The following is a 72089-nucleotide window of genomic DNA, read 5'->3' as shown; positions in this document are numbered from 1 at the left end:
TGACTCAGCCAGAAGGATTCAAAGTTGTTGGAAAAGAAAATATGGTGTGCAAACTTGAAAAATCGTTGTACGGATTGAAACAATCTTCTAGACAATGGTACAAGCGATTTGACGAGTTTATGTTGCGGCAAGGGTACAAGAGAAGCAAATACGATCATTGTGTGTATTTGCACAAGCTTAAAGATGGTTCCTTTGTATATCTTCTCCTATATGTTGATGATATGTTGATAGCTTCCAAGAATTCGGAAGAAATTGATAAGTTGAAGATTCAACTGAAGAAGGAGTTCGAGATGAAGGATTTGGGTGAGGCAAAGAAAATTCTTGGCATGGAGATAATTAGAGATAGACGTTCAAAGAAACTCTGTTTATCTCAAAAGGAATATTTGAAGAGAGTACTTCAACGTTTTGGCATAGATGACAAGACTAAGCCAGTTAGTACTCCACTTGCTTCCCATTTTAAGCTAAGTACTACTATGTCGCCAATGGATGAAGCTGAACGAGAGTATATGTCAAAGGTACCATACGCAAATGTTGTTGGTAGCTTGATGTATGCAATGGTTTGCACAAGGCCTGACATTTCACAAGCTGTTGGAGTTATTAGCAGATATATGCACAATCCAGGGAAGGAGCATTGGCAAGCTGTGAAGTGGATTCTACGGTATATTCATAATACTGTAGATGTCGGGTTAGTTTTTGAGCAGGAAGACAATCAGTCTGTAGTTGGATATTGTGACTCAGATTTTGCGGGTGATCTGGACAAACGAAGATCAACTACTGGTTATGTGTTTACTTTTGCAAAGGCACCAGTTAGTTGGAAGTCTACTTTGCAGTCAACAGTTGCTTTGTCTACAACAGAGGCAGAGTACATGGCTATTACAGAGGCTGTGAAGGAGGCAATTTGGCTTCAAGGATTGCTAAAGGAGCTTGGTGTTGAACAAAAAGGTATCACAATTTTTTGTGATAGTCAAAGTGCTATTCAATTAGCGAAGAACCAAGTTTATCATGCAAGGACGAAGCACATTGATGTTCGGTATCATTTTGTACGAGAAATCATAGAAGAAGGTGGAGTCACAATGAAAAAATTCATACTACAGAGAATCCTGCTGATATGCTGACAAAAGTGGTGACTACGATCAAGTTTCAACATTGTTTGGATTTGATCAACATTGTTGAACACTGAAGATTGAAGATGAAGACACAACCAAAATTTGTTATTGAGAGAGAATTGAAGATGTGGAATTTTGCCAAGGTGGAGATTTGTTGAAGTTTGGCAAAATGCCAAAGTCCCACATCGGGTGGGAGAAGAGTTAGGGGGATTTTTCCCCCTATAAAAGAAGGCCTAATGTTTAGGATTTAGAAACACCTCTCATTTGCCTTCTTATCTTCTTAAGGCATTTGTATCTTCTCTCTTTAGTATCATTTCACTTGTATTTTTGGAGTAGAATAAAATATTGGTTGTGTCCGAGGAGTAGGCAAAATTAGCCGAACCTCGTAAATTCTGGTGTTCCTTTTATTGTTGCTTTATTGTCTTATTTATTATTTGGTGACTGTCATAATTTTTGATATAGAAGTTGTGACTTATTCACACTATATATATTTAGCTTCCGCAACACATGGTGCTGGCAGCAAGCCTTTAAATAACATCACTACCTAACCTTTTCACAGTAGAAGACTTTCTATTTCTAAACAGAATTGAGCCAATGCACAATATAGTCTATGTCCTACACTCACAAGTAAGAAATGCACACACCGCGATGCAGAAAGAAGACTAAATATAGTATACCAGAGTAAAGGCTTCAAACATACAGCACCCAACGACACAAGGCAAGTACATAAAGAGGTTGTAAATGCCGAAGGCAAAGAAAAAAACTAAGGAGATAAACGTTAAGCTCTAAGGAGCATACACCAACCCTTTGCCTATATTACAACGTAATTACACCACCAGAGATACTTTCCAATTCTCCAGTATCTCCCCTGCATATGTTCTTTTTATATGGGTGGTGCGGAAGTGTATGTCATGCAGTGCTACACAATGTTGTTATGGTACTAAAATCATAGAAGAAAAAAACCTTGAACAACCCCAAGATAAAACTCTTCATCGTAATTCAATTTTCGACTAAGCAACTATCATAGACATTTCCACCTAAGACTAGCACAAGGTCCAACTAATGTTTCCTCCCTTAAGAGGTTAACAATTTGGCCACATCCCAAACTCAGTGAAGAAAGTCCTTCATTGGATCATCGTGGTGAATCCTCTTCACCCTGTATGCTTCCATATCTTCAAGTATTACCTGTACATGCAAATGTCGTTAGAAAGGACAAAGAAGCGGAAAGCACCAGCAGAAAGATAAAAATGAAAATGTTGATGTACCTCGTCATTATATTTCCTCTTCCGTTCGTCTTTTCTTCTCGTCTCTTCTCTTCCTGCTCAACCAGCAAAATAAATTTGATTAGCACGTCAGGAAATCAGAAGCTCTAGAGCCAACTGAGAATCTAAATAGCTGTCAAAAGATGGATCCAGTCAGGTTATCATAAAAATTTAAAAAATTAAAAAAGTCAGGTAATCATATCTTCCCAACCTTGGCAGTCCTAAGAAACATCGCTCCCCGCCTCCTCCGACTCTCCTTTTTTAATTTATTTATTTATTTATTTTTTTGTTGGGGGGGGGGGGACCCTTTTGTTCCCGCAGAAAAAGAAAATTATTTGAAGCAGGTAATACAACCAACCAAATGAATTCATTAGCATGAAGTGCTAAAACAGAGGTACACTACAAATGGGTTCCCAAAAGTACCTTCTTTAGAGCTTCATTGAGCCTTTTTTGGTCTAGTACCAACTCATCTGGCAATTCAGTCCCCCAAGTAACAGGCTTCTTCTCCTCGATGGATGCATGTGTATCTGGATAGCCAAAAAAAAAAAGATCTGATCAAACACTGAAGAGGACAGATTCCTAAAGTGTGACCGTGATACGGTCTTTAATAAACAATCCCTTTCAGCAGTTTGTTGGACTATGCTTATTGAATAAGAGTCAGTCTTAAGCTGCTAATTCAAGCAAAAACCAAAGACTTTCTCACTACAGAATCCAGAGCAAAGGCCGACTTAGTATTGCCTAGAAATATAGATGTTGTGTTTGCGTAGTACCACTAAAACCCTAGTGGTTATGCTGACCACTTCAACAGATGTTGAATATGTTTCGCTATCGGCAAACTAATACGTTATTTTCTTCTAAAGTCAAAGAGGCCAGTACACCAACTCCAAGACATTCTAGTTCTATAGGGCATGCAAATAATGGAAATCAACTAATTGGCTTGAATAGATCTTATAACTGTAAAGGACAGGCTAAGTTTGCTCGAGTCTGAATATATTCCTTTCGGAGGGGATACACCATAACCAAATTTTCTGTATTTGCAGATATACCAAGAGAAATTTTCTGCGGTACATTAATTAGGAAACTGGTAGCTATAATCACTTATGTAGCTCCAAGCCTACAATCTAAAACCTTCTGCCATCGAAAGAAGCAGCACACGAATCAATCCAGAAAAAAATGAAGGAAGAAAGGAGAGAGCTTCTGGTTGGTTTTCTTGGAATAGAAGAAGCTAATTTTTTTTTAATCGGTTAGTGGAAGCTATTTCTGCCTTTCAGTACTCCTATAGTTTGAAGATTTTTCCCTGGTAAAAGAACTAGCACCTCATTCAGAAAATATTGACACTACTAACTAGGAAATTTTTAAAAACCTGAAACCTCCTCTTGGGAAGATTACTATAGAGAGTGTGAGAGACGAAATTAGACCATTCAATTATCCCTTCAACTACTGATTTTCTGGTGTTATGCTAGCAATTATACTAAACAATGCCAATTACCTTCTTTGAGCAGTTAAAACAATGCTAAATTACATTTTTTGATAAGCAATGCCAAATACTTTTTTTATAGGTAAAACAATGCCAATTACTGGCAAAACACTAATGCGAGAGTTGAAGTTATCTTTTGATAACATGCACGAGAAACAATCTACTTTCTTTTTACTCCTCACAAGGTAAATTTGAGAAATAGATACAATGTTAAGGAAAACTACAATAAATTATGACAGTAAAGTTGTTACGCAAGCAGAGTCTTATAATTTCATTACTACATCCACAGTTTCAACATACCTTCAGCTGCCTCCTTGCGAGCAATGTTGGCCTTCATAAGATCAGCAGAAGCTTCTGCTGCTTCAATTCCAGCAGCACCAGTACAATAGCTATTTCTGATTGTTTGTTTGCAGCACTTGTAACCCCATTGGTGATCTTTCCACCACGAACCCCAAACTGTGGTGTGGTTGTTGATGCAAACATCCTCTTCATATTTGCTTCTAGGAAGTGACATCTCCTGCATAGCAAGTTACTCACTGAGTTATGTGAAACAAACAAAGTAACAAACAAATAGGACAGAAAATATTTGACTGAACAATTCCCTTCCATTGATTAGAAAACAAACAATTCTTCCTCCTTTTATGCACAAAAGTGCACAGAACATGAAGAGCATGAATGGACTGATCAAACTAAGAACTCCATACCCGATCCTAAGTAGAAACGACAAAGCCGTCTGTCTCAGAAAATAAAAGGCACAAGGTTAAGGGTTTACAACTTAAAATAAGAACAATGAAAATGGTCAGGAATTGTACTGCCACTACTTGTTCTTTTACTTGGTACATCAATGCGTTAGGAAAGAGTGCCTTCAATAATCTAAAGACCATACCTTCGCATGGATTTTCTGCACATGTTGTTTTCCGAGTTACTTAATCATCCCTATTTTAAAAGGAAATGAGAATTTAACAGAGTCAATTTTACCATGGTGGTAAAAGTAAAAAAAAAAAATGCACTCTGCCCTTTAGCGTTTTTTCACTTTACAATGAGGTCCTAGGAGGTAGTGATGGTTATCAGTGAATGAGTGAACTGTCTTGTAGAGCAGCATGGAATAGAGGATTCATAGAGCCGACCCCGACTAGTTCGAAATTGAGGCGTTGTGATTTTTCTACACAACTGGAAAAAAGCTAGGAGAGTTTCATTCATGATACCCAATTAATATACAAAAACTGCTACTATGTGTCAATCCCAAGCTAGTTAGGTTAGTTATATGACTTATTGATACTAGCTGCATAAGCAAATATCTAGCCGTGCTCGAACAATTTTGGGGGTTTGGGGGGTGGATGCGCTTTGGCGGTCTAAATAAACAAAAAGGACAAAATGATAGTTAAAAGATAAAATAAAAAAATACCCCCCCCCCCCCCCAAAAAAAAAAAAAAACAAACAAACAAAACAAGAAAGCAAATTTTTGAATGATAATTCGTTACCTGGCCCTTCACAATCCTACCAGCACGATCATATTCAACCTCTTTCTCACTTTGATCCAGTAAGAGTTCTCTTGGAAGTGTGTCATCACTAGCTGCATTGCCATACTTCTCCCTGATATCACCCTTAGTCTGCGCCTTCAGTTTCTCCTTGTTAATCTTATAATTTTTGTAGAGCAACTCTGCCTGGGATGGAGCTGCTTGCATATGAACATCATGACCCTTCTCAAAAGCCTCCCTGGCATGTACATTAAGCTGCTTGAACTCCAACCAACGCTTGACCACTAATTCGGTTTTGGTTATCTCCCTAAACATAGAAACGATCAAAGTTGATAAACATGCATATAACATCAGATTGAGTAAAGACCTTTTCGGGACTAGTAGCACTTAGAGCATAGAATTTTTCATCTGGATCTGCATCAGGAAGAGGATCTTCACGCATGGATCGTGTTTTGGGATCATAGTGTGCGGAATTCACATCAAGATTGCAAAGATATTTAGCTCTATCCTCCCGAATACGAAGGTTCCTGGACAGGACAGATGGGTCAGTAGAGCGTAATATTCAACCACAACATTCAAAAAGTGCTCACAATCTAACTCCCACAATGACCCACAAAAAATATATTAAGAAAAACTCACCTAACAGTTTCTGTGCTACCACCACCAGTGGTTCGCACACGCTTCTCGACTTTTGCAAAATCCATCTGCTTACTTTCATCAACCTTTGCTTCATCTACATTCAGAGCATCCTCGTAATCATTATTGTCACTATCACCTCCTTCTCTATTTTCTTTATTATTTTTCTCTTCCAATTTTTTAAGTTGTTGCTCCTTGAGGTATTTCCTTCTTGCATCATCCCTTGCTTCATATTGTTCAATTACAAGGAAATGAGAAGCAGCATCATAACCATTCGAGCGATCCCTTTTACCATCATAATCCAGCTCAAACTGCTCTATCTTCTCATCAGGAGCAATATGTTTTCCTGTCCACTTTGCTCCCACTTCACGTGGCCTTTCCATGCATGACTTAACATCATGGGTCATTGCTCCACAACTGCACAAAAGATAAATGGACATTTATCTTCCCGGATTGTTTGGATAACCTAATGAAATGGACATTTTGCCCCACATCGTATGCTTTCCCAAACCTTGTCGAAAACCATATATGCTTTCCCAAAATAAATAACTCCTCTTTAACATACATCACGTGAAATTTACATGTTTTCCCACTAATCAATATTAATTTTATTTCCAATTTACAAAAGCAACTTATTTTCCTAAAATGCTCCACATTAATCACCACGCAATCACAATTTCAACTCAATTTTTTCTTTGGTTGCAGAGTTTAAAGCTTTCCACTATTCTAACCTAACTAGTACTATTTTGCCAAGGCAGGGCATTACCCATTGCCTTCTGCATGGCACAAATTTGAAACAATGAAGAATAAGTGCTATTGTTCTTGTTTCTTGAATCCAAACATATCATACAATTGTTTATGTTCCTTAAGGCCAAACTATTATTTCCCTTTGCAACTTCTAGAATTGGAATCAGGACAAAGAAACACCTAATTTTAGACGAACTCCCTATCTAAAAGATTACAAAATAATTAAATACTAAATTTAGCCATCCATCATGCAAGGAAGGCAGCAAGCATAAGGGGTTCAAAATTTAAACTTCCAAAGTAAAGTTTCTGTATAGTTAGATTTCTTTTAAACTACAATACAAGCGACAGGGGCAATTAAGTGTCAACAAATGACAACAGAAATTAAGCATATGGCATCACACTTACTTTTCACATGCACCCTTCCGATACTTGTCAGCCTGATATGTCTTCGCGCCTCTACTATACCATTCACTCCTGTTTTTCGAATCCACTTTCCGCTTCCGTTGATGTTTTAAACTCTGTGACCACCGAAAACAATTAAAAAGGTCAAAAACTTAAAAATCAACAAATTTTACATCGCAAAACTTAAACAAAGGAAGAGAAGACGTACGTACAGGTCTAACAGCATTGAAATACCAAGGAGCAGAAGACATATACTGAGGAATATGAGGATTGATCTCTTTTCCATCTTCGTCCACCTCAGCAGGAGCAAGGCCAGCCTTTCTCGCTTCTTCTAATTCCAACTGTTTCCTATGATCCTCCCTTGATCTAAATGCCACTGAAATTCCCATAAATTTATAGAGATTAATGAATAATGACGCATGAATCAAAAATTACGAGTTAATGATGATCATGTGATCAGAATAAACGCGTACCTGATGCAGTAGCCATAATTGTTTCAGTAAGTGGGAATCGCTAGCTGAAACACAGAGGAAAATCGATTATATAGACGAAGCTGTAGAAAGCCCTAGAAATTACTTTCCCGCAATCCGAATTTGAGTGGGCAACTGATATATATTGGGGACACAAAAGGCGGTTGGATACCGTTTGTTTTATTGGCGGTGTGGTCGGACCCGGTCTGTTTTGCGGGGCATGTAGTTGTATTTTGGGGATTTGCGGCCGTACACTATATTTGTGCCACCTTTTAACCCATACCTTATTTTTATAAATTATTGATTTGATAGCCAGCGGACAAAATAATATGACAACTACACCATTGACAAGATATAAAACCTACATCATGCATTAATCGTGTGATCTGCAACCTCATTCGTGAAAAAAGATTTCCTCCTCTCTTCTCAGCAGCTTTATCAAAAAATTACAAACTTATCCAGATTCATCTTCAGAATCACACTTGCATAAAGTTGTTTCATGTTGAAGCTAAAACCTCATGCTAATGTAGCATAAAATTGTTTCATGTTGAAGCTAAAACTTCATGCTAATATAACATGAAGTTGTTTCATATTAAAGCTAAAACTTCATGTTAATGCATGCTTAAATTATACATCCTGCAGCCTACACTTTTGTCATGAGTTGTCTGAAACTTTAGTCTGAACATATTGAAGTTATTTAGTTCATTTGCTAAAACTTCAGACTGAACATGCTTAAGTTTTTTAGTTCATTTGCTAAAATTTAAGACTAAACATGCTTAAGTTTTTTAGTTCATTTGCTAAAACTTCAGACGAAACATGCTTAAGTTTTTGTCTTGTAGTATGTAATTTTCTAAAGAGTTTTTGCTAATGCATGCTGAAGTTATTTAGTTCATTTGCTAAAACTTCAGACAAAACATGCTGAAGTTATTTAGTTCATTTGCTAAGAGTTCAAACTAAACATGCTTAAGTTTTTTAGTTCATTTGCTAAAACTTCAGACTAAACATGCTTAAGTTTTTGTCTTGCAGTATGTAATTTTCTATAGAGCTTTTGCTAATTCATGCTGAAGTTATTTAGTTAATTTGCTAAAACTTCATACCAAAACATGTTGAAGTTTTGTAACACAATCTACATTTTTGTCCTGAGTTTTATCCGAAACTTCTGACTAAACAAGCTGAAGTTTTTTAGTTCATTTGCTAAAATCTTTAGCCCAAACATGCTTAAGTTTTTGTCCTTAAATTTGTCAATAGTCTTTTATTAAAGAAGGACAAAATCATCTTTTTAAAACGTTTTTAACAAAAAAAAATGGGTACGGATAATGAAAAAATAAAACGAGTATAAGTTAAAAGGGGGCAACCAAATAGGGTGCCCCGTACAATTTTTACTTGTATTTTCCTACTATTAATAAGCGGAAAAGAGAGCTGTATCCGCTACAAAAAAAGAGCAGCATCCGGTTAGAAAATGAGTCAGAAGGGTTTAATTATAATTTAAGCAAAATACCTAACGTTATAGTTCGACGCGTGAGCCCGCTTTCTTCTAGGTTTGACACGTCTTTACCTAGCAAATTTTGGATGGCTCATGGACTTACTCTGTTAAATTATTCTCATCGATTTCTTCTGTTTTGTTTGTGCAAATCTTTGATGATTTCTCAAGTTTCTCCTCTTTTTGCTCCGTCTTTCGTTTTGCCTTTGCACATATGTAGACTCGTTGTTGGAAGTTTGTATAGGGAAAAATATGATATGACACGTGGTCATTTAAAGGAAGGACACATGGAACCCAAGACGGATATGGTCACCGAACGCAGCTATTTTGCTTGTCACCTGAAGAGAATGTTCATAAATGTGTATTAAATGCTTTGCGTCCGGTAGCATTTAATAAGGAATATTCTACAGTATTAAGAACGGCAGCCCGTTACATGGATTTTGGCATTTTTTTTCCACTGTTACACCTTCATCGATGGCCCTCATAATTGATATTAAATGAGAGCACGATCCTAGGACCTCCTTCCATAGACATAGCTATAAATAGAGAGCTCAGTTATCATTGTAGAGGACACGATTTTCTTGGCTAACTTATACTACATTCTATACAAAGCTTAATACAATTTTACTTTCTTGTTTTTGACCTCATCATTGTTGTGCCCGAAAACCTTGTTCCCGGATTCGCGAAATCTGCTATTTCATCTACATTTTAAGGCTACGTATTATAGATTTCTTCAGTTATTTTATTATTTTCAGGATCAAATTAATTCACTTGTCTAGAAGTCACGTATAAATTCAACTGTGCCATTTTATGGGAAACAGTTTGGCGCCCACCGTAGGACCTAGATAGCCTTGATCTTTTCCTTTTTTACTAACGTACTTTGATTGTTTTGTCTTAGAAAAAATCATGAAAAATGGCAGATAACACTGTTAATAACACATGCAATCCTGAAATTCAAAGGGATCAACCTCGTTTTGAGGATTCAATCAGTGACACCCACAACGACGGGAATGACGCCATGCTGGTGCATGACAGGAAATATCCTCTACATGTTCGGGAGACAACTCTCGATGATGCTAATGAAGAGCATGTCGTCGATGCGGTAAGGGTCTTATAAGAGCAATAGGCGATTATTCTAGTCCATCTCATGCGGCAGGATAAGGTTATGTCGGAGTTGAAGCAAGCGCTGTCGAGGGTTTCTAATAATGAAAATAGTCGAGATCCAATTCTTCTCGATGTCCCCGTTAACCAAACAACATAGAGAGTCAACATCAACACTCCCAGGGGTGAAGTTGGATCCGACGGAGCTGGGGGGAGCAGATCCAGTCTCAATAACGAGAACGATGATTTCAAGAATGATCTTTTATGGTTTATGAGGAAAGTAAACTCCCGCATGGACCAAATCCCGGGCGCGCCACCAGTATGGAAAGGTCCGGACTCGAAGAAGTATACCTAATTGTCGTACAAGTCGAGCGCTGCTCTAGAATTAATCCTGAAGCTGTTTAAAATGCCTGAAGTGCCAAAGTATGACAAAACTTCAGACCCGTAAGAGCATATTACAACCTATACAATGGCAGTAAAAGGAAATGATCTAGCTCCTCATGAAATTGAATCTGTTTGTTAAAGAAATTTGGAGTAACTCTCACAAGAGGAGCTTTGACATGGTATTCATTATTACCCGAGCACTCCATAGATTTTTTGAGATGCTCGCGAATTATTTCATCAAGGCCCATGCGGGGGCCAAAAAGGTACAAGCCTGGAAGATCGATATATTTAGGATCCCACAACGAGAATCTGAATTATTAAGGGACTTCGTTACCCGATTACAGAAGGAAAGAATATTGCTTCTGGTTGTCCTAGATGAATGGGAAGCTGAAGAATTCACCAAAGGATTGAATCCGATAAGCTCAGACACTTCTCGGAAATTGAAGGAAAGCTACTTGAGTTTCAAGCAACGACTTGAGTGGACGTCCACAACCGAGTACGAGTAAAAAATAAGGATCGAAGATGATCTGGTTGGTTTTCCACTATCGACCAAAGGATGGGAGAAGAACAGAGAAAATTCAAAGGATGATTATGATGTGGACAGACGAACTTTGAGGGTCGATTTTTGCCCTACGAACGGACTAAAGGTCGTGGCAGAGGTTTCCGGACATCGGACAAGTTTGCTGTTGATAGAAGGACCGACCGTGGCCGGAACAACAGATTATTGCAGGATAAAGAAACATCAGGGTTTTTGGATCCTTCTTACCCCAAGTTATCGGAGTATAACTTCAGTGTCAGTATAGTGAAATTGGTATCAGCCATGAGAAACATCAAATAGGCACGATTCCCGAGACCTATGAGATCTGATTCCAGCCAGAGGGATCCCAACCTATGGTGTGAATACCATGGGATAAATGGCCACCAGATAGGGGACTACCGACACCTCCAGGAAGAGGTGGCAACGCTGTTGAAAAATGGTCACCTCGGAGAATTCTTAAGTGACTGATCTAAGAACAACTATGGTCGTACCAGAGACAATGCGGAAACCTCTAAAGCAGGAGAGGAACCCATACGCCAAATGATCAATATGATCTTCGGAGGGAATAAGATTAATGGGGTCACCTTTTCGGTAGTAAAGGAGACGAAAGTATAAAAAAGTCATAGTAAAAGGCTCTGGGAAGACAATATCACTTTCATGGAGGAAGATACAGATAGATTACGACTACCACACAGTGATGCACTGGTAATTTCTTTAAATGTACTGGATTTTAAGATTAAATGTGTTATAGTGGATCTAGGAAGTTAAGCTAATATCATACAATGAAGAGTCTTGGAGCAAGCTAAACTCACTGGAAGCATTATTCCAGCAACAAAGCTCCTCGCTGGATTCAACCTCATGAGCGTAAAAACCCGGGGAGAAATTTTGCTGCTCACGAATGCTGAAGGGGTAATGAAAATAACTCTATTCAAAATTGTAGACGGAGACATGGGATACTATATCATCCTAGGAAGGCCATAGTTACACGTGATGAAAGCTGTGCCCTCAACGTATCACCAATTGTTGAAATTTTCGACACTCGAGGGGATCAAGCAGATAAGAGGTGATCAACCGGCAGCAAGGGAGATGAATGTGATTTCGGTCTCCAGTAGCAAAGGAAAGGAGTGGACGGTATATCAATTACAGGAATTGGCTCCTACCCCTGAACCAGAGGAAGTTAGCCCGGGGACAGAAGAATCGAAACAGTATCAAGTGCCAAGATATTTTCAAGTTCCAGAAGAGACGGATGCAATAAAGTCCACGGTAGAAGAACTAGAGCAAGTTCCGTTATTCAAAGAATTCCTAGAAAGGAAATTCCATTTGGGAATATGATTGTACCCAGAGCTCAAATCTTCTTTTATTAAATTTCTTAAAATTAACTCCGATTGTTTTGCATGGGCGCACGATGATATGACAGGTATCCCAACGGAGGTTGATGTACACAAATTAAGCTTAGATCCCAACATTCCTCCGATAAGACAAATAAGCGCCCTATTGCTGAAGCCAGGAATAAATTCGTCAATGAAGAGGTAACTCGCTTACTCAACATCGGTTCAATCAGAGAGGTATCCTTCTTCCCCTAATGCCTTAAAAATCAGATCCTTTCTTCTAATGTCTGTCCCTGTATTTATACAGGTCTGCCCCCCTTCTCTTAAGTGCTGCCTGGACCCCTTCTTTCTTTTAAAATCAGAAAATCATATCCAAAATCTGCTTTTAAAAACTTTAAATCCCATTAAGTGACTCTTTTCCCGATTTCCAGCATTCCATTACCTTTTGTTTCCCATTATCCCATTAAATTAAAAGCCACTAACATTCCACTTCCAGCACACTAGCACTAACACTGTTTTTTACTGTTTCATTCTCAGAAATGCCCCTGAAATCCTAATGTTATTACTGTCTTTAAACTAAAATTCAGAATCTGATACAAAACAGATTTTAAAATCTGTCCAGGCTTAATTATCCTTCTGATTTAAACAGCTAGAACCAATCCTAATCAACTTCCTAACCCAGTTGTATCTACCCAACCCCTGTAAACTTGAATTCAAACCCAACATCACAACAACATTATACTGAATTCAACATAACAAGTTAAACTGAACTTCAACATTGAACTAAGATCAAACAAACATAGGAGCATTGTCAATATACTGACAATGCCCTGAAACTTAATGTTCAGGAAACAACATATACACAACATTTATTTTGACAGACTTATTGATTTACAAACGAGTATTAATCAACTGACTATCAAATACGAAACAACTGATTACAACAAAATAATCCATCCAAAACAGGTTGTTTCAATCAACATTTTCAGAAACAGGATTTATAACACAACTAATCGATGAACTTAATCGAGTCGATTACACACATTGTAAATAATCATAACCAACAAAAACAATTCACATTTTGATCAAGTAGACGGGTAGGAGACAGAATCACAGAATTAAATAAACAAAAATATGAAAAATTACACAGGTTATTAAAACAAACAACTATACATACGTAGGAAACAAAAAGAAGTAGAAAAAATAACTTTGAATCCTTAATTCACACGGACACAGGGTCGACTTGGACTTGGACCTTTTTGAGGCTGAACAGACTTTATTCGAAGTATTCTCAACTGAGAATACCTCGATTAAAGTCTCTTATACCTCAATCCCTCATTTGGATTGGACAGATTCCACGAGTGAAAGTTTTTAGGGTTTCAGATTCTTGGATTTTAAATTCGAACACTTCTGGGCAGATTTGAATCAAACCAATGGTATTCTAGGCACGAGGGAGGTCAGGTGGGTAACTGGTGTGAGTTTGAGGTAGGTTGGGATAGGGTCAGGTTTCACTCGAATCTTCAAATGAAGATTCGAGCAGTTCCAGTAGGATTCGAGCCATGCAACTAACAGATCCGTGATGAGGATGGATAGGGGATGCTATGGTGTTAATTAGGGGCTGTTTGGTTTAGATCTGAGTTTGGCTCGAATCTTCAAATGAAGATTCGAGAACCTTCAGGAGGATTCGAGCCAAGTGGCTAACATAATTGGATAGAGGATGGTCAGGGGGTTCCGGGGTATTAAGGTGGTGACCGGCGGCGTTGTTGCCGCCGGGTTTCAGGCGATGGGATGCTAGGGCGGCTAGGGTTAGGGGTGTGCTTTCGGACAAGATGATGAATAGTGAAGAGGGGGGTGTTTAGTTAGGGGGCCGGGGTAGGGATTTGGACTTATATAGGGACGGGGTGGATTGATGCTGACCGTTAGATCAGGCAGAATGAGTGGCCAGGATCTATTCACTTAACCAAACGATGTCGTTTGGTTTAAGTTGGGGGGACGGGTTGAACCGGGTACTGGATCGGGTAAGGATCACGGGTTAGGTTTGTAGGATCTCAACCGTTGGTTGGATTTGATCCAACAGCCCTTGATGAAGGATGACCAAACGCCGTCGTTTGGTTTGTTTGAATTAGACTGGACATGGGAGTGTTGGGATTGGGCTGTGGAGGGTTAAAATTTTTTGTTTGGGCCTGGATTTCAGTCCAGGCCCGATTTTTTAATGTTCAGAATCCATTTCAATTTCCTAATTTAAATTTTCCAATTTAATTATTAAAATCCTAATTAAAATTATAAAAACAAGAATTAACTTTACAAGACATTTAATCAACCTTTAACAATTATTAACACATAGACAAAATATTAATCACATAGTGAAACATGCATATTTTTTGTGATTTTATTTTAATTAACTTAATTATTAAATACATAATTAAATCCTAGATATGCATGAAACATGTATTTTTATTTTAATTTTGTTTAATTATAACAAAGCAAACATTTACGGACAAAACACAAACAATTAATAAACGCAACACAATTTCTAAAATTGCACACTAAAAGAAATTAATTTTATTTTTGATTTATTTTGGAGTAGTTTTCGTGAGGCAAAAATCACGTGCTCACAGCTGTCCCTCTTTATGCGGAAACTCGAAGAGTTTTCGTGCAAAGATAAAGTGAGCAGATACGAGCGATTTTTGCCCGTTCAAATACTTCGTGGGAAGCATTTTTTGAAAGATTTGACCGAACCTCTGCTTCAAAGGTTTCCTACATATCCTTGGCTATAAAGGAATCAGGTCAATGTAGTTCGGGAAATTTGGGTAGCTGGGACTACCATGGGACTGTGAAGTTACTGCTGTTTTGTGCTGCTTTTACTGCTTGTTGAACTCCTTATTACACTTTGCTTCAAAGGTAATACAAAAAGCTAAACTAGACTATGGTACATGAATTATAAAATCTTATCTAGATCATGCCCTTGCGTTTCTTGTTGTCTTAATATCTTGGTGACTCTTGGGCATTTGGCTTATTCATTCCCTTTCATTGTGTCCCATATTTTCTTTCTCTGTTTGGGAGTCTTGTTGTTTCTTGCTGGGGACTTTGTTGGACTCCTCTGCTTTATTAACTCTAAGTGTGCTCCTTTCTCATACGAGCGGGCTTTTGATTTCAATACTTCAATTATATTCCCTTGTTCTCCAGGTGGGCGCCTGATTTCTGCTGCTTCAGTTGTATTCCCTTATTCTCCAGGTGGGCGCCTGACTTCTGCTTCCTTTTTCATCCTTCCTTTGTCCTTGTTCTCCAGGTGGACGCCTGATTTCCTCCTTTCTTTGTCCTCGTTCTCCAGGTGGACGCCTGACTTCTTCTTTAATTTTTTTATCCTCATTCTCCAGGTGGACGCCTGATTTCTTCTTTAATTCTTCATCCTCATTCTCCAGGTGGACGCCTGATCTCTTCTTTATCTTTCATCCTCATTCTCCAGGTGGACGCCTAATTTCTTCTTAAATTCTTCATCCTTATTCTCCAGGTAGACGCTTGACTTCTTCTTAAATTTTTCATCCTCATTCTCCAGGTGGACGCCTGATTTCTTCTTAAATTCTTCATCCTCATTCTCCAGGTGGACGCCTGATTTCTTCTTAAATTCTTCATCCTCATTCTCCAGGTGGACGCCTGATTTCTTCTTAAATTCTTCATCCTCATTCTCCAGGTGGACGCCTGACTTCTTCTTAAATTTTTCATCCTCATTCTCCAGGTGGATGCCTGACTTCTTCTTTAATTTTTTTATCCTCATTCTCCAGGTGGATGCCTGATTTCTTCTTAAATTCTTCATCCTCATTCTCCAGGTGGACGCCTGATTTCTTCTTAAATTCTTCATCCTCATTCTCCAGGTGGACGCCTGATTTCTTCTTAAATTCTTCATCCTCATTCTCCAGGTGGACGCCTGATTTCTTCTTAAATTCTTCATCCTCATTCTCCAGGTGGACGCCTGACTTCTTCTTAAATTTTTCATCCTCATTCTCCAGGTGGACGCCTGATTTCTTTTTTAATTCTTCATCCTCATTCTCCAGGTGGACGCCCGACTTCTTCTTCAATTCTTCATCCTCATTCTCCAGGTGGACGCCTGATTTCTTCTTAAATTCTTCATCCTTATTCTCCAGGTGGACGCCTGATTTCTTCTTAAATTCTTCATCCTCATTCTCCAGGTGGACGCCTGACTTCTTCTTAAATTTTTCATCCTCATTCTCCAGGTGGACGCCTGACTTCTTCTTTAATTTTTTTATCCTCATTCTCCAGGTGGACGCCTGATTTCTTCTTAAATTCTTCATCCTCATTCTCCAGGTGGACGCCTGACTTCTTCTTAATTTTTCATCCTCATTCTCCATGTGGACGCCTGATTTCTTCTTAAATTCTTCATCCTCATTCTCCAGGTGGACGCCTGACTTCTTCTTAAATTTTTCATCCTCATTCTCCAGGTGGACGCCTGATTTCTTTTTTAATTCTTTACCGAGTGTTTCCTGACACAAATGTTGTTTTTGCCCCTGTTTTAAATCAAAGAAAACTTCGTTAGTTTAAAGCATGGTGGTTAACTGGGGCATTCTTGCCGATGGTGGGGCTTCTCTTCGTCTTGTTTTATCGCCTTGGAATGGTTGAAAAGACTGTTTTGTCCTTGTAATTGATCCTTGACTATAGGATCACAACCTGTTGTTTTTACTTAAAACCCTTTTAATCATAATCATATGTCTCTCCTGACATTGTTGATCCACTTTTGATTCCACTTTTCTTCCACCCATATCTTATTTTTTTTCCTATTACCTCCTGCCCATCATGGCCGTATTTCTGTCCTATGCAACCCTGAATTTTGGTAGTATACCTTGACATTCCTTCTTATTTGTTTGGAACAAGACTCATCTCAAAAACTTTAGAAGTAAGATTATTAGTGACGAAAACATGACGATTTCGAAAATCTAGAATAAAAAGAAAAATCCAAATTTGGATGACTGTGGGAGAAAAAATAAAGGACTTATCTGATTGGAGTTACTGGCACCAATGATCAAGGTATGCATTTTGGATTAATCAACCCAGTCTTTTTTAACCAACCTCTTTTCAATTGTTTCATTTTATTTTATTTTTCAAATTTTCACAACCCAATTTGGGTCGCTGTATCTAAAAGAGTTTTCACCGGCAAACCTTCATCATTTGTTTATTTCTTCATTCCTTTTCGCCTTATGGTGCCTGCGAAGGTTTTCACCAATAAGACTCTCTCATTTACATTATCTCAACTTTCGTCGTCTCATGGTGCCCGTGTGAGTTTTCACCTATAAGACTCTCTCATTTTTACTTTCTTTTCCTGTTTGGACCAGAGTGTTATGAACCATCTTCATTTGCTCGACTCGGCATTTTTCTAAGATTGGTCGAAAGGTCTTTTTGGTATGGGGTTGGAATGGAAAGGTATCAAAAGTTTAACAGTTTTGATATGGGTTTAAAATTACAACTCTTGGAATCTTTTTCTTATTTACAATTCTTGCCCTAGTTTCTTGATTGGGGTCTCTTGATGTTTCTTTTTGTGCACATTATGCATATCGTGCACCCTATGACCGAGCTGTGAGGCGCCTACGTATCCTTCTTTGAGGAATCAGGTCAAACGTAGTTCACTAAATAATAGTGATTTTTTTTATATTTGATTTTCATCGATTCCAAGAGAGGGTAGGAAAGAAACAAATATGGCTCAAAGGGGAAGCAAAGGGTATAGTGTTTGGATAGCAGAATAAATTTTCTTTGTCATTCCAATCTTCGAAATAATGCTAAATACAAACATTCAAAAAGTTATGCATAATATCTCTTTACCGCGTCAGAATTGATAGTCATGTCTATGCATTTGCCTTCAATATCTGTTAAGCATAGTGCACCATTCGATAATACTCTGGTCACAATGAATGGTTCTTGCCAATTCGGGGAAAATTTGCCTTTTGCCTCAACCTGATGTGGAAGAATACGTTTCAGCACATGTTGACCCACTTTAAACTTCCGTGGACGCACCTTTTTGTTGTATGCTCTTGCTATTCTTCTTTGATACAATTGACCATGACATACTGCGGCCAATCGTTTTTTATCAATCAAGTTTAACTGTTCCAGATGGGTTTTGACCCATTCATTATCATCAATCTTTGCTTCGGCGATGATCCGAAGGAAGGAATCTCAACTTCTGCAGGAATTACTGCTTCAGTTCCATATACCAACAAATAAGGAGTTGCTCCTACTGAAGTGCGAACAGTAGTGCGATATCCCAATAACGCAAATGGTAGTTTTTCATGCCATTGTCTTGAACCTTCTACCATTTTCTGAAGTATCTTCTTTATGTTTTTGTTGGCTGCCTCGACTGCTCCATTCGCCTTGGGCCGATATGGGGTAGAGTTGCGATGTGTAATCTTAAACTGTTGACATACTTCCCTTATTAAGTTACTGTTAAGATTAGCACCGTTATCTGTGATGATCACCTTCGGGATTCCGAATCGACATATGATATTTGAGTGGACAAAATCGACCACAGCTTTCTTGGTCACTGATTTAAATGTTTTGGCCTCAACCCATTTGGTAAAATAATCAATGGCTACCAGAATGAACCTGTGCCCATTGGATGCTGCCGGCTCAATTGGTCCAATCACATCCATGCCCCAGGCGACGAAGGGCCATGGTGCTGATATTGTGTGCAACTCGGATGGTGGAGAATGAATCAAATCTCCGTGTATCTGGCATTGATGACACTTGCGCACAAAACTGATACAATCTCGCTCCATGGTAAGCCAATAATAACTAGCTCGGAGGATTTTCTTTGCCAACACATATCCGCTCATGTGGGGTCCGCAAACTCCCGAATGTACTTCCGACATGACAGCTGTAGCTTGTCTGGCATCTATGCATCTTAATAATTCAAGGTCTGGTGTTCTTTTATACAAAACTCCTCCTCTTAAGAAGAATCCATTTGCCAATCGCCTAATGGTTCTCTTTTGATCCCCTGTGGCTTGTGCTGGATATAGCCCCATCCTGATATACTCCTTGATGTCGTGGAACCACGGTTCACCGTCAAATTCCTCTTCAACCATATTGCAATAAGCGTGCTGATCGTGGACTTGAATATGTATTGGATCTACATAAGCTTTGTCTGGATGGTGCAACATTGATGCCAGGGTAGCCAATGCATCGGCAACCTCATTATGGATCCTTGGAATATGTCGGAACTCCACTGATTGAAACCGCTGACAAAGATCATGTAGACATTGTCGGTATGGTATGAGCTTCAAGTCTCGGGTTTCCCATTCTCCTTGAATTTGATGTACCAGAAGATCCGAATCTCCCATGACTAAGATTTCCTGGATACCCATGTCTGCGGCTAGCCTTAACCCCAAAATACAAGCTTCATATTCAGCCATATTATTGGTGCAATAAAATCGTAGTTGAGCCGTAACAGGATAGTGATGCCCTGTTTCAGAAATGATTACAGCTCCTATCCCGACTCCTTTCATGTTAGCGGCCCCATCAAAGAAAAGTTTCCAGCCAGGTTTTTCAATTTGCTCCATCTCATCGATATGCATTATTTCTTCATCGGGAAAATAGGTTTTCAATGGCTCGTACTCCTCGTCGACCGGGTTTTCAGCTAAATGATCGGCCAGTGCTTGGGCTTTCATTGCAGTCCGAGTCACATAGATGATGTCAAATTCTGTGAGCAATATCTGCCACTTTGCAAGTCTTCCCGTTGGCATAGGCTTTTGAAAAATATATTTCAACGGGTCCAGACGTGAAATGAGGTAAGTAGTGTAGGACGACAAATAGTGTTTCAATTTTTGAGCTACCCAAGTCAGGGCGCAACATGTCTTCTCTAGATGAGTATACTTAACCTCATAAGCTGTGAATTTCTTGCTAAGGTAGTAGATGACCTGTTCTTTTTTGCCGATGAGGTCATGTTGCCCCAATACACAAACAAACGAATTTTCCAAGACCGTCAGGTGGACGCCTGACTTCTTCTTTAATTTTTTTATCCTCATTCTCCAGGTGGACGCCTGATTTCTTCTTTAATTCTTCATCCTCATTCTCCAGGTGGACGCCTGATCTCTTCTTTATCTTTCATCCTCATTCTCCAGGTGGACGCCTGATTTCTTCTTAAATTCTTCATCCTTATTCTCCAGGTGGACGCTTGACTTCTTCTTAAATTTTTCATCCTCATTCTCCAGGTGGACGCCTGATTTCTTCTTAAATTCTTCATCCTCATTCTCCAGGTGGACGCCTGATTTCTTCTTAAATTCTTCATCCTCATTCTCCAGGTGGACGCCTGACTTATTCTTAAATTTTTCATCCTCATTCTCCAGGTGGACGCCTGACTTCTTCTTTAATTTTTTTATCCTCATTCTCCAGGTGGACGCCTGATTTCTTCTTAAATTCTTCATCCTCATTCTCTAGGTGGACGCCTGACTTCTTCTTAAATTTTTCATCCTCATTCTCCAGGTGGACGCCTGATTTCTTCTTAAATTCTTCATCCTCATTCTCCAGGTGGACGCCTGACTTCTTCTTAAATTTTTCATCCTCATTCTCCAGGTGGACGCCTGATTTCTTTTTTAATTCTTCATCCTCATTCTCCAGGTGGACGCCTGACTTCTTCTTCAATTCTTCATCCTCATTCTCCAGGTGGACGCCTGATTTCTTCTTAAATTCTTCATCCTTATTCTCCAGGTGGACGCCTGATTTCTTCTTAAATTCTTCATCCTCATTCTCCAGGTGGACGCCTGACTTCTTCTTAAATTTTTCATCCTCATTCTCCAGGTGGACGCCTGATTTCTTTTTTAATTCTTTATCCTCATTCTCCAGGTGGACGCCTGATTTCTTCTTAAATTCTTCATCCTCATTCTCCAGGTGGACGCCTGACTTCTTCTTAATTTTTCATCCTCATTCTCCATGTGGACGCCTGATATCTTCTTAAATTCTTCATCCTCATTCTCCAGGTGGACGCTTGACTTCTTCTTAAATATTTCATCCTCATTCTCCAGGTGGACGCCTGATATCTTTTTTAATTCTTTACCGAGTGTTTCCTGACACAAATGTTGTTTTTGCCCCTGTTTTAAATCAAAGAAAATTTCGTTAGTTTAAAGCAGGGTGGTTAACTGGGGCATTCTTGCCGATGGTGGGGCTTCTCTTCGTCTTGTTTTATCGCCTTGGAATGGTTGAAAAGACTGTTTTGTCCTTGTAATTGATCCTTGACTATAGGATCACAACCTGTTGTTTTTACTTCAAACCCTTTTAATCATAATCATATGTCTCTCCTGACATTGCTGATCCACTTTTGATTCCACTTTTCTTCCACCCATATCTTATTTTTTTTCCTATTACCTCCTGCCCATCATGGCCGTATTTCTGTCCTATGCAACCCTGAATTTTGGTAGTATACCTTGACATTCCTTCTTATTTGTTTGGAACAAGACTCATCTCAAAAACTTTAGAAGTAAGATTATTAGTGACGAAAACATGACGATTTCGAAAATCTAGAATAAAAAGAAAAATCCAAATTTGGATGACTGTGGGAGAAAAAATAAAGGACTTATCTGATTGGAGTTACTGGCACCAATGATCAAGGTATGCATTTTGGATTAATCAACCCAGTCTTTTTTAACCAACCTCTTTTCAATTGTTTCATTTTGTTTTTTTTTCAAATTTTCAAAACCCAATTTGGGTCGCTGTATCTAAAAGAGTTTTTACCGGCAAACCTTCATCATTTGTTTATTTCTTCATTCCTTTTCGCCTTATGGTGCCTGCGAAGGTTTTCACCAATAAGACTCTCTCATTTACATTATCTCAACTTTCGTCGTCTCATGGTGCCCGTGTGAGTTTTCACCTATAAGACTCTCTCATTTTTACTTTCTTTTCCTGTTTGGACCAGAGTGTTATGAACCATCTTCATTTGCTCGACTCGGCATTTTTCTAAGATTGGTCGAAAGGTCTTTTTGGTATGGGGTTGGAATGGAAAGGTATCAAAAGTTTAACAGTTTTGATATGGGTTTAAAATTAAAACTCTTGGAATCTTTTTCTTATTTACAATTCTTGCCCCAGTTTCCTGATTGGGGTCTCTTGATGTTTCTTTTTGTGCACATTATGCATATCGTGCACCCTATGACCGAGCCGTGAGGCGCCTACGTATCCTTCTTTGAGGAATCAGGTCAAACGTAGTTCACTAAATAATAGTGATTTTTTTTTATATTTGATTTTCATCGATTCCAAGAGAGGGTAGGAAAGAAACAAATATGGCTCAAAGGGGAAGCAAAGGGTATAGTGTTTGGATAGCAGAATAAATTGCATTTGTCATTCCAATCTTCGAAATAATGCTAAATACAAACATTCAAAAAGTTATGCATAATATCTCTTTACCGCGTCAGAATTGATAGTCATGTCTATGCATTTGCTTTTAATATCTGTTAAGAATAGTGCACCATTCGATAATACTCTGGTCACAATGAATGGTCCTTGCCAATTCGGGGAAAATTTGCCTTTTGCCTCAACCTGATGTGGAAGAATACGTTTCAGCACATGTTGACCCACTTCAAACTTCCGTGGACGCACCTTTTTGTTGTATGCTCTTGCTATTCTTCTTTGATACAATTGACCATGACATACTGCGGCCAATCGTTTTTCATCAATCAAGTTTAACTGTTCCAGACGGGTTTTGACCCATTCATCATCATCAATCTTTGCTTCGGCGATGATCCGAAGGGAAGGAATCTCAACTTCTGCAGGAATTACTGCTTCAGTGCCATATACCAACAAATAAGGAGTTGCTCCTACTGAAGTGCGAACAGTAGTGCGGTATCCCAATAATGCAAATGGTAATTTTTCATGCCATTGTCTTGAACCTTCTACCATTTTCCGAAGTATCTTCTTTATGTTTTTGTTGGCTGCCTCGACTGCTCCATTCGCCTTGGGCCGATATGGGGTAGAGTTGCGATGTGTAATCTTAAACTGTTGACATACTTCCTTCATTAAGTTACTGTTAAGATTAGCACCGTTATCTGTGATGATCACCTTTGGGATTCCGAATCGACATATGATATTTGAGTGAACAAAATCGACCACAGCTTTCTTGGTCACTGATTTGAATGTTTTGGCCTCAACCCATTTGGTAAAATAATCAATGGCTACCAGAATGAACCTGTGCCCATTGGATGCTGCCGGCTCAATTGGTCCAATCACATCCATGCCCCAGGCGACGAAGGGCCATGGTGCCGACATTGTGTGCAACTCGGATGGTGGAGAATGAATCAAATCTCCGTGTATCTGGCATTGATGACACTTGCGCACAAAACTGATACAATCTCGCTCCATGGTAAGCCAATAATAACCAGCTCGGAGGATTTTCTTTGCCAACACATATCCGCTCATGTGGGGTCCGCAAACTCCCGAATGTACTTCCGACATGACAGCTGTAGCTTGTCTGGCATCTATGCATCTTAATAATTCAAGGTCTGGTGTTCTTTTATACAAAACTCCTCCTCTTAAGAATCATTTGCCAATCGCCTAATGGTTCTCTTTTGATCCCCTGTGGCTTGTGCTGGATATATCCCCATCCTGATATATTCCTTGATGTCGTGGAACCACGGTTCACCGTCAAATTCCTCTTCAACCATATTGCAATAAGCGTGCTGATCGTGGACTTGAATATGTATTGGATCTACATAAGCTTTGTCTGGATGGTGCAACATTGATGCCAGGGTAGCCAATGCATCGGCAACCTCATTATGGATCCTTGGAATATGTCGGAACTCCACTGATTGAAACCGCTGACAAAGATCATGTAGACATTGTCGGTATGGTATGAGCTTCAAGTCTCGGGTTTCCCATTCTCCTTGAATTTGATGTACCAGAAGATCCGAATCTCCCATGACTAAGATTTCCTGGATACCCATGTCTGCGGCTAGCCTTAACCCCAAAATACAAGCTTCATATTCAGCCATATTATTGGTGCAATAAAATCGTAGTTGAGCCGTAACAGGATAGTGATGCCCTGTTTCAGAAATGATTACAGCTCCTATCCCGACTCCTTTCATGTTAGCGGCCCCATCAAAGAAAAGTTTCCAGCCAGGTTTTTCAATTTGCTTCATCTCATCGATATGCATTATTTCTTCATCAGGAAAATAGGTTTTCAATGGCTCGTACTCCTCGTCGACCGGGTTTTCAGCTAAATGATCGGCCAGTGCTTGGGCTTTCATTGCAGTCCGAGTCACATAGATGATGTCAAATTCTGTGAGCAATATCTGCCACTTTGCAAGTCTTCCCGTTGGCATAGGCTTTTGAAAAATATATTTCAACGGGTCCAGACGCGAAATGAGGTAAGTAGTGTAGGACGACAAATAGTGTTTCAATTTTTGAGCTACCCAAGTCAGGGCGCAACATGTCTTCTCTAGATGAGTATACTTAACCTCATAAGCTGTGAATTTCTTGCTAAGGTAGTAGATGGCCTGTTCTTTTCTGCCGGTGAGGTCATGTTGCCCCAATACACAACCAAACGAATTTTCCAAGACCGTCAAGTAAAGAATCAGAGGTCTTCCTAGCTCCGGTGGGACCAGCACGGGTGGGTTTGACAAGTATCCTTTTATCTTATCAAACGTTTCTTGACACTCATCGGTCCATTTGACCGCAACATCCTTTTTCAACAATTTGAAAATAGGCTCACAGGTTGTCGTGAGCTGAGCAATAAACCTGCTGATGTAATTCAACCTCCCTAACAAACTCATTACTTCAGTTTTGTTCCTTGGAGGTGGCAAATCTTGGATGGCTTTGATTTTTGACGTGTCTAGCTCGATGCCTCGTCGACTGACTATGAATCCCAGCAACTTTCCAGATGGAACTCCAAATGCGCATTTGGCAGGGTTAAGCTTGAGGTTGTACCTGCGAAGTCTTAAGAAGAATTTCCTCAAATCCCCAACGTGGTCAGCCTGATGCTTTGATTTTATGATCACATCGTCCACGTATACCTCAATCTCCTTGTGTATCATATCATGAAACACTGTGGTCATCGCTCTCATGTAGGTTGCTCCAGCGTTCTTTAAACCGAATGGCATTACCCGGTAGCAATAAGTTCCCCATGGTGTGATGAATGCTGTCTTTTCTGCATCTTCCTCATCCATCAGAATTTGATGATACCCGGCATAACAATCCACGAAAGATCCTATCTCATGCTTGGCACAATTATCGATCAAAATATGGATATTGGGTAATGGGAAATTATCCTTCGAACTTGCTTTGTTGAGATTGCGAAAGTCGACGCATACTCTAATTTTGCCGTCTTTCTTTGGTACGGGAACGATATTAGCTAACCAAACAGGATATCGAGTGACTCGAATGACCTTTGCTTCCAACTGTTTGGTGATTTCTTCCTTAATTCTCACACTCATATCAGGTTTGAATTTTCTCAGCCTCTGCTTGACAGGAGGCACCATTGGATCGGTGGGCAATTTGTGAACCACTAAATCAGTGCTCAAGCCCGGCATGTCGTCATATGACCATGCAAAAACATCTTTGAATTCTATGAGTGCTTTAATTAACTCTTCTCGGATCCTTGGTTCGAGATGGACACTTATTTTAGTTTCCCGGATATTATTCGTGTCCCCTATGTTGATGTCTTCGGTATCACTCAGGTTAGGTTTGGTTTTTTCCTCAAAGTGAATTAACTCTTTACTAATCTCTTCAAAAGCCTCATCTTCATCATATTCTGATTCATAATCACAATATATTTCTTGAATTATTATTTCGGAACCAGATTGATTTTTAAGACTGGGCTGAGGATTCCTCATGCATGCCATATCACTAGAGCCAGCGTAAAAAGAACTGTACAGAAAAAGAAGAAAAGGAAAAGAAAACTATCAGGAATGATAATGAAAAAGGAAACTGTATTTTATTGGATGATGAAAGATAACAAGGTTTGCACACTTCAAACAAACTGTAAGATAAGCATTGGGATTACAACCCTGAGGTAACCCAAACAAACTGAAGGAAAATCAAAAATAAACTACCAAGACTCCTTTCGAATGGGGAGAGGAGTGGCTTTCCAATTATTAAGCTTTGTTTCTGGCCCAACGAATTGAACTTCTGCGTTGCTACAACCTTCCCCGCTTTCCACCATATTCACATCGTCAAACAATTTCTCGAATCTTTCAATTAATTCCTCCTCAGGATTGACCAGGGATTTAGGAATTGTTGTTATCGGGCGATTTTTAGCACCGGTCTTGACAAAAGACTTTGATAGATGTGGGACTGGTTTTGGAAGAACCCATGCCTTTTGTTTCAGCTTTCTGGCCTTTCTCACATCGGTGACAGTGGGTATGAATCCCAAACCAAATGTTCCCCAGTTCTCGGGGAGAGATACTGGTTGTATAATTCCTTGCAAAGATGAGCCCAAACCCTTGCCGGGTATAAAACCATTTTTTAACATTTCATAGGCTACCATGACTGATGCAGAGGTTATCTTTGGATTCAGAATGTACTTCCCCTCTGGAATTTTCTCTACCGACACTGTATCGGACACTTGGTATACCCATGGTCCCTGGTCATTTTCTATTCCCCTCGACCGGTACAATGGCACTGCTGTGAGCATTTAAACTTTCTTCCCCATGTGCAACTATTTCTTGATGATCCCATTCAAACTTGACTGCCTAGTGTAGTGTTGACGGGACTGCTTTAGCAACATGGATCCATGGTCGACCCAACAACAGATTATAAGAAACAATTATGTCCAGTACTTGAAACTCCATCATGAATTCAACTGGCCCTATCATCAGTTCCAACACTATGTCGCCAAATGAATCTCTGCTTCCACCGTCAAACCCCCGTACGCAAATGCTATTTTTCTGGATCCTCTCTTCTTTGATTTTCAATTTGCTTAAAGTGGAGAGAGGGCAGATGTTTGCACTTGACCCGTTGTCAACCAATACCCGGGTTACTACGGAGTTTTCACATTTCACGGTGAGGTAAAGAGCTCTGTTGTGCTCAGTCCCTTCCATAGGCAATTCATCATCAGAAAATGTAATTCTGTTCGCCTCAAAGATTCTGTTGGCTATTCTTCCCAAATGATTTATAGAGATTTTATCGGGAACGTGAGCCTCATTCAGGATTTTCATCAAAGCCAGACGGTGTTCCTCTGAATGGATCAGTAATGATAATAATGAGATTTGAGCGGGCGTCCTTTTCAGTTGATCCACAACAAAATAGTCATGGAGCTTCATTTTTCTCAAAAACTCTTCTGCTTCTTCTTCCGTCACATCTCTCTTTATTGGTGTTGGATTTTTAGTTTTTCTTAACTCTTCGGGAGTAAAACATCTTCCCGAACGAGTCAAGCCTTGCACCTCACAGACTTCTTCCTTAACCTTTTTTCCCCTGTACATTACAGTCACCCGTTCATAGTTCCATGGAATAGCTTTGTTGTTGATCACTGGTAGCTGGGTTACAGGTTTGATAATAACCCGATCTATATGGGCTCCTTCCACGACTATAATGGGTTTGCTGGCAACCCCTGGTACTATCACTTTCAACCTTTCCTGCTTTGTGTCAACTTTGCTCGGAGACCCCTTTTCGACTACCACAGATGGTTCATCACCATTTATGTTCTGCTTAGGTACCGGCTTCTCCTCTGTTAACTGCTTATCTGGCTTGGCTTCATGAGACCTGATCATCATGACAGTTTGTGACGGCTTCTTTGTCTCCCCATCAGCTTGTACGATTTCTATCATATTGGCCTCCTGATGGGCTGGCATTGGATTTCTGTTGATATTGGGAGCTTCGGGGGTTTGAACCTCGATTTTATTAGTATCAATCAACTCTTGTATTGCATTTTTTAAATGCCAGCATTTTTTCGTATTATGGCCTGGTGTACCGGAGCAATACTCACAGCTAATGGTGTAGTCCAGATTCTTTGGGGGAGGATTGGGTAGCTTGGATTGTATTGGTCTTAGCATGTCTAGCTGTCTCAGCCTGTGGAACAGACTAGTGTAAGACTCTCCCAATGGAGTGTAGGTTTTCTTTTTCTGTTCCCTTTCTCCCCTGAATGCTGGCCTAGGCCTGAAACCTGGTCCGGGATAGGCTATTGGGTAAGTACCTGGTATGGCAGGAGCGCGCCAATTAGTGTGAACAGGTGGCTGATTGTATGCTTATGCGTGGTTAATGGAAAAATAAGACTCCGAAGGGTGATAGTAGTGTTGGGATGAATTGTGGTGGTAAGTTGACTGGCGAGGTCGTTGTTGATTATAGTAAGGCGGTGAACCTCTGGGTCCCAACCAAATTCCTGAATCAACTACCGCTGCTTCCTCTCTCTTCTTTCTTCCGATTCCTCCTACCCCGCCTTGAATGGCTTGAGTAGTTGCCTTAATTGCTGAATAGCTCATAATTTTATTTGTCTTGAGGCCTTCTTCCACCATACCTCCCATCTTTACTACTTCGTTGAATGATTTACCTATCGCTGAAACCAAATGGGCATAGTAAGTTGGTTCCAAGGCTTGAAGGAAGTAGTCTACCATTTCACTCTCTTTCATAGGAGGATCCACTCTTGCTGCCTGTTCTCTCCACCGGAAGCCATACTCTCTGAAACTTTCATTGTGTTTCTTCTCGAATTTTGTCAAAGATAGTCGATCTGGGATGATTTCTAGATTGTATTGGAAATGGTATGCAAATGCCTGTGCTAGGTCATCCCAGGTGTACCATCTCCCATGGTCCTGGCGTGTATACCACTCCAAAGCTGATCCACTTAGACTTTGACTGAAGTAAGCCATCAATAATTCGTCTTTTCCCCCGACTCCTCGCATCTTGCTACAGAAACCCCTTAAGTGGGCTACTGGGTCGCCGTGCCCATTATATAGGTCAAATTTGGGCAACTTGAAGCCAACTGGCAATTGCACATTTGGGAATAAGCATAAATCTTTGTAGGCCACACTGACCTGTCCTCCTAACCCTCGCATGTCTCGGAACGATTGTTCTAGGCTTTTGACCTTTCTGAACATCTCTTCTTGTTCAGCATTTTTGACGGGTTTGTCACTTTCGGTTGGGAGGTCAAAACGAGGAATAGTTGAATGGATTTTGGAGGCCTTGAAGGTGGGCTCCGGGGGGTAGTATTGATTGTCCTGGGCCTGGAATATGGGCTCACTAGGAGATTTGTGGAATGTAGCCGGGGGAGGTGCTACGAAAACAGGAGTCACAGGTGGAGGAAAGTATGGAACTGGTTTCGGAGGTGGAGACTGCGGTGTCTGAGAGGTGGTGCCTCGGTAGTGTTGGTAGATGGGGAAATTTGGGGATAATTCAGTGGTAAGATTATCCTGAGTTTGGGCCATTGATGGAGCAGGGTTAGTTGGGTAAGATGGGGGTGACTGCCCTGTAGACCAGGCCTGGTACATTTCAGCCATTTGCTGCTTGAGTTTAAACATCTCTTCTTTCATTTTTCCCGACATCCATCTCCTCTAGCTCAATACATGTGTCAACATCTGGGATAGACATACTTTCGGGTATTGGTCCTTTTGATCTCGTGTGATAATGATAATATGCCAGTATACTCTTTAGAGAAACTAACTGCTTGAATTCTGGAAATGAACAAACTTGTTAGTTTTGAGAGTTTAACACATATATAATTACACGTTGAGATGCAATGCTCCTAGACAAATAATCCCTTTCTATTATGCATTTGCTCGGTTGCTTGTATCATCCCAGTTTTCTTGAAATTTTTATTTTTATTGTTATTTTATTTTTTATATATCCTCTTTTTTTTTATTGTGGTGGTCGAATCTTATAGAGATTGCCTACGTATCATGCCCCCGCATGAATCAGACCTTGCGTAGTTCGGACGTAAGGCAAACACTTTTATTTATTATACAAAGATGGAACAGACATTACATTTGAAAACCTTTATAAGAAATGGTTTGAAACACACACACTCAAATCAAAATAAAAGATACAACTCTTAACATCTCACAACATGCCCCACTTTCCACTTTTGTTGTCAATCATTGGATTATCTGCTCAATGTGGGGCTTGACCTGGATGACCTCCCAGCGTACGATACATCCTTTCCAACTCCATTGCTAGATGACGGGCAAAAATGGGTGCATGCTCTGTAAATCTTTCATAATCCATTCCTTGGCAGTTTACATAACTTTGAGAGGTGTAGACCGCCAGGTCGTGGATTTGTGCCCTGAAATCTTGGAGACGTTGGTCTTGGTTCTGCAATTGCTGCTGGCGAGTGGTGGCTATATCTCTGACATGGTCTTCACGATCTAGAGCTGACTCTAATAGAGCTCGGAGTCTGGCCTGCTCTAATCTTGCCTGCACTCTTTCTCTGTCGATGTCCTCTTGTTGATGTTCTCTGTTGTATCTTCTTGCCTCTTCCAGTTGTGCACGAAGTTGGTCTTCTGATCGTATCCAATGGTCTTTTTCCTTCTTGAATTGTGCCCTGTCTTCTTCGGATTGCCTTACTTGGCGTTCCTTATTAGATCTGGCTTCTTCGTTTAATTGTTGGATTCTTTCTTTTGCTTTGCTCAACGCCCTTTCGTTTTTAGCAAGAATGGAATCATAATCTTGCATTCTTTCAAAAAGATTGGCGATGGTTTTTTGATCCTTCCAACTCCTCATTGGTGTTTCAGAAGCCTTTTTCATTTTTTGAAATCGAGCATGAAGATTTTCCTTCTCACAAGCTAGACTCTTCTTCTCGCCTTCGGCTTCTTGTGCTTGCAAATCCTTCTCCAGACTGAGGCTCCTCAGATTTTCCTTTAGGGCATGGATAGTTGCTTTGTACCCTTTTTTCTTTTCTCCCCAAATCAACCGCTCTTGGATTTTATCATTAAAGTTTTGAACATGGGGTCTTTTTGTTGGCCTACTTAGCTCGGTTTCTGGTACATCATCCATGCGAGACCGTTTCTCAAACCACCTTGCATACCCAGGATTTATTTCACCCCTTGTAGTGTCTGGGACTTGAGTATCACTTTTCAAGTATCGACATCCATTCCACATCTGCTGAATTAGAGCCTCGGGAATAGTGGCTTCAGGGTGTAATTCGATTACTTGCATACTCAAATCTTCATCATCAGGAACTACTTGGTATCTCCCTAGTTGTCTTAGGACTCTTAGCGGCGCATATGGTTGGATGCTTCTCAATCCCAATAGTAGCAAATAACTACTTGAGGTTGACATGTGTATCACTTCCTTCATCGGGAGCCATCCCAAAGTCCACTCAATTTGATTCGCCGTTAAAGCCCTTAGATGAGATACCCAGGCTTCTATCCCTTCTGGGGACTTATAATCTTTCATTCTCTCCTCATAACTCTCGATGAAATTATCATTGCTTGGCCCATAATGTATGATCTTGGGCTGTTGTTGGAGATGTTCAATCACCCACATTTGCAACAAAATTTTGCATCATTCGAAGACTTTTGCTCCTGATTTACATAAAGTCAACGCCCGATAAATGTTTGAGAGAATGATTGGGACAAGGGTGTGATTTTCCTTGGTGGTGAGGACCTGTACAACTTTTGCCGTGCGAATATCAATTGTTCGCTCTTTGTTTGGGAAGACCATGATTCCTAGAAAAGCCACTATGAAGGCGAAGTGACGGTGAATCTGCCAGGTGTCTTTGTTTTGCTTGTTAGTAAGGCCTTTCTCATGAATTTCAAATCCATCTGGCTTTCCGAACCTTGAATACAAGAAGTTGAAAGAACAACATCCATTGATGACATTGCTTTTCCTGATTTGACTGCTGATGTTCAGAAGACCGAAGAATCGATGTACCGAGGGAGCCTTTGTGAATATCAGGTTTTGATTTCTTAGACTTCCGTCAAAACCAGCATATCCAGCTATCTCCTCTAATGTAGGAGTAAGCTCGAAATCAGAGAAACGAAAGACATTGTGAACAGGGTCCCAAAAAGTTACTAACGCCGCAATCAGATCATCACGGGGTTTAACTTTCATAATATCCGTGAGATTTCCCAAATGCTTGACGACCCATTTTTGACCATCTTCGCCTAATTCATACCACCACATTTGAAGCTGAAATAGAAACTCGTCTGTATTCGTGGATGGGGGGTTTTGTGTGGTGCTCATTTTGTATCTGAAATTTAATTTTAATAAAGTCAAGACTCATTTTGAAAATATACACTAAAAAAATCATTTTCAATTTTTTATTTATTAAACACCTTTATTTCAAGATTTAAAACTAATTTTCTTTTGGGAATTTCTTAAAACAACCCATTTTATTCCTCGGTTCTCACAATGATTTCAATTAAGCTGGTCAACAAGCATATTCGAGGCAAATGAATGCACAGGTAGCAAGTAGGATGCATCGGGATGGTCTTTTTATTTCGGGTTCACCTGTCCTAGACAGACCCAACCCCTGTGTTGAGTCTCCAAGGTCAGATGTACATGATGCAAATAGACGTTCCTACTAGGGATCCAGTACATGGCTGAGTTATTCTAGGTAAAAACCTGAGGCATATTGTTCTAAACCTGGCTTACCCAAACGAACAGTTTGAGCCAAAGTGGGGGCAACGTACCGGGAGCACGAAAGTCTACCCGGCCTAGTTACTTGTCCCAACTTCGTCTTATTTGGTATGACTTTAACAGAAAGGTGGGCCACGCGCACATGTGCACCATAAATTTAGAAGACTCAGAAAGAAGGGGGTTTCGTAGCAGTTGTATATATTCACAATTCAAATAATATTAAAGCGGTAAAAAGCAACATTTAGCATATTAAGCATATAAACAGTTGAAAATCATATAGTAAATAAAGCCAATTATCACAGTTATTTTAAGCTCGAATTCTTTAAACCCTGAACCAGTGGTTCTGGGTTACAGGTTACACCACTTTTCTCCCCAGCAGAGTCGCTAGAGCTGTCACACCTCCTATTTCCGCCCCCGCTAGGGTGCGTAGGGAGTTTTCTCCAATTAAAGGACAGTCGAAACGTGATTTGTTTATTTGTTTCAGAGTCGCCACCTGGGAATTTTAAGGCGTCCCAAGTCACCAGTTTTAATCCCTGAATCGAGGAGAATATGACTCTGTTTGTTATTCTGCGAACCAGAAATCCTGAGTAAGGAATTCTGTTAATCCGGAAGAAGGTGTTAGGCATTTCCGAATTCCGTGGTTCTAGCACGGTCGCTCAACTGTTTTTATTCTTGGCTTAATTATCTTGATTTTACTAAATACCCTTTTTCTTGCTACTTGATTTTATTACCGCTTCTGTTTATTGTTTACAATTATATAAACGAATTACAAGTACGTATATTCGTATTATATACCTTTTATAACTGCAGAGAATCGTGCCACGCATACATGTACACAAAAGGTTGATAATATTTTTTTTATTATAAAAAAAATCATACGTTCGAAGTTAGAAATAAAATTAAGAACACCGTCGCCCTTGTATGATTAAACAGTGAACTACACATCTCGGGTTATATGAAATTATTTTAACATCCTTGGAGAAATCCCTTTTATTAAATATTAGCTCGAAGTTGCGCGAACGCATAATCCGAATTTATTTTTTAAAAATATAATCAGGTTACGCGAACGCATCCCTAATCGCGCAAAATATTCGTAATGGTATTATGGATTTTCCACAAATTGTTTATTATATTCATACATTTTTATGTGAAAATCATGAGAAATTCCCATTTTTGAGATGCCCTTAAATTCTTTGAAAAGAATTCACAATTTATTAAATGTTGATCGCTGATTATATTTTTCGCGTATTAATTACATTCCTCCAAGCTATTCAAATTTAAAGATAAGAATAAACATATGATTAACACTATTTTTTAGTAAATACAACATATGTATACTAAAAATGTGAATAGCGTATGAAACTAAAAAAAATCAATTCTTGAAAGGAAATGATATTTTCGAAGAATTCTCATTATTCTTTTTGCAACGAATGCTATTTTTGCACTCTTAAAATTGTTACACGTTATAAATCTAATCTACTTCTACATCGCTTGTTCTTAATCCGATATGCATGACTATTTTAGTTAATTCTACTTATGATTGAGTTTGGGATATACATAATCGAAACGATTTCTATTCTCAACCTATGCGAACTATTGGAAAACGCTAACTTTCGCATTGTAAAATTCCTAGGCCCTTTGTTATTAAGAAAGAGAACAAATCTACCTGTTGACTTAATAAAATGATATTGCATACAACACTATTCGCCATATTTTTGACATTATGAACATACCGGATTTTACTAATGCGACTTTCCACTATTGATTGTAAACATAACCATTGTTATGCCATAATATAACAAAATGCAACCAACATCACCTAGCTTTAAACAACAACTAACTAACTAACAAAATAGACTAATAATGTATTTTTCCTTGATATTTTCCATATTATTTTATACCTAACTAACAATACCATAAAGTTTAAATAATGGCCATCTTTCTGCCATGTTCCCTATTTTGACAATTCAACTACACTAATGAGATTTCGAAATAGATAACATTATTACAAAACTTTTATACGAATTTCAAAATAAGACAATTAACTTATAGCTATTGTGTCGAACTCACTACTAGTTAATCAACATGAAACAAAGCTGAAATTTAAACTAACGAACTCAAATGTATTGAAGACAGAATTACAATTCGAGCTTCATTTATTTGTCATGTTGAAAGCTTTGCAAGACATGAGTTTACAGATATGTACATGGAATTGAAGGTAGAAGAAGTAGATTTCAGCAGTAGAAGCAGTAACAAAGCAATAGAATATACCAGTAACTCAGCAGGTTTGATCAAGACCCGTGAAACCAGACGAGCAGTAACGGAATTTTAAGAAAAATTTCAGATTTGAACCAAACAATACCAATAAACAGACCCGGGCAGATTCCAGAAAACAATGTTTCTGATTTTTCTTTTCTTCTTCTACGTCTGTTTCAGATTGTATGTGTGTGTGTGTGTGTTCTCTTTTTTGTTTCTTTTTCTGTTTTCTTCCTCTTTTTTTCAGATTTTCTATTTCTGATTTTTCTCAATGTATCTCTCTCTATTTTCAGATTTTTCTCTGTCTCTCTCTTCTAAAAAAAATCTGATCTATCTCAAAATCTCTCTTTCTAAAATCTGATCTCTCTTTTAAAATTCCCTTCTTCCCCTAATGCCTTAAAAATCAGATCCTTTCTTCTAATGTCTGTCCCTGTATTTATACAGGTCTGCCCCCCTTCTCTTAAGTGCTGCCCGGACCCCTTCTTTCTTTTAAAATCAGAAAATCATATCCAAAATCTGCTTTTAAAAACTTTAAATCCCATTAAGTGACTCTTTTCCTGATTTCCAGCATTCCATTACCTTTTGTTTCCCATTATCCCATTAAATTAAAAGCCACTAACATTCCACTTCCAACACATTAGCACTAACATTGTTTTTTACTGTTTCATTCCCAGAAATGCCCCTGAAATCCTAATGTTATTACTGTCTTTAAACTAAAATTCAGAATCTGATACAAAACAGATTTTAAAATTTGTTACAAAACAGATTTTAAAATCTGTCCAGGCTTAATTATCCTTCTGATTTAAACAGCTAGAACCAATCCTAATCAACTTCCTAACCCAGTTGTATCTACCCAACCCCTGTAAACTTGAATTCAAACCCAATATCACAACAACATTATACTGAATTCAACATAACAAGTTAAACTGAACTTCAACATTGAACTAAGATCAAACAAACATAGGAGCATTGTCAATATACTGACAATGCCCTGAAACTTAATGTTCAGGAAACAACATATACACAACATTTATTTTGACAGACTTATTGATTTACAAACGAGTATTAATCAACTGACTATCAAATACGAAACAACTGATTACAACAAAATAATCCATCCAAAACAGGTTGTTTCAATCAACATTTTCAGAAACAGGATTTATAACACAACTAATCGACGAACTTAATCGAGTCGATTACACACATTGTAAATAATCATAACCAACAGAAACAATTCACATTTTGATCAAGTAGACGGGTAGGAGACAGAATCACAGAATTAAATAAACAAAAATATGAAAAATTACACAGGTTATTAAAACAAACAACTATACATACGTAGGAAACAAAAAGAAGTAGAAAAAATACCTCTGAATCCTTAATTCACACGGACACAGGGTCGACTTGGACTTGGACCTTTTTGAGGCTGAACAGACTTTATTCGAAGTATTCTCAACTGAGAATACCTCGATTAAAGTCTCTTAGACCTCAATCTCTCATTTGGATTGGACAGATTCCACGAGTGAAAGTTTTTAGGGTTTCAGATTCTTGGATTTTAAATTCGAACACTTCTGGGCAGATTCGAATCAAACCAATGGTATTCTAGGCACGAGGGAGGTCAGGTGGGTAACTGGTGTGAGTTTGAGGTAGGTTGGTATAGGGTCAGGTTTCATTCGAATCTTCAAATGAAGATTCGAGCAGTTCCAGTATGATTCGAGCCATGCAACTAACATATCCGTGATGAGGATGGATAGAGGATGCTATGGTGTTAATTAGGGGCTGTTTGGTTTAGATCTGAGTTTGGCTCGAATCTTCAAATGAAGATTCGAGAACCTTCAGGAGGATTCGAGCCAAGTGGCTAACATATTTGGATAGAGGATGGTCAGGGGGTTCCGGGGTGTTAAGGTGGTGACCGGCGGCATTGTTGCCGCCGGGTTTCAGGCGATGGGATGCTAGGGCGGCTAGGGTTAGGGGTGTGCTTTCGGAGAAGATGATGAATAGTGAAGAGGGGGGTGTTTAGTTAGGGGGTCGGGGTAGGGATTTGGACTTATATAGGGACGGGGTGGATTGATGCTGACCGTTAGATCAGGTAGAATGAGTGGCCAGGATCTATTCACTTAACCAAACGATGTCGTTTGGTTTAAGTTGGGGGGACGGGTTGAACCGGGTACTGGATCGGGTAAGGATCACGGGTTAGGTTTGTAGGATCTCAACCGTTGGTTGGATTTGATCCAACGGCCCTTGATGAAGGATGACCAAACGCCGTCATTTGGTTTGTTTGAATTGGACCGGACATGGGAGTGTTGGGATTGGGCTGTGGAGGGTTAAAAAATTTTGTTTGGGCCTGGATTTCAGTCCAGGCCCGATTTTTTAATGTTCAGAATCCATTTCAATTTCCTAATTTAAATTTTCCAATTTAATTATTAAAATCCTAATTAAAATTATAAAAACAAGAATTAACTTTACAAGACATTTAATCAACCTTTAACAATTATTAACACATAGACAAAATATTAATCACATAGTGAAACATGCATATTTTTTGTGATTTTATTTTAATTAACTCAATTATTAAATGCATAATTAAATCCTAGATATGCATGAAACATGTATTTTTATTTTAATTTTGTTTAATTATAACAAAGCAAACATTTACGGACAAAACACAAACAATTAATAAACGCAACACAATTTCTAAAATTGCACACTAAAAGAAATTAATTTTATTTTTGATTTATTTTGGAGTAGTTTTCGTGAGGCAAAAATCACGTGCTCACAGCCACTTATCAACTGCTCCTGAATAAGATGTTCAAAAAGAAAATAGGAAAGACTATATAAGTATATATAGATGATATTCTCGTTATGTCTTTAAATGCAGGTGACTACCTTAAGCATTTGCAAGAAATGTTCGACATTCTGAGGAAGCATAACATGAAACTTAACCCCAATGAGTGCACATTTGGGTCAGTTCTGGTAAGTTTTTGGGATTCCTGGTCTCACAAAGGGGACTTGAGTTAAACCCCGACAAGATCAAGGCCATAGAGGATATCCAGATCAATTTTCAAATCTAAAATAAGTCCAGAGGCTCACAAGGAGATTAACAACTTTAGCAGGTTCATTTCCCCATCATCGAAAAAATTTCATCGCTTCTTCGCATTGCTCAAAAGGAAAAATAATTTCAAATGGATACCGAAGTGTCAGCAAGCCTTGAAGGACTTGAAGAAGTACTTGTCTAGTCCTTCATTGCTCTCGAAACCAAAAGAAGGAGAAACATTGATAGTCTACCTCGCAGTTTCACAAGTTATGGTAAGTGCAATTTTAGTATGAGAAGATGAAGGTGAACTCCCATTTATTACATTAGCAAAAACTCAACGGGAGCAGAAACTCGCTACCCACATTTGGAAAAACTGGCCTTAGCTCTCGCAGTTGTCGTTCGAAAGCCAAGGCTCTACGTTCAGTGTCACTCGATAGTTGTGGTTACTACTTTCCCTTTGTGGAACATCCTTCATAAACTAGAGCTCTCGGGTGGGTTGGCCAAATAGGCCGTCAAAATGACCAAATTCGATATAGAATATAAACTGATGACTGCAATTAAGTCGCAAGTCTTGGCTGACTTCTGGCCAATTTCAGTCCGGGACTTTTGCCTCCGGCAACCAAGAAGGCATTAATGGTGTCGGAATTGACATCGGGGTTTTGGACCTTAGTTACAGATGGAGCTTCTAACATAAAAGAGTCCTGTCTCGGAATAGTCTTAATCACGCCATCAGGGAAAACTTTAAAGCAAGTTATCAGAACGGTCCCTTTAACTAATAATGAAACAGAGTATGAAGCTTTGATTGCAGGGCTCGAATTGGCATGGGGACTTGATTTCGAGGTCATTGAAATCAAATGCAACTCACAGCTGGTGGCAAATCAGGTCTACGGGATCTTTGACAACAAAGAGGAACGTATGCAACAATATATGGTACAGTTCCAGGCTATGTTGGCACGATTCTGGGAGTGGTCAATTACTCATATCCCGAGGGAGGATAACACGGAAGCAGATGCATTGGAAAACTTGGGCTCATCGACAGGGATCAAGGGATCGTTATTAGGAACGGTAGTACAATTGATGAACTCAGTCTTGGATACTGATGGTTACTATGAGATAAATTTGGCTAGTTTGGTCTGGGACGGGAGAAATGAAATAATCTACTATCTCGAGCATGGGAAGTTTCCTAAAGACCCCAAAGCATCACGGGTGTTACGTGTCAAAGCTGCACGTTACTGCTTCAAGAAGGGCCAATTGTATAGAAAATCCTTCCAAAGCTCGTTGGCCCAGTGCTTAGGAGCGTCAGAGTCTACGTATGTCATGAGAGAAGTCTATGAAGGGATATGTCGCAATTACTCAGGTGTAGATTCTTTGGTGCTGAAATTAGTTCAGGCAGGATATTACTGGCCCCGCATGAAACAAGACACCAAAAACTTCGTACAAAAATGTGATAAGTGCCAATGCTACGCACCACTAGTATATCAATCGGAAGAACCCTTACATTCGATTCTGTCCCTGTGACCATTCATAATATGGGGAATGGACATCGTCGGACCGCTCCCACCAGCTCCTGGAAAGGTAAGGTTTCTTTTAATTTTGACTAACTATTTTTCTAAATGGGTCGAAGCAGGTCCTTATCAGAAGATCGAAGAATGCGAAGTGGTCAACTTCTTGTGGGAAAATATAATTTGCAAATTCAGAATACCAAAAGAGATAGCATGCGACAATGGGCCATAGTTTATTGGCGCAAAAATTACAAAGTTTCTTGAAGATTTGAAGATAAAGAGGATCACCTCTTCATCTTATCATCCGAGCGCAAATGGTCAAGAGGAGTCAACAAACAAAGTGATTATTCAAAACCTCAAGAAAAGGTTGGAAGCGGTAAAAGGCAATTGGCCTGAAGAGTTACCCAGAGTTCTATGGACCTACCGAACAACAGCCAAATCGAGCACTGGAGAGACTCTTTTTTCCCTTGTGTACAGTGCAGAAGCTCTAATCCCGGTGGAAGTAGGAGAACCCACCTTGTGATATTTCCAGGCAGATGAAGAATCGAACAATGAAGCAATGTTAATAAGCTTGGAGTTGCTCGAGGAATACAGGGACTTGGCGCGTGTAAGAATGGCAGCTCAAAAGTAGCGAATGAAGCGATATTATAATCGAAGAGCCAATTTTCGTTATTTCAAAATGGGACATTTGGTTTTGAGGAAAGTAATCCAAAATACCCGGGATCTTAATGTGGGGAAGCTGGGGCCAACGTGGGAAGGTCCCTACCATATTTTAGTTGTTACTAGGAAAGGCTCATACGAGTTGGAAAACCAAATTGGAGACAAGTTTCCCAACAATTGGAACGTGGCATACCTCAAAAGATAATATTGCTGATGAACATTATCCGAGCGATAAGTGTGTGCTACACTCTTTTTCCCTTCGTTCAGTTTTTGTCCTAATTGGGTTTTTCTGGCAAGATTTTTAATGAGGCAATGATAGAAAACATACTACGAAGACAGTAGCAATAAGACCTTCGATAGCAAAACAAAGTTTCCATGTTGAGGTGGATGTGCGGGCATACAAGGATGGATAAGATTAGGAATGAAGATATTCGAGAGAAGGTGGGCGTGGCCCCCATGGAGGACAAGATGCGGGAAGTAAGACTCAGATGGTTCGGGCACATTCAGAGGAGGAGCACTGATGCACCGGTGAGGAGGTGTGAGCGACTGGCTGTAGTGGGCACGCGGAGAGGTAGAGGGCGACCTAAGAAGTATTGGGGAGAGGTGATCAGACAGGACATGGCGCGACTTAGGATTACTGAGGACATGGCCCTTGACAGGGAATTATGGAGGTCGAGCATTAAGGTTGTAGGTTAGGGGAAAGTTGTGAATATTTCTACAGCACAATAGAGTGAGACTAGCCAGTTAGGAGTTAGACTAAGAATGTCATTGGTCGTCTATTGATGCAGGGCTTTACCTGCTAGTTTTACTATACCAGCCATCTATTTCGTATTTCGTATTCTGTATTTCATATCTCTTATATTGCTGTTATTTTATTATGCATTTTTATGGTACTAATATATCGGCTCCTGTTGCTTTTTTGAGCCGAGGGTCTCCTGGAAACAGCCTCTCTACCCTTCGGGGTAGGGGTAAGGTCTGCGTACATATTACCCTCCCCAGACCCCACTTGTGGGATTATACTGGGTTGTTGTTGTTGTTGTTGTTGAAATCCTTTTGTTTTTATCTTGTTTCTTGTCTGAACGATGAACTAGCTTTGTCATTTCAAAGTTAAATAAGTACTTCAAATGCTAGTGCCATAATGAACAGGAGACGTCCTCTTCAAGAGCACTGTAAACATAAGAGGGCCATCTATTATGAAACCTTCACGTTAAAGGGTTGGTTTCGGAAGAATTTATGTCCGAAATCAAAATACCTTCGAGGAAAGAATGCACCCAAAGACGTATACAAAAAGATACAAAAGTAAACTTGCACAAAACACTTATAGAAACCCTCATGTAAAAGGATAATGCTCGGAATCAAAGTACTTCAAAGAAAATGCATTCGAAACTACGCATAGCAAAGCACGAAATGAAAATGTGCCCAAAATTCTGAAGCAAATGCAAAGATTAAATACTTGCATGGATATTCAAATGAAAATAATACTCAAACAATACTTGAGAAATTTTTTTATCTTTATTTACAAAAACGTGACAAAAATGGCAAAGTTAAAAGAATGGGAAAAAGAAAATAAAAGCTAAACTACAGCATTTTAGGAACTAGGAGGAAGAGAAATGTTTGTGCCCTCGGAAGAAGTAGGTGGATCCACCGATGGCTCGATATTTTCCCCAGTTTGGTCTTTAGCATCATCATCCTTCGATTCCTCTTCAGTTCTCGAATACTCAGAACCGGAAACAGAAGAACCAGAAGCATCAGACTGTGCCGGGAGTCCATTATTTAGCAACCAACTCAAGCTCTCAGGCCCTAGAAATTTCGGCATCAAAGTCAAGAATGTCTGTTTTGGCCTCTTCCAAGGTTTTTCTCCTCATGTTGTATGATAAGTAGGAATTTTAACCTATTATTTGCTCTCTTTTACTTGTGTTTTAGTGTCACACCCCAACCTTGGGAGGTGTGGCTAGCACCCGATGCCCGAAGGCCCGAGCGAACCAACCATGAGATATGATCTGAAATATAATAACCTGCAGGCAGAAGAGCACAACACCACACACACACACACACACACACACACACACACACACACATATATATATATATATATATATATATATATATATATATATATATATATATATATATATATATATACCAACAATGCTGCAACAACAGTATAACAACTATCCAGAAGGCCGATAGGGCGATAAAAAAAATATATATATACAATGACCGCTAGTCTGCAAGCCTCTAAGAGTGTAAGACAATCTCAACAGGGCGGGACAAAGCCCCCGACATGCCCAAAACCACATATATACATCTGTAATAGTATCTATGGACTCAAAGTCAGCAACTTCGAAGAAGTGGAGTGCGAAACCTAACGCTGATCCTGGGGGTCCTACTGAGGAGGCACGCCGCTCTGTCTAGCCAAACCTGTGGGCATGAACACAGCGCATAAAAATGCGTCAGTACGAAATATGTACTGAATATGTAGGGCGACAAGTGTAACATGAAAAATGTAATTAACAAGAGAAGAGATATAAAGACAATTTGAATTCTGAAACTAGCCTCGGTAGGAAACTAAAATTCAACCTGGATATAAATGTATGCTCGTGAAATCGTCGTTCACTATCGCTACTTATAATATATCACATTATATAATAATAAATCCCTATGTGGGGCTATAATATCCATAACATACCCGGCCATAATAAAGGTTCGGTAGAATCGTACCCGGCCACATGAAGCTCGGTAATCCAAACTGATCAGTGGTTACACAATATGTGTCATACCCGGCCGTCTATAGTGCGGCTCGGTAATGAAAGTAAATACATACATATACTAAATCATGAATTATATAGGTGCAATGCGAAACCAACCTTAAAAGACGTATTCTAAGAAGAGTCGAAGTGGCCTATCATCATTATTCCTCGACTATCATGGTTGTTGCTAAAATATTTAATTTTCAACTACGAGCCAACAAGTACTAAGAACATGAGAGTTATGTATTATGAATACCTTTGAAGTAAGTGTTCCTTATTCATGATTTATATGAATGTCGAAATGAGAACGAGTAAAAAGGCTCTAGTTCTTTTTAAACAAGGAACAAGGAAAACCGAGAATTCATAGATATTTTTCTGAAGTAAGCACTCTATGAGAAAGGATCAGGTCTAAGCATCTTTATAAGTTGAAGGTGAAATAACTCGAATCCGACGAAACAATTCGATAAACATTTATTCGAATTCTAGTCATGCCGAAAAGTATAGCGAAAGCCCTACATACCTTGTCGATGGAGTTATATACTATTTCTTAGACCTCGAAAGCCTTAGAAATGATTTCCTACATAATACGAACCATTCAAAATCAAATTCAAGCTCATAGCTTATATAATTCTTCATTTAGACATTTACGCGAACAACTTGTGGCCATGAATTTGTAGACTCTTTTGTAGATTAATTTCCCCCCAACACACCACCAAATTTTACTTTACTACATCTCCTCATCAACAGAATTCCATCCATGTCTTCACAGATCCAAACAACACAATAAAATCATATAGAACAGCCCCAACAATCAAGCCATATTAAGAGAGGTTTCTTAAAAAAATCAAGAATATTTCTATAGAGGTTTCCACTATTTCTTAAGAATTCTTATGGTAGAAGTTTACAAAGATCAAAGAGGAAGTTAAATCATACCTTATGTGACCAGAATTACTCAAAATTCGAAATTACTTCAAGGCGGAGTCTTGCTATGAAAAGTGAAACACCGAAGAATTCACGATTCCGAAGCTACCATGGTGTTCTCCATCTTGAGGATGACTAAATTGTTGTTATGCTTGGCTAGATGGATGGGAGAAGTTTGAGAGGAAATCCCTAGGTTTTTGGTTCTGTTTTGGAGAGGATAAAACGCAGGGGTTCTGTTTTAAAAATTGACTTAAATAAAGAAATTTTGACTAAACCCGACTAGGCACACTGTTCCCGTAACAGTGTGCACCCCTGTACGAAAATGTTAATATATCTCTACTCCGAAGTCGTATTAACAAATGGTTTATTGCGTTGGAAACTAGACTCATAGACCTTCGATTTGGTAGGTAGAACACACCATAAATCCCAGTATATTGAGATAAAAGCTCATCAACATTTTATCCAAATTCCAGTGAAATTTAAACCCGTAACTTGCGCGCGATCTTTGTCGAATTTTTAATCACAACTCAAATGACTTCCAATCTTAACGTATAACTATCGCATCATTTAAATATCTCATAGAAATTATCTTCCTATCGAATTAGCCCATTTACCGCATGATAACGCCGAATACACAAGGTGTAACATTCTCCCCTCCTTAAGAACATTCGTCCTCGAATGTTAACGGTTAACCTAACTTCTGAATTTTTATTTTTTTTTTAAAATTTCGCCAGAGTTTCCCCTATAAATAGGAATATCCAAAACCTGTCATCAGCCCAAACATACATATCTAAGGCAACACAGGGCTACACATCATAATAATAACATCAACTTGGCCTCACACGACCATTTACTTATACAATAATGATAATAAGAAGGTTAGCCATAACATAATTACCTCAACTGTCACTGGTTGATATATGTGCAACACCTGCCATATTTGTCTCAAGCATATCACCTGAAGACTCAAATAAATGAGGGTATCTGGACTTCATGTCCTCCTCGGCCTCCCATGTCATTTCCTCTACATTATTGCTCCTCCAAAGTACTTTTACTGAGGCTACCTCTTTAGTCCGTAGCTTACGGATTTGACGGTCAAGAATGGCAACAGGTATTTCTTCATATGACAAGTTCTCGGAAACTTCAATATCCTCAATAGGGCTGATGCAAGAAGGATCACCTAAGAATTTCCAAAGCATGGAAATGTGAAATACCGGATGGATTGCTTCTAATTCTGGTGGCCGGTCAAGTTTGTAGGCTACTCGCCCAATTCTCTGAACAATCTGATATGGCCCAACATATCTAGGGCTAAGTTTTCCTTTCTTACCAAATCTCATTACACCCTTCATAGGCGACACTTTCAAGAATACCCAGTCTCCCACATCAAATTTCAAGTCTCGACGTCGGTTATCTGAATATGATTTCTATCGACTTTGAGTTGTACGCAACCTTTCCTGGATCAACTTTACCTTTTCTATAGCTTGTTGTACCAATTTAGGTCCTAGCAACTTTGTCTCGCCAACATCAAACCAGCCAATAGGAGATCTGCATTTCCTCCCATATAGTGCCTCATAAGGTGCCATCTGAATATCGACGTGATAACTGTTATTGTAGGCAAACTCAATAAGCGGTAAATGATCTTCCCAACTTCCCTTGAAGTCTAAGACACAAGCTTGCAACATATCTTCGAGTGTCTGAATAGTGCGTTCGGCTTGTCCGTCGGTCTGCGGATGAAATGTTATACTAAGGTTAACAAGGGTACCCAAACCTTCTTGAAAAGACCTCCAAAAATTAGCTGTAAATTGGACACCTCTGTCAGATATAATAGAAAACGGAACTCCATGTAGCCGAACTATTTCCTTGATATACAGGCTCGCATTGTCTTCAGCTGAATATGTGGTCCTAACTGGGAGAAAGTGAGCTGATTTCGCCAGCCTATCCACAATGACCCAAATAGAATTGAACTTACGGCAAGAATTGGGCAATCCTGTAATGAAATCCATATTAATCGATTCCCATTTCCAAGCTGGAATCTCAATATTTTGAAGTAGCCCTCCAGGTTTCTAGTGTTCAGCTTTAACCTGCTGGCAGTTGGGACACTGAGCCACAAATGTGACTATATCTTTCTTCATGTCGTTCCACCAGTATAGCTGGCGAAGATCATGATACATTTTGGTTGAACCAGGATGAACTGAGTATCGAGACTGGTACATCTCTGTCATAATTTGCTTACGAAGCTCCCCAACATTAGGTACACACCATCGGCCTTTATATTTTAGAATTCTATCATCAGATTGCTCGAACAACTGCTTCTTCTGAAAAGGGATGCTCTCTTTAATTTTGACTAACTCTGGATCCTCAAATTGATGCATTTCTACCTCAGCTACCAGTGATGACCCCGCAATATTTTGAACTACTACACCCTGGTCACCTGTATCATGTAGTCGCACACTCAGGTTAGCCAATCGATATATCTCCTTAGTCATTTCTAATTTCCCAACTTCTACATGCTTCAAGCTGCCCATGGATTTGTGACTCAATGCATCAGCTAGCACATTTGCTTTGCCCGAATGGTACAAAATATCCACATCATAGTCTTTCAGCAATTCAAGCCATCTCCTTTATCTCAAGTTCAAGTCTTTCTGCTTAAATATATATTGTAAACTTTTGTGATTTGTATAGATATCCACATGAACACCATAAAGATAATCACGCCATATTTTCAAGGCAAATATAACGGCTGCTAACTCAATATCATGAGTCGGATAATTGTGTTCGTGCTTCCGCAACTGCCTCGAAGCATATGCAATAACTTTTCCATGCTATATTAGAACACATCCCAATCCAACCCTGGATGCATCACAATATACCACATAACCTTCAGATCCTTCAGGAAGTGCTAGAACAGGTGCTGATGTTAAGCGTTTCTTCAACTCATGAAAGCTCCTTTCACATGCATCAGACCATTAGAACTTAACGGCTTTGTGTGTCAATTTTTTCATGGGAGCAGAAATAGAAGAGAAGTTCTCAACAAATCTCCGATAATAACCAGTTAAGCCCAAGAAACTACGAACTTCCGTAGGAGTTGTGGGTCTAGGCATGTTTTGTACTGCTTCAATTTTCTGACCATCTACCTTAATACCTTCATCGGAAACGATATGTCCAAGGAAAGCCACTGAATTCAACCAAAATTCACATTTGGAGAATTTAGCATATAATTTCTGATTTTTCAAAGTCTGCAACACCACACGTAAATGATCCTCATGTTCTGCTTCTGATCGAGAATATACCAGAATATCATCAACGAAAACAATTACAAATATATCTAGAAATGGCTTGAAAACCCGATTCATTAAATCCATAAAAGCTGCTGGCGCATTAGTAAGACCGAAAGACATCACAAGAAATTCATAATGGCCATATCTAGTCCGGAAAGCCATTTTCGGAATATCTATCTCCTTAACTCGCAATTGGTGATAGCCGGATCGAAGGTCAATCTTTGAGAAATATTTGGCACCTTGCAACTGATCAAACAAATCATCAATTCTAGGTAAAGGGTACTTGTTCTTGATAGTCACTTTGTTGAGCTGGCGATAGTCAATACACATTCTTAACGAACCATCCTTCTTACGAACAAACAACACTGGTGCACCCCAGGGAGATGTGCTGGGCCTGATAAAGCCCTTATTCAAAAGATCCTTCAACTGGGCTTTCAATTCTTTTAACTCAGCAGGAGCCATTATGTATGGAGGAATGGATATTGGTTGAGTATCTGGAAGCATATCAATAGCAAAGTCGATTTCTCTTTCTGGAGGAAACCAGGAAGTTCATCAGGAAATACATCAGGAAATTCATTCACGACGGGAACCGATTGAAGAGTTGGAGATTTCACCTCCATATCATGCACTCATACCAAATGATAGATGTACCCTTTCAAAATCATCCTTCGAGATTTAAGGTAAGAAATAAATTTTCCCTTTGGCGCTGCAGCATCACCTTTCCATTCAATAATACGCTCACTTGGAAAATTAAAACGAACAATCTTTGTCCAGCAATCTACATTGGCATAACAAGTAGCCAACAAATCCATACCCATAATGATATCAAAATCAACCATTTCTAGCTCATGCAAATTAGCTAACGTATGGCAGTCATGAATCTTCATGTCACAACTTCGATATACCCGTCTAACTACAACAGACTCACCCATTGGCGTAGATACCTCAAAGGACTTATGCAACAATTCAGGCTCTCTATCCCGTTTACTAGCAACGAAGGGGGAGATATACAACAATGTAGAACCAGGATCTATCAAGGCATACATATCGATAGAAAAGACGGATAGTATACATGTAACCACGTCCGAAGATGACTCTAAATCCTGACGACTCGATAAAGCATATATGCGATTCTGCTGACCTCCTGAACCAGAAGCTCCAAATCTTCCCCTACCCCTGCTAGTTGATGTTTGCATACTCTGCCTAGGAGGACATACCTAAGAAGAAGAAGAAGCCACTGCAGATGCCGTCGGCTGAGACATACCCTCTACACCTGTCATCGGACAATGTCTCTTAATATGACCTGGCTGTCCACATGTATAACATGCATCAGAACCGTGGCGACATGGTCCAAAATGATTTCGGCCACATCGATCACATCTAGGAAACTGAGGCCTCATCTTACTAAACTCGCCTCTAAACTATGGACCTGGGGTCCGTGAACTTTGACCTGGACCAGAATAAGTGGTCCAATCCTGTCGCTGTCCCTGAAACTGTGGTGGTGCACTGGCTGTCGGATAAGACTAACGCCGGGGAAACTATGGCCTAAATCCACCTCGAAACTCTCCTGTGTTACCTGCAAATCGCACCCTCTTCTGCTACCCTCTATCATGCTCTCGATTGGGTCGTTGTTGCCTCTTGTGATCCTCTAGACCCTGTGCATATGCTTGAATACGGGCAATATCCATTCCTTGGTTTAGAGAAGCTGTAGTGCACTCATTTATCAAGTGTGTTGGTGTACCCGATCACTCATATCATCAACAATCGTAGGAGCATACCTAGCCAAAGAGTTGAACTGCATGCTATATTCCCGAACGCTCATATTACCCTGTTCTAAGTGTAAGAACCTATCTCGTCGGGCTCTTCGAAGCTCGATTGGCAAATATTGCTGTAAAAATGCCTCAGAGAACTCCTTCCATGTCACTGGTGGTACATTAGGCCCCCGAGTCTACTTCCAAGACTTATACCATGTCACAACAACATCACATAGTCTATAAGAAGTAAACTCCACTGACTCAATATCCGTGGCATGTATAATTTGTAAGGTCCGTTGCATAAGATCCAGAAAATCCTATGGGTCAGCATTAGGATCAACCCCTGTAAATACTGGAGGGTGCAAGTTGATAAAGTCCCGAACTCTCGCACTCATGGACCTATCAGCAATACCGAGGGTCTGGTATTGGGCCTGGGAGGCCATTATTCAAGTCAGCAATTGTACATTACTCTGTATGTCTAGGTCCTAATCAAGAACAACTGGGAGAAGGACTGGAGGTATGTTAGCTCCTCTACGCCCTTCCGGGGGTGGTGGGGGTACTACCCCGGAAGCCTGAGAATCAGCCTCATTCTCTGGCTCATGTTGATCTACATTAGCAGGTGGCACCTGACTTGTGCCCTCTCCCGCCTCCTCATCCAACCTCTGAATAAATTTCATAGCCACTTGTCGTCTCCTAGTGTTAGGCATCACTGAGAAGGTAAACAAAAAGAGAATTAGGAATGAACACTTATGATTAGGCTCTCTTGCACGATCTAGATCAAGAAGAAAGTAATAATCCTAAATGCCAAATAGCCTCATGTTTATAAGTGTGGTGCACAACACACCATAAACAAGACTCTACTAGACACGGCTTGCAGACTCCCTAGGACTGACCTGGCTCTGATACCAAGTTTGTCACACCCCAACCTTGGGAGGTGTGGCTGGCACCCGATGCCCGAAGGCCCGAGCGAACCAACCATGAGATATGATCTGAAATATAATAACATGCAGGCAAAAGAGCACAACACGATATATATATATATATATATATATATATATATATATATATATATATATATATATAAACTAGGCCAACAAGGCTGCAACAACAGTATAACAACTATCCAGAAGGCCGATAGGGCGATACAAAAAATATATATATACAATGACCGCTAGTCTGCAAGACTCTAAGAGTGTAAGACAATCTCAACAGGGCAGGACAAAGCCCCCGACATGCCCAAAACCACACATATACATCTGTAATAGTACCTATGGACTCAAAGTCAGCAACTCTGAAGAAGTGGAGTGCGAAACCCAACGCTGATTCTGGGGTCCTACTGAGGAGGCACGCCGCTCTGTCTATCCGAACCTGTGGGCATGAACACAGTGCATAAAAATGCGTCAGTATGAAATATGTACTGAATATGTAGGGCGACAAGTGTAACATGAAAAATGTAATTAACAAGAGAAGATATATAAATACAATTTGAATTCTGAAACTAGCCTCGGTAGGAAACTAAAATTCAACCTAGATATAAATGTATGCTCGTGAAATTGTCGTTCACTATCGCTACTTATAATATATCACATTATATAATAATAAATCCCTCTGTGGGGCTATAATATCCATAACATACACGTCCATAATAAAGGCTCGGTAGAATCGTACCCGACCACGTGAAGCTCGGTAATCCCAACTGATCAGTGGTTACACAATATGTGTCATACCCAGCCATCTATAGTGCGGCTCGGTAATGAAAGTAAATACATACATATACTAAATCATGAATTATATAGGTGCAATGCGAAACCAACCTTAAAAGACGTATTCTAAGAAGAGTCGAAGTGGCCTATCATCATTATTCCTCGACTATCATCGTTGTTGCTAAAATATTTAATTTTCAACTACGAGCCAACAAGTACTAAGAACACGAGAGTTATGTATTATGAATACCTTTGAAGTAAGTGTTCCTTATTCATGATTTATATGAATGTCGAAATGAGAACGAGTAAAAAGGCTCTAGTTCTTTTTAAACAAGGAACAAGGAAAACCGAGAATTCATAGATATTCTCTGAAGTAAGCACTCTATGAGAAAGGATCAGGTCTAAGCATCTTTATAAGTTGAAGGTGAAATAACTCGAATCCGACAAAACAATTCGATAAACATTTATTCTAATTCTAGTCATGCCGAAAAGTATAGCGAAAGCCCTACATACCTTGTCGATGGAGTTATATACTGTTTCCGAGACCTCGAAAGCCTTAGGAATGATTTCCTACATAATACAAACCATTCAAAATCAAATTCTAGCTCATAGCTTATATAATTCTTCATTTAGACATTTACGCGAACAACTTGTGGCCATGAATTTGTAGACTCTTTTGTAGATTAATTTCCCCCCAACACACCACCAAATTTTACTTTACTACATCTCCTCATCAACAGAATTCCATCCATGTCTTCACAGATCAAAACAACACAATAAAACCATATAGAACAGCCCCAACAATCAAGCCATATTAAGAGAGGTTTCTTAAAAAAAATCAAGAATATTTCTATAGAGGTTTCAACTATTTCTTAAGAATTCTTATGGTAGAAGTTTACAAAGATCAAAGAGGAAGTTAAATAATACCTTATGTGACCAGAATTAGTCAAAATTCGAAATTACTTCAAGGCGGAATCTTGCTATGAAAAGTGAAACACCGAAGAATTCACGATTCCGAAGCTACCATGGTGTTCTACATCTTGAGGATGACTAAATTGTTATTATGCTTGGCTAGATGGATGGGAGGAGTTTGAGAGGAAATCCCTAGATTTTTGGTTCTGTTTTGGAGAGGATAAAATGCAGGGGTTCTGTTTTAAAAATTGAATTAAATAAAGAAATTTTGACTAAACCCGACTAGGCACACTGTTCCCGTAACAGTGTGCACCCCTGTACGAAAATAGTAATATCTCTCTACTACGAAGTCCTATTAATGAATGGTTTATTGAGTTGGAAACTAGACTCATAGACCTTCGATTCAGTAGGTAGAAAACACCATAACTACCAGTATATTGAGAGAAAAGCTCATCAACATTTTATCTAAATTCCAGTGAAATTTAAACCCGTAACTTGCGCGCGATCTTTGTCGAATTTTTAATCACAACTCAAATGACTTCCAATCTTAACGTATAACTATCGCATCATTTAAATATCTCATAGAAATTATCTTTCTATCGAATTAGCCCATTTACCGCATGATAACGCCGAATACACAAGGTGTAACATTTAGGCCAAAAATGTTTGAAGATGTTTCCTGGAACTAATGAAATGTGCTTGCCTGCAGGAATTGTTCAAAATGATCCAAAGGAATCAAAACCAACTCACAAAGGAGTCAAAAGTTGAACAAAACAAAGACTGGACAAAGAAGCCTGAACCGCGGCCGCACAATAGCCATGGTCCAGCCACGATCAAAATTATGCGGTCTGCATAAGGGAGATTCAGAGAGTTGCAACTTCATCCTATAAGATGAGCGCGGACCGCACCAGAAATGTGCGTTAGCGGAAGTCCCTTGTGCGGCGATGATTGAAATTGTGCGGTCTGCAAGATGAAGAATCAGAGAGTTGATTTCAAGCCAAACTCAAGCAAGTGCGAACCGAATCACTTTTATGTAGCCGCATAATCTGGAGTGCGGCCGCACTTGGAATTATGCGGTCCGCGAAAGTTCAGCTCAACCCAGATCCAAAAGAGAAAAACGCGAGCCATATCAGAATTATGCGGCCGCACTCAGAATTATGAGGCCGCACAACCTCCGCAGGGGTAATTTTGTCAGATATTTTAAGCTTAGTATAAATAGAACTTTTTGTCATTTTTAGGTTATGTTATGTTTTGTATGAGCACGTGAGACGGCTGAGCATTCTGTTTTCAGAAATTTTTTACTAGATTCATCTCTTAACATTAGATTTTTATTCCATAAATTAATATTATGGATTTTAACTTCATTTCATTTTTAATTTCTGTTATTTTCATGAGTAGCTAAACCCGTAGCTAGGGTTGTGACCCAACCCTAGTGTGGGTATTTAATGGGTATTTGGATTTTAGGGCTTGAATGTGAATGGGTTAGTGATATTTAGCCTAGTTCTTGCTAGAACTATAGAATTAATGGTTGCAAACATTGATTCATGCATTTATGATTTTGTCTCTACTTGAGAAAGAGGGACTACATCTAGGACAACTAGGCTAACAAGGAATTGAGATGAATTCAAGAAATTGATAGCCCCAATTAAAGGGTTAAACCTAGATATAGTAATACCCGTCTTGAGATAATATCACTTGATTTGTATGAATACTCATTTGGACTTGAGAAAGCCAAATTGAGCAAAATCACTCAAACTACTGAGAGGTATAGAGTGAGTACCCTGGTATGATTGCTATATTATGATCCCAACTAATCAAGCTTGCCCCAGATTTTACTACCCGTTAGATATCCACCTAGGTAGAAGTCACGACCCTAGTCTCTTTAAACACTTAAAAAACAACAACAATAATATTGTCTTTAGTTTCAATCATTGCAATCTTTAGAGTAAAGTTAGAAGTAGAAATCAAACCCAAACTTGTGGAAGTGTAATTAGACTCAAAGCCGCATCTAGCTTAGATATAAATCTAATTCCAATCATTAACTCCATGTGGATTTAATCCCGACCTAGTTGGATTAAAACTACATCGACCATCCTCGCTACTCAATAGTAGTGTGGACTTGGACCTGATCACTGTATATAGTGTAAGTTTTTTCAATAATAAGGGAAGTCGTTTGGCGTTTGAGTTTTTTCTTAAGTTGGGTTATCTCCTCAAAGAGGCTTTTCCGGGTGGGCCTAATGGATTGGAGGCTGATATCAAGGTCATAGACAGTTGAACTAAAGAGCCTATTATGTCGATAGTTTTTTCGTCAAGGTCGCAGACGGTCGAGGACAGTCTGGTCCTGTTTTATCAAAAGCTAATTCCGATCAGAAGTAAGTTCCTCTTTCTTACGAATCAACTTTTGAAGGCCCTCGGAAGCAAGAAAGTTGTCCTACAAAGCAAGAGAAGCAAAACTTAGAATATATTCAGGCAAAGGTAGAATAAATTACAAAGGAAGAAAGTAATATACCGCTGCAGCATTATGCATGGCATTGTTCAACAGACACTCTCTCGAGAGTGCCTGAACCTTTTCCCAATCTTTTCTTGAAGCCAAAGGCTTTAGATAGTTAGCAAACTCCATCTACCGGGAAAGTAGGTTACGCCCGGTAGAGACCGAAAGAGTAACATTCCTCCTCATTTGTGGATCTTCAGAAGGGGCAGCATAATTTTGCCCCAAATTCCCTTGAACTAGGGACTGGGGAGGAGGAACAACTCCTTCATGACCAGATGCGGCCAGTGAAGATGATGTAGCAATTGCTGGTGGAAGAGTGGATGAAGATGGAAATGATGTAGCAATTGCTGGTGGTGGTGAAAATGTGAATGAAGCTGATGGAGTTGAAGGGTGGGAAGCACTTGCATCAAGTGCAGTGCTGGTAGGATGCTCACCAACCAAAGACGGCAGGGACTCGGTACTCGGCCCCACAGTATCGGGCACAACAGTTGGGACTCGATAGCAGGAGTTAGCATTTTCTACCAAGTCAAACTCCCCCTAGAGCGCTGAGACGTCGTCCTCGGTTGGAGTAGTTAACTCAACAGATGGAGCATTCTGTTGAGTTGATGATAAACGTCGCCTTCTGTGTAAATAAGCCCCATCATCACTGGCATCTCCATCATCGTCAATCATCACGGTGTCTATGACTGGCTCGGGAGGAGGGCTAGTGATTATAACTTCTGGAGATGAAAAAGGGCAGTAGTCTTTGACCTTTTATTCTTTTCCCCGACCGTAGAGAAATGTCTTCTCTTTGGCTGCTTGTTCTCCAGCCGGGGACTCCGTAATGAAACACCTGTGCTTGAAGCATGCCCGAAGACACCTTCTTGAGTAAATGCCTCCTAAAGCAGCCTCGCCGCATCAGCTGGATCAGCCAAAACATCCTCCTCGGGGACAACAACTGAGCCCGCAGTTAGACCTGATTTCAAGAAAAAGATAGAAGAAATTAATCAAGTTCCTCACATGAAAAATTGAAATAAGGTGAGTTTGAATTACCATGATTTTTGGCCTTCCACCTGTACTTAAGGGCCAGTTCTTTTCACAAATGAGCTTCTAAACCCACTGATCCAGGCCTTCCATCGTCGGTGGGGTCCATCGAGTTGCCGAAACATACAAAGGATGAAGAGTCAATATAGGAATAAAAGAATATTTAGCTAAAAAAATATATTAAATATAGGTCTTATGAGTATGGTTCCAAGTGATCGAAAAGGATGATGCCGTTGACAGAATGATATTATTTGTGGCAATTGCAACGAACCGTTCCGTCTACCCACGGTCGTTGTCATCATCCATTCTAGTCAATAGAGCATGGTGGCCACGTTTCTAGAGGTTTATCATACCCCCCAAAAAATCTTGGGGAGTAAAGATTCATCATACGAGCTAATGATAGTTCTTCTCCAGTTTCATGGCACATGCGTCGAAGGGCTCACCAGTGCCAAGCATACTTGGTAGCGAAGGAAAAACTCCATCAATCACAGAATCAAGCTCTGTACTCAAAGAAAACGCACCCAAAGTAAAGGGATACGTATAAAAATATGTAAAACCTTCCCTGGGAAGGGTCACTCACTCTGATAGATCAGGAGCAATGATGTTCAACTCATGGCAGCGGCAGTCTTCCTTCACAGTAGGAATACTGGAAGGGCGAACTAAAGAAGTATACCTACTGACAGCCCATGAACGAGGGTTAGCAGTAGGGAATTTCTCTTCAAAGTCTTTTGGTGTTAAGACTTTGGTGGATGATAGAACCTACCGTTAGAGGAGCAGAGTCCACATTCTTTTTCTTTTTCTTTGAAGAGCTAGCACGTTTGGAAGAAGAAGCCATTGAATAAGAATAAGGAAAATGATTTTGGTTCGAAGAAAATTAGGGAAAAGATGAAAAATATAGATGCAAGTTAGAAGTTTGAGAAATTATGAAGTGCATAGGAGAAGGGTGATGCATATAGCAAAATTTTGGCGGCTAAGTTCATGGCCATGATTACGTTGATAATCGGCAAAGGTTGTGGTAAATCGTGGGATGACGCCTGTTCGGGGCATTAAATGCAGGGAGACGTGCGTCTAATCAACTGTCAGAAGCCTGCAAAGGGAATTATAGAAATTCCCTCTAAAAGGAGTATTTCTACTAACTTTCCGGTAACACAAGATTGTGTGACCAGAAAGCAAGAGGACTATCTATATAGGGAAAATATGATATAACACGTGGTCATCTAAAAGAAGGACACGTGGAACCCAAGACGGAGATGGTCACTGAATGCAGCTATTCCGCTTGTCAGCGGAAGGAAATATTCATAAAGGTGTATTAAATGATTTGCGTCCGGTAGCATTTAATAAGAAATATTATGCAGCATTAAGAACGGCAGCCCATTATTGAGAATTTGATATTTATTTCCACCATTACACCTTCATTAATGGCCCTCATAATTGACATTAAAGGAGGGAACGATACTAGGACCTCCTTCCTTAGACACATCTATAAATTGAGAGACCAGTTATCATTGTGGAGGACATGATTTTTCTGGCTAACTTATACTACATTCTATACAAAGCTTAATATAATTTTACTTTCTTGCTTTTGACCTCATCATTGTTTTGCAGGGAAACCTTGTTCCTGGATTCGCCAATTCTGCTATTTCATCTATATTTGAAGGTTAAGTATTATATATTTCTTCAGTTATTTCATTATTTTCAGGATCAAATTAATTTAGTTGACTAAAAACTATGTATAAATTCAACTATATTATTTTACGGGTAACCAAAATTCTTTCTATCCGTTTTCATATACAGTAAAGGTCCTATAATCAATGTTATTTAGATTTAAGATTCAGTTGGTTTTTAATTTGAAGAATGTTTCCTTCTGATGTTTTAAAACTTGGATGGAAGATTTAGCTTACTTTCGTGTAAAACTTTAAGGTAATTGGTAGCATGTTGTTACGCTCCCTGTTCTGCGTCTTTAATTTGGCTCTTTTCCTAGTTTAGTTTTAATTTTTATCTATTTGGTCTTTGTGCAACTACATTAACAATGGATTTGAGTTTGTTAATTTACATACTGCATTTGGACTTGCATTAGAAGTGTGTGCGCAATTTCTCGAAAGAAAGTATGACTGTTTGTGGACTCTATTAGTGAGCTGTTAAACCACTTGGCTTGGGCTGATCAAAATAGCTTTTCATATGGTGTTTCGAAAGTGGTATATTAATATTCAATCTCCATGTGAAATTAAATATTACTTCCTGAGTACTGCTCACTGTTATTTTGAAAGTAAAGGTTACAACGGAATACTGTAGAAAAGTATTTTGGAAATATTGTATTTATGTTTACTTTTATGAGACCACTAGAAACATCATTTCTGTTTCTATACCCAAAATAGACATAGGTATATAGGTATAAAATAACCAGGTACACGAGACAACTCTCTCTAAGGATCTCTCTAAATCTGATTTATGTATCTTTCGTCGATAATTTTAGGAAATGTTGCATTTTCTAGAAAGGCGGCTCTCTTCCAAATATGGTTATTCATGCTTTAGTTATTTCAAGGATTCTATATGATTTAATAACAAGGTCTGATTAGTTTGTGAAGATGTTATTGTTTCCTTCTCCTGATCATTTTAACTGTTTAGGTACTTCCCGACATTTTAGTTAACCAATTCTCGCGTGCAGACTAGCTTTATAAATTTATGTGTGAGAGTTATAGTGTTAAGGTACAAGGCAAGATTTATATATATTATTCTCACTATGTGTCACTACATTCATTGTTTTCCAAAGGAAATGAAGTAGTGGATGAGTGATGGTTCTCTTATAATGAAACATTGAATAAGATTTTCTTAAGTTGCTAATAGATGTGGTTTGGTTAATGCCCTTATAATATTAATAATATGCAAAATAATCTGCTTTTAAAGAGGAAAACAGAAAATCAAAATTCCTTCAACAGAAATGATTTTCGTCTTCCATCAGTTCAATGATGTATACTTATAAGAAGAGAGAAGTATGCTAAATTGGTATTTTAGTGTAACGACCCAGTCGATCGTTTCATGAATTACCATTCCATTTTCCCTATTTCTGCTTATTATTGCTTTGTTCAGTTGTATTATATGTCATCGGGTTGATTGGTTTGGGTTCGGAGAGGTTTTGGTAAGGTTTGAGACATTTAGTCTCTTTTGAGTAAGCTTAAGTTGGAAAAGTCAATAGGATATTGATTTATGTGTCAAAGGGCTTGTTCGATGATTCAGATAGCTTCGGTAGGTGATTTGGGACTTAGGAGCGTGATCGGAATGTATTTGGGAGGTCTGGAGTAGATTTAGGCTTGAATTGGCGAAATTGGAATTTTGGCGTTTTCCGGTTAATATGCGACATTTTGATATAGGAGTTGGAATGGAATTCTGGGAGCTGCAGTAGGTTCGTTGTGTCACTTGGGATGTGCGCGCAAAACTTCAGGTCATTCAGACGTGGTTTGATAGACTTTTTGATCGAAAGCAAAATTGGGAAGATTTTTTAATTCTTAGGCTTGAATCCGATGAAAATTTGGTGTTTTGATATTGTTTTGAGCGTTCCGAAGATTGGAACAAGTTTGAATAATGTTATGGGATATTTTGTCATGTTTGGTTGAGGTCCTGAGGGCCTCGGGTGAGTTTCGGGTGGTTAAATAGATCAAATTGCATGTTTAAAAGTTGCAGGTTTTAGCTTCAGTTCTGTTGCAGGTTTTTCTTCATCGCGATCGCGTAAGGAGGCTCACGATTGCGTAGAGCTATCTAAGGGGGAATCCAGGTTATTCTTCGCGTTCACGTATATAGGGCTGTGATCGCGTGAGTGTAGGATTCTGTGTATCGCGATCGCGTGGGCTCAATCGCGATCGCGTAGGTGTAAGACTCTGAGCATAGCGTTCGCGTGGGTGTATACGCGATCGCGTAGAGTGAAATTTTGGACCAGCAGAGTTTGTGCTTCGCGATCGTGATGGATTTTCCGCGATCGCGATTAAGTAAATTAAAAAGCTGGGCAGTGTTTTAATAGCCCAATCCGCGACCCTTCTCTATTTTTCCACCATTCTTGAACAGGATTGAAGCTCTTGAGAGAGATTTTTGAGGAAACCAAAGGGGAATTATTTGGAGGTAATATTCTTGACTTCATAACTCGGTTATATGTGATTAAAGGTCTAATTAGTGGTGAGAATTTGGAGAAATCAGTGCAATAATGGGTCATTAGAGCTTAAGATTAAGAGACCTTAAATTGGGAATTTTAGGGGTCATATGGACTCCGATTTCAGTGTTCTTGGTATGTATAGACTCGTGGGAGGATGAGGATCCTTATGGTGTAAATTTTATCGAGTTCTGAGATGTGAGCCTGGAGGGCCGGATTTGGCTAATTTCAAGATTTTTTGTATAAGTTGATTATTTTCGCTTGGGCTTCGATCCCTTAGCATATTTTAATGTTATGATTCTGATTTTGGGTAGATTAGGCACGAGTTGAGGCCGAGGCGAGAGGAAAAGGCGTTGCGGAGTAGTATTTCATCTGGTTTGAGGTAAGTAACCTTGTAAATCTGGAACTGAGGGTACAAAACCCCGGTATTTCGTATCGTTTTGATAAATGAGGTGACGCACATGCTAGGTGACGAGCGTGTGGGCGTGCACCGGTAGAGATTGTGACTTGGTCCATCCCGTAGCGACTATTAAGCCATGTACTTGATTTGAAATCTTATGATATCTCATATTTTAGACTTTTATAATATATTATAGGTTGTATGCCATGTTTGGGGCCTTGTGTCGACCTGTTGAGACTCTTAGGGACATTTTTACTGTTTCTCCTCACTTTATTTGTTTGAAAGCATATCCTCAGTGATGTTTTACCTGTTTATTATTTAAAACTGGTTTTATCACTCTACTTCTTAAATGTGAGAACTGTTTGGACTTACTTCCCTAATTTCCACTGTTATGCCCGAGTGGCTGTGAGGTTAATGACTGAGAGAGGTTGAGGACCTAATGGTGAGGATTATAAATATTACGGATCGGGCTGCACGCTGCAGCAATATATTATATGTATATATTATGGATCGAGTAGAATGCTGCAGCGATACTTATATGGATCGGGTTGCACGCCACAACGATATATATATTGGATCAGATTGCATGCCACAGCGATATGGCGCTTGGGTTGTAGAAGCCCCTCCAGAGTCTGTACACCCCTAGTGAGCATAGTCCACTATAAACTAAGGATCGGGCTGCATGCCGCAACGGTTATTATGATTATTACTATTATGAGATGTTATTAAGCCTAAGTGCTGAGTGTGGGTACTGAGTGACGAGAGCTGAGTCACGAGTGATTGAAAGGCTTGCCCGAGAGTCTATATTTATGAGTGATACCTTGCCTGAAGGTCCCATCTATGCTATTTTTGTTGATTTCACTCTCTTTTTATAATGAGCCTCTGTTGAAAACTCCTAAGCAAATGATTCAAAGTATTTCAATTGAAATTGAAGTTTTATGAAAAAACTGGTTTTGAAACTGTAGAGTTTGACTTGATATTCTGTTGTTTACTCTTCTATATGATTTTTAACTGCTTGTCACTGCTTTCAAACCTTATTTACTTTAGTTACTTACTGAGTTGGCGTACTCACGTTACTCCCTGCACCTTGTGTGCAGATCCAGGTGCCCGAGTGGCAGAGTGAGGGTCCCCAACATTGTCGGAGTTTGTCGGAGATTGCAAGGTAGCTGCATGGCATTCGCAGCCCTGCTTTCCCCCTTCCTATCTTATTTCTTTCTGCATTTTAGACTGGTTATGTATTAGATAGTTAGATTTTTATATTTAGAGGCTCTAGACTCGTGACGCCAGATGTTTGGGCAGTGTTGGTCTATTTTCTATAATGTTTTTGCACATTTTGTGATTTATGAATTTCTTTTGAAAATTGAGACTTAACTAAATGTTAGAAAAATGTTTTTAGTAAAAGAAATTGACTATGGTTACTTGTTGAGTTTGCTTGCCTAGTATTGGGATAGGTGCCATCACGACCGGGTATTTGGGGTCGTGTCGAATTGGTATCAGAGCCTAGGTTACATAGGCCTCGCGAGTCATGAGCCGGTTTAGTAGAGTCTCACAGATCAGTGCGGAGACGTCTGTATTTATCCTCGGGAGGCTGCAGAACCTTTAGGAAAAACTTCATATTCTTTAAATTCTTGTCGTGCAAATCTGTTGATCCGAGTACTAAACTTCTGTTATTCCATTCTCTCAAAGATGGTGAAGACACGTGCTAGCGGTTAGGATGGACCACCACTAGTACCACCGGCTGGAGCCACTAGAGGCCGGGGACGCGATCAAGGTCGTAGTAGGGGCAGGGGTGTAGCCCGTACAACAGCTAGGGAAGCACCTGCAAATCCACCAGCCGCCCTAGTTCAGGATCAGGTCCCAGTTGTGGACACTCCAGCAGCACCAACTCAGGCACCAGCTGTGCCTATTATGATTCCAGTCTTTCAGAAGGCTTTAGCTCGGATTCTATCAATGTGTACCGGTTTGGCTTAGGCGGTCTCAGTTACTACGGCAACTACTTCTTAGGCCGAGGGAGGCACCCAGACTCCCATTGCTCGCACACCTAAGCAGGTTGTGTAGGGACTTCAGACATCGGGGGCACCTCCAGCCTAGCCGGTTGCACCAGCACAGGAGTATGTGGTACCTGTTATGCCTGACGACAAGCAACGTCGATTGGAGAGGTTTGGTAGACTTCAGCCTTCGACTTTCAGCGGTACCTAGGGCGAGGATGCCCAGGGTTTCTTGGACAAGTGTTAGAGGATTATTTGTACAACGGGTATTCTAGAGACCAGTGGTGTAGCATTTACTACCTTCAATTTTCTGGAGCTGTCTTTACTTGGTGGGAGGCTTATGAGAGGCGTAGGCCTATTGGTGCAGCACCCCTTACCTGGAAGCAGTTCTCTGTCCTTTTTCTGGAGAAGTATGTGCCATAGTCTCGCCGAGAGGAGCTGCGTAGGCAGTTCAAGTAGTTGCATCAGGGAGATATGACTGTGACACAGTATGAGATAAGGTTCTCTGAGTTAGCTCGTCATGCAGTCTGGTTGGTTCCCACAGATCGATAGGGGATCAAGAGTTTGTTGATGGCCTCACATATCAGCTTCGGATTCTCATGACTAGGGAGAGGGTGTAAGGTGCTACTTTTGAGTAGGTTGTTGATATCACCCGCGAGATTGAGTTAGTTCGTCGCCAGGAGTGAGATAAGAGAGAGTCCAAGAGGCCTCGGGGATCTGGTAGCTTTGGTAGTGCTCCTACGAGAGGTCAGTTTCAGCACGGTAGAGGTCGTTCATTCAGGCAGGCTCAGTCAGCTTGCCCAGGTTATCGTAGGGCATTATTGGGTCATGGTTCTCACAGTTCTCATTAGGGCCATTCATCACTTAGGGCCCTTCCAGCCTAGAGTTCGTCTCGTGCTCCGTCAGTTCAGGTTTCTTCCATGCCAAGTACTTCCACTGGTCATTTCGGTGCCAAGGATTCCCTTCAGTCCTCGTCTCTAGCACCAGGGAGTTGTTATGAGTGTGGAGAGTTTGAGCATATGAGGAGGTAGTGTCCTCATCTTCTTGAGGGTCCGTCTCAACAGAAGGGTCAGCCCTTGACTTTAGCTCTAGTTACTTCACCACCCACTCAGACAGCTAGGGTTGGGGGTCAGTCAACTAGGGGTCGCCCTAGAGGGAGAGGTCAATCAGGTGGTGGCCAGGCTCATTTCTATGCCCTCCCAGGTAGACCAGATGTTGTTGCTTCAGATGCTGTGATTACAGGTATTGTCTTAGTCAACCACAGAGATGCCTCTATGTTATTTGATCCCGGTTCCACCTTTTCTTATGTGTCATCATACTTTGCTCGTTATTTGGATACGCCCCGTGAGTCTCTTGTTTCACCTGTTCATGTATCTACTCTGATGGGCGATATTATTGTTGTAGACCGTGTATACCGGTCCTATGTGGTGACTATTGGGGGATCTGGAAACCCGAGTGGATCTGTTGTTGTTGTGTATAATAGACTTTGATGTTACATTGGGAATGGATTGGCTATCTCCGTGTCGTACTATTTTAGATTGTCATGCTAAGACAGTGACATTGGCTATACCGGGTGTGCCACAGATTGAGTGGCGAGGTTCTACTGATTTTGTCCCCAGTAGGGTGATTTCATTTCTCAAGGCCCAGCGTATGGTTGGGAAGGGTTGTCTTTCGTATTTAGCCTTTGTGAGGGATGTCAGTGTAGAGACTCCTATTATTGATTCTGTTCTAGTTGTGAGAGATTTTCCCGATGTATTTCCTGCAGACTTGTCGGGTATGCCACCGAACAGGGATATTAATTTTGGTATTAACCTGGTGCCAGGCACTCATCCCATTTCTATTCCACCGTATCGTATGGCACCAGTAGAGTTGAAGGAGTTAAAGGAGCAGCTTCAGGAACTCCTTGATAAGGGGTTCATTCGGCCTAGTGTGTCGCCTTGGGGTGCGCCTGTTCTATTTATGAAGAAAAAGGATGGAACTATGAGGATGTGCATTGATTACAGACAGTTGAACAAAGTAATAAATAAGTACAACTATCCTTTGCCTCGCATTGATGATTTATTTGACCAGCTTCAGGGAGCAAGAGTGTTCTCCAAGATTGATCTCCGTTCAGGTTATCACCAGCTGAAGATCAGGGACTCGGATATTCTTAAGATGGCTTTTAGGACCCGATATGGTCATTATGAGTTCTTGGTGATGTCTTTTGGGTTGACCTATGCCCCAGAAACATTTATGCACTTGATGAACATCGTGTTCCGGCCGTATCTCGACTTATTTGTCATAGTTTTCATTGATAATATTCTGGTGTATTCGCGTAGTTAGGAGGAGCACGCGGAGCATTTGAGAGTTGTATTGCAGAGATTGAGGGAGGAGAAGCTTTATGCAAAGTTCTCCAAGTATGAGTTTTGGCTTAGTTTAGTGGCATTCTTGAGGCACGTGGTGTCCAGTGAGGGTATTCAGGTTGATCCGAAGAAGATAGAGGCGGTCCAAAGTTGGCCCAGACCGTCCTCAGCAACAGAGATTCGTATCTTTCTTGGTTTGGCAGGATATTATCGTCGGTTTTTTCAGGGATTCTCATCTATCGCATCGCCCTTGACCAAGTTGACTTAGACGGGTGCTTTATTCAGGTGGTCAGATGAGTGCGAAGAGAGCTTTTAAAAGCTCAAGACCTCCTTGACCATGGCTCCAGTATTAGTGTTGCCATCAGCTTCAGGTTCCTATACCATATATTGTGATACTTTGAGAGTTGGTATTGGGTGTGTATTAATGCAGGAAGGTAGATTTATTGCTTATGCTTCTCGTCAGTTGAAGCCCCATGAAAAGAACTACCTTGTTCATGATTTGGAGTTGACTATCATTGTTCACGCGTTAAAGATTTGGAGACATTATTTGTATTGTGTGTCTTATGATGTGTTTACTGATCATCGTAGCCTCCAGCACTAGTTCAAATAGAAGGATCTCAATTTGAGGTAGCGGAGATGGTTGGAGTTGCTAAAGGATTATGATATTACTATTTTTTACCATCCGAGAAAGGCCAATGTGGTAGCCGACGGTTTGAGTCGGAAGGAGGTGAGTATGGGGAGTTTGGCATATATTCCAATTGGGGAGAGACCTCTTGCAGTTGATGTTCAGGCCTTGGCCAATCGGTTCGTGAGGTTAGATATTTTGGAGCCCAGTCGGGTATTGGCTTGTGTGATTTCTCGGTCTCCCTTATTTGATCGCATCAAAGAGCATCAGTATGATAATCCTCATTTGCTTGTCCTAAAAGATAGAGTTCAGCACAATGATGCCATAGATGTGACCATTGGTGATGATGGGGTGTTGAGGATGCAGGGCCGGATATGTATGCCCAATGTAGATGAGCTTCGGGAGTTGATTCTGGAGGAGGCACATAGATTGTTGTATTCCATTCATCCGGGTGCCGCGAAGATGTATCAGGATCTGAGACAACATTATTGGTGGAGAAGAATGAAGAAATACATTGTGGGATTTGTGGCTCGGTGTCTCAATTGTTAGTAGGTAAAATCTGAGCATCAAAGACCGGGTGGCTTGCTTCAGCGGATGGATATTCCATAGTGGAAGTGGGAGAGGATCACCATGGACTTTGTAGTTGGGCTCCCACGAACTTTGAAGAAGTTCGATGCTATTTGGGTGATTGTGGATCAGCTGACCAAGTCCGCGCACTTCATTCCTGTGTGTACTACCTATTCTTCAGAGCGGTTGGCAGAGATCTATATCTGGGAGATTGTTCGTTTGTATGGTGCCAGTTTCCATCATTTTAGATAGGGGCACTCAGTTCACTTCGCAGTTTTGGAGGTCTGTGCAGCAAGAGTTGGGTACTCAGGTTGAGTTGAGCACAACTTTTCACCCTTAGACGGATAGGCAGTCTGAGCGCACTATTCAGATATTGGAGGACATGTTGCGCGCTTGTGTCATTGATTTCGGAGGGTCATGGGATCAGTTTATACGCTCACAGAGTTTGCTTATAACAACAATTACTAGTCAAGTATTCAGATGGCTCCATATGAGGCTTTGTATGGGAGGCGATGCAGATCTCCAGTTGGTTGGTTTGAGCCGGGTGAGGCTAGACTATTGGGTACAAACTTGGTGCAAGATGCTTTAGACAAGGTGAAGGTGATTAAGGAGAGGCTTCGTATAGTGCAGTCGAGACAAAAGAGTTATGCTGACAGGAAGGTTCGGGATGTGTCCTACATGGTTGATGAGAAGGTTCTGTTGAAGGTTTCACCCATGAAGGGTGTTATGATTTTTGGGAAGAAGGGTAAATTAAGTCCTCGGTTCATTGAGCCTTTTGAGGTGCTTCGGAGGATTGGGGAGGTGGCTTATGAGCTTGCTTTGCCACCCAACATATCGAGTGTGCATCTGGTATTTCATGTTTCTATGCTCCAGAAGTATATTGCCGACCTGTATCATGTTTTGGATTTCAGCACGGTTCAGTTGGATGGTGATTTGACTTATGATGTGGAGCTAGTGGCTATTTTGGAGCGTTAGGTTCGAAAGTTGAGATCAAAGGATATAACTTCGGTGAAAGTGCAGTGGAGAGGTCAGCCCGTGGAGGAGGCTACCTGGGAGACCGAGCGGGAGATGTGGAGCAAATATCCTCGCCTATTTGAGGCTTCAGGTATGTTTCTTGACTCGTTCGAGGAAGAACGTTTGTTTAAGAGGGGGATGATGTAATGACCTGGCCGGTCGTTTCATGAATTACCACTTCGTTTTCCTTATTTCTGCTTCTTATTGCTTTGTTCAGTTGTATTATAAGTCATCGGGTTGATTGGTTCGGGTTCGTAGAGGTTTTGATAAGGTTTGAGACACTTAGTCTCTTTTGAGTAAGCTTAAGTTGGAAAAGTCAATCGGATGTTGACTTATGTGTCAAAGGGATCGGATGTGAGTTCCGATGGTTCGAATAACTTCGGGAGGTGATTTTGGACTTAGGAGCGTGATCGGAATGTGTTTTGGAGGTCCGGAGTAGATTTAGGCTTGAATTGGCGAAATTGGAATTTTGGCATTTTACGGTTGATAGGCGAGATTTTGATATAGGGGTCGGAATGGAATTCCGGGAGTTAAAATAGGTCCGTTGTGTCATTTGGGATGTGTGTGTGTAAAATTTCAGGTCATTCGGACGTGGTTTGATAGACTTTTTGATCGAAAGCGGAATTGGAAAATTTTTGGAATTCTTAGGCTTGAATCCGATGCAAATTTAGTGTTTTGATGTTTTTTTGAGTGTTCCGAAGGTCGAAACAAGTTTTAATAATGTTATGGGATATGTTGGCATGTTTGGTTAAGGTCCCGAGGGCCTTAGGTGAGTTTTGGGTGGTTAAACAGATCAAATTGCATGTTTAAAAGTTGTAGGTTTTAGCTTCAGTTCCGTTGTAGGTTTTTCTTCATCGTTACCGCATGAGGAGGATCGTGATCGTGTAGAGCTGTCTCAGGGGTCATCCAGGTTATTCTTCGCGTTTGGGTAAATAGGGTTGTGATCGTGTGAGTGTAGGTTTCTGTGTATCGCGATCGCGTGGGCTCATTCGCGATCGCGTAGGTATAAGACTCTGAGCATCGCATTCGCGTGGGTGTATAAGCGATCGCGTAGAGTGAAATTTTGGACCAGCAGAGTATGTGCTTCGCGATTGCGATGGATTTTCATCGATCGCGATTAAGTAAGTTAAAAAGTTGGGCAGTGTTTTAATAGCCCAATCCGTGACCCTTCTCCATTTTTCCACCATTCTTGAACGGGATTGAAGCTTTTGAGAGAGATTTTTGTGGAAACCAAAAAGGAATCATTTGGAGGTAATATTCTTGACTTCATAACTCATTTATATGTGATTAAAGGTCTAATTAGCGGTAAGAATTTGGAGAAATCAGTGCAGTAATGGAGAATTAGGGCTCGAGATTAAGAGACCTTAAATTGGGAATTTTAGGGGACATTTGGACTCCGATTTTAGTGTTCTTGGTATGTATAGACTCGTGGGAGGATGAGGATACTTATGGTGTAAATTTTATCGAGTTCCAAGACGTGGGCCCTGGGGGCCGGGTTTGGCCAATTTCGGGATTTTTGGTATAAGTTGATTATTTTCGCTTGGGCTTCGATCCCTTAGTATATTTTAATGTTATGATTCCAATTTTGGGTAGATTCTGCGCGAGTTGAGGACGAGAAAAGAGGCAAAGGTGTTGTGGAGTAGTATTTCATCCGGTTTGAGGTAAGTAACCATTGTAAATCTGGAACTAAGGGTACAAAACCCCGGTATTTCGTATCGTTTTGATAAATGAGGTGACACACATGCTAGGTGACGAGCGTGTGGGCATGCACTGGTAGGAATTGTATCTTGGTCCGTTTCGTAGTGACTATTAAGCCGCGTACTTGATTTGAAATCTTATGATATCTCATATTTTAAATATTTATACTGTATTATGGGATGTATGCCATGTTTGGGGCCTTGTACCGACCTGTTAAGATACTTAGGGGTATTTTTATTGTTTTTCCTCACTCTATTTGTTTGAAAGCATATCCTCAATCATGTTTTACATGTTTATTGTTTAAAACTGGTTTTATCACTCTACTTCTTAATGTGAGAACTATTTGGACTGAGCTCCCTGATTTCCACTGTTATACCCGAGTGGCTGTGAGGTTAATGACTGAGAGAGGTTGAGTACATAATAGTAAGGATTATAAATATTACGGATCGAGATGCACGCCGCAACAATATATTATATGTATATATTATGGATCAGGTTGCCCGCCGCAACGATACTTATATGGATCGGGCTGCACGCCGAAGCGATATATATATTGGATCGGGTTGCGCACTGTAGCGATATGACGCTTGGGCTGTAAGATCCCCTTCGGAGTCTGTACACCCCCAGTGAGCGTAGTCGACTATAAACTATGGATCGGGTTACACGCCGCAGCGGTTATTATGATTATTACTATTATGAGATGTTATTGAGCCTGAGTGTTGAGTGTGGGTACTGAGTGACGAGGCTGAATCACAAGTGACTGAGAGGCTTGCCCGAGAGGCTATATTTATGAGTGATACCTTGCCCGAGGGGGCCATCAATGATATTTTTGCTGATTTCACTCTCTTTTTATAATGAGCCTCTGTTGAAAACTGCTAAGTAAATAATTTCAAAGTATTTCAATTGAAACTAAAGCTTTATGAAGAAAGTGTAGAGTTTGACTTGATATTCTGTTGTTTACTCTTCTATATAATTTTTAACTACTCGTCACCGCTTTCAGACCTTATTTACTTTAGTTACTTACTGAGTTGGTGTACTCACGTTACTCCCTGCACATTGTGTGTAGATCCAGGTGCCCAAGCAATAGAGTGAGGGTCCCCAGCATTGTCGGAGTTTGCCGGAGATTGCAAGGTAGCTGCATGGCGTTTGCAACCCTACTTTCCCCCTTCCTATCTTGTTTCTTTCTGCATTTTAGACTGGTTATGTATTAGACAATCAGATTTGCATATTTAGAGGCTCTAGACTCGTGACACCAGATGTTTGGGCAGTGTTGGTCTTTTTCTGTAATGTTTTCCGCACATTTCAGTGGTTTATGAATTTTTTATGAAAATTGAGACTTAACTAAATGTTAGAAAAATATTTTTAGTAAAAGAAATTAACCGTGGTTAATTGTTGAGTTGGTTTGCCTAGTATTGGGATAGGCACCATCACGACCGAGTATTTGGGGCCGTGACATTTAGATTCTCTATCATCTTTGCAGGATCTTTTTCTTTTCATTCTAATTTAAATGTTGCAGATACACATAGAATAATCCTACTTTCTATGTTAGCCAATTAGCTATTTGTAGAAAAAAAATGGTCAAATTTTTGCTTTCTTTTGAGTGGGTGTTATTAGAATAGATTGGGTACATCTTAAGGAGCTTGAATCTCAGTTTTGGGATGATTTGATGAAGTTTTGAGGTGGCTTGAATTGAAAATTCGAAGTAAAAACCGAACATGAAAAAAATGATATGTGTATCACACTATGTATCACATATGTATCATATTTGTATCAATTGTGTATCACATATATATCCATGTATACCTGTGTATGAGATACATTCGTGATATATGTGTCGTGGAAGAATATTTTGAACTCAATTTAATTACGAATTTTGATACAAAACCAGTCCAAATCACCTCCAATCTTTCTCAAATTTTGTATATTGACTTATCTATATGTTTTAAATGAATTTCAACTTTACCCATTGAAATAATTCCTTTTTGCTTAGATTTTTGGAATATTATATATTTTTTGTATTTCGTCACCTTATTTGCTACCTCATCTATGAAATTTCCCTTGCGTCTTGCATCCTATGTTGCTAATCACGCTTAAAAATATGAAAGGAGATTTTTGCATGTGATTCTTTGAGAAAAAGAACCTTATTTATTTGGTTTTTTTATTTTTATATGTGCTTGGCTAGTTTTGGTAAGTCTATAGCTAATGGTTAGAGGTTGGTAAGTTGAGACTTATTTGGGACATTTGTGTAAGTTTCCCTTTATTTTTTCCCATACGAAGTTCACAGGACTGCTTTCTGATAAGCATAGACCCGGAAGAAAAACTTAATCTAACAAGTAAGTAGGCACAAATTAATTGGATAGTTAATAGTTTGCATTCCATTTTCTCATGACATTGAAAATGTAAGAACTCTTTTGTTGTACTATAAATTACTTTTAACCTTTAAAGGGAAGAATTTCTATCTAGCATAGCTCTAAGTTAGATGATGCTTACAGCCATTTTTTCATATCCACTGCACAAGCTACTCTCAATAAAAACTATAGTTCTAAACATTTAATGTAGGATACTTCATGTTTTTAAGTTAGATTACTGCATATGAATTTACATGTTGGGGTATCTACCAACTGTTGTGTCACTTTTAGCCCAATTCATCACCTGCATGCTCCTTCGTATTCCCTGTTATGAGTTTCTATATGGAGCGCCTCTATTGGAAGCAAAGTAACACTCATAAACATATAGAAAGTTAATTTTCTCGACAAGTAGAAATTGTTAAGTGTTGCTTTTATGATGAACATAACACTAATAAGAAAAGGATTTTGTAGATGGATCCACAGTAGTTTGTTGTTTGCTCATTTGCTGTGGATGGATCAAAGTTAATCAGCAATCAAATATAAATTGTTTCAATTGATATTGTCATTATAACTTTAATTACAATGATACTCATTTTTATATCTCTTTTTTTTGTTTTAAACGACTATTTTATAATATAATCAAAACGGTATTACATGGAGCTGCTGCTCTTGGGCGGCATTATAAAAAGTGTTAGAAAGAAAAGAAACTGCACTGTGGTGCATTGCTACATTAGTTGTAGTAGTACTACTATTACTAAGGGGTGATTGATATTGGAAACCTCTGTTGGAGACATTGTTTGAAGACGGCATGTCTAACAGGTTACAAAAAATTGTTCAGTGGTGTATAGACGCCAGTATTTGCTACGCTAGTCCTTCTAGTGGATGTATGGCCTTCCTGATCTTGCTTGAGGTGGGTGAGGATGAAAGGAGGAGGAGCTGCCAAAAAAGTGATGTTGCTGCCCAATAATTCCATTCCAAAATGTGCTAGTCGATCTGCTACCATATTTGCTCCTTGTAAATGTGACTTACCTTTTGACTACTCAGTTGCCGGATCAGGAATCTGCAATCATTTAGCAAAGATGAGTGTTGTATTATTTGTGTTTGCAACGTAGTTATTACCTGTTGGGCGTCCATCTTAATTTGCAGTGGAGTTAGTTTATGTTTCACCGTTATTTGCAAACCACGTAGTAGTGCCATAAGTTCTATTTCTATGACATCGGTCAATTGGTGGTGACCCGCATAACCCAGTACCTGTAACGACTTGGCCGGTCATTTTAATAATTTATGCCCTGATCCCCTATTAACTGCTTTCTCCGTATTTTTTTATGCTATTGTGAGTTGCCGGGAAGATTCATTTTGAGTTTCGGAGTGTTTTGGGACACTTAGTCCCTAAATGAGAGTTTAAGCTTTAGAATTTGGACCGTAGTCGGAGCAGTGTGAAGACAGACTCGGTACAGAATTCTGTCAATTCCGTTAGCTCCGTTGAGTGATTTCGGGCTTAGGAGAATGTTCGGATTGTGTTTTGGAGGTCCGTAGCTTATTTAGGCTTGAAATGCCGAAAGTTTAATTTTTGAAGTTTCCGAATTGATAGTGAGATTTTGATATCGGGGGTGGAATTCGACTCCGAAAGTTGGAATAGCTTCGTAGTGTTGAATGTGACTTGTGTGCAAAATTTGGGGTCAATCGGACATGGTTTGGTTGGTTTCGGCATCGGTTGTAGAATTCTTGAGATTTCAAGTTCATTAGGCTTGGATTGGAGGGTGATTCATGGTTTTAGCGTTGTTTGATGTGA

General features: G+C 39.8%; 2 protein-coding genes and 1 pseudogene across 2 annotated transcripts; 1 reads left to right on the top strand and 2 right to left on the bottom strand.

The window, feature by feature from the left end:
* Positions 1 to 1829: 1829 nt before the first annotated feature.
* On the bottom strand, positions 1830 to 7742 carry LOC104246820 (pre-mRNA-splicing factor SLU7-like; annotated as a pseudogene).
* Positions 7743 to 38816: 31074 nt separating this feature from the next.
* LOC138877931 (uncharacterized) lies at positions 38817 to 39949 on the top strand. The gene is made up of 2 exons (XM_070157576.1): positions 38817 to 39493; positions 39811 to 39949. Exons 1-2 carry the CDS (start codon positions 38817 to 38819, stop codon positions 39947 to 39949), a joined length of 816 nt encoding a protein of 271 aa, XP_070013677.1.
* A 6130-nt stretch (positions 39950 to 46079) lies between these two features.
* LOC138877930 (uncharacterized) lies at positions 46080 to 46541 on the bottom strand. The gene has a single exon (XM_070157575.1). It carries the CDS (start codon positions 46539 to 46541, stop codon positions 46080 to 46082), a length of 462 nt encoding a protein of 153 aa, XP_070013676.1.
* Positions 46542 to 72089: the final 25548 nt, after the last annotated feature.

Source organism: Nicotiana sylvestris, chromosome 9 (genome assembly GCF_000393655.2).
Source record: "Nicotiana sylvestris chromosome 9, ASM39365v2, whole genome shotgun sequence".
NCBI classification, from domain to species: Eukaryota; Viridiplantae; Streptophyta; class Magnoliopsida; order Solanales; family Solanaceae; genus Nicotiana; species Nicotiana sylvestris.
This window is presented reverse-complemented; position numbering and strand designations above follow the sequence as displayed.

Bases quoted from the DNA above. Each gene is read 5' to 3' on its own strand.
- LOC138877931 (XM_070157576.1), top strand. From the start codon at position 38,817: ATGGTGTCGGAATTGACATCGGGGTTTTGGACCTTAGTTACAGATGGA. The intron at 39,494-39,810 runs GTATGTCATGAG...GGGTCGAAGCAG, and splicing joins TTAGGAGCGTCAGAGTCTAC to GTCCTTATCAGAAGATCGAA.
- LOC138877930 (XM_070157575.1), bottom strand. From the start codon at position 46,541: ATGGGCAGCTTGAAGCATGTAGAAGTTGGGAAATTAGAAATGACTAAG.